This window comes from Abramis brama (assembly GCF_963993115.1).
Source record: "Abramis brama genome assembly, chromosome: 19".
Classification (NCBI taxonomy): Eukaryota; Metazoa; Chordata; class Actinopteri; order Cypriniformes; family Leuciscidae; genus Abramis; species Abramis brama.
The window spans coordinates 17,502,758-17,574,846 of NC_139981.1; the positions used below are offsets into that span (position 1 = coordinate 17,502,758).

The 72,089-nt window shown below is 37.3% G+C and overlaps 4 protein-coding genes and 1 long non-coding RNA gene across 10 annotated transcripts in view; 3 read left to right on the forward strand and 2 right to left on the reverse strand.

Moving 5' to 3' along the window:
• Positions 1-8,234, forward strand: part of slc38a6 (solute carrier family 38 member 6) — a 9,969-nt gene extending 1,735 nt beyond the window's left edge. Inside the window, exons 3-16 of one of the 3 annotated variants that reach the window (XM_084092730.1) lie at positions 144-217; positions 390-442; positions 671-710; positions 1,413-1,491; positions 3,128-3,210; positions 3,293-3,351; positions 3,421-3,480; positions 4,378-4,428; positions 4,601-4,680; positions 4,766-4,866; positions 6,203-6,327; positions 6,402-6,546; positions 6,672-6,766; positions 7,417-8,217. In XM_084092730.1, the coding sequence (XP_083948856.1) occupies positions 144-217; positions 390-442; positions 671-710; positions 1,413-1,491; positions 3,128-3,210; positions 3,293-3,351; positions 3,421-3,480; positions 4,378-4,428; positions 4,601-4,680; positions 4,766-4,866; positions 6,203-6,327; positions 6,402-6,546; positions 6,672-6,766; positions 7,417-7,500 (1,129 nt within the window). In that variant the 3' untranslated portion in view covers positions 7,501-8,217. Of the gene's footprint in view, positions 1-143; positions 218-389; positions 443-670; positions 711-1,412; positions 1,492-3,127; positions 3,211-3,292; positions 3,352-3,420; positions 3,481-4,377; positions 4,429-4,600; positions 4,681-4,765; positions 4,867-6,202; positions 6,328-6,401; positions 6,547-6,671; positions 6,767-7,416 lie in introns of all 3 variants that reach the window. The other 2 variants (XM_084092731.1, XM_084092732.1) reach the window with 2 other exon arrangements.
• Positions 8,235-13,155: 4,921 nt separating this feature from the next.
• prkcha (protein kinase C, eta, a) lies at positions 13,156-29,625 on the forward strand. Its single transcript, XM_084092719.1, has 14 exons — positions 13,156-13,655; positions 18,847-18,910; positions 19,590-19,743; positions 20,253-20,287; positions 20,382-20,464; positions 20,726-20,855; positions 20,972-21,105; positions 21,417-21,557; positions 21,964-22,137; positions 24,556-24,710; positions 25,465-25,603; positions 26,871-27,059; positions 28,607-28,753; positions 28,838-29,625. The coding sequence occupies exons 1-14, from the start codon at positions 13,305-13,307 to the stop codon at positions 29,075-29,077; spliced, it is 2,136 nt and encodes a 711-aa protein (XP_083948845.1). The 5' UTR covers positions 13,156-13,304; the 3' UTR covers positions 29,078-29,625.
• Positions 29,626-33,949: 4,324 nt separating this feature from the next.
• On the forward strand, positions 33,950-51,669 carry hif1aa (hypoxia inducible factor 1 subunit alpha a). Of its 3 annotated transcripts, none has more exons than XR_014603523.1 (15): positions 33,950-34,215; positions 43,795-43,985; positions 44,060-44,205; positions 44,890-44,974; positions 45,089-45,201; positions 45,318-45,505; positions 47,393-47,499; positions 47,582-47,729; positions 47,879-48,129; positions 48,619-48,809; positions 48,945-49,049; positions 49,416-49,648; positions 49,826-49,888; positions 50,148-50,256; positions 50,369-51,669. XR_014603523.1 is itself a non-coding variant. In XM_084092717.1 (15 exons), the coding sequence occupies exons 1-15, from the start codon at positions 34,187-34,189 to the stop codon at positions 50,530-50,532; spliced, it is 2,163 nt and encodes a 720-aa protein (XP_083948843.1). In that variant the 5' UTR covers positions 33,950-34,186; the 3' UTR covers positions 50,533-51,669. The 3 variants fall into 3 exon arrangements, 2 of the variants coding, with proteins under 2 accessions (XP_083948843.1, XP_083948844.1); XM_084092717.1 differs by having other exon boundaries at positions 49,786-49,888; XM_084092718.1 differs by having other exon boundaries at positions 33,974-34,215; positions 45,302-45,402; positions 49,786-49,888.
• Positions 51,670-54,802: 3,133 nt separating this feature from the next.
• Positions 54,803-56,785, reverse strand: LOC311069523. Its single transcript, XR_014603525.1, has 3 exons — positions 56,570-56,785; positions 56,036-56,124; positions 54,803-55,933 (listed from the first exon to the last, which is right to left on the reverse strand). It is a non-coding gene; the product is annotated as an uncharacterized lncRNA (long non-coding RNA).
• A 5,913-nt stretch (positions 56,786-62,698) lies between these two features.
• sertad4 (SERTA domain containing 4) overlaps positions 62,699-72,089 on the reverse strand; it is a 12,959-nt gene continuing 3,568 nt past the window's right edge. Inside the window, exons 2-4 of one of the 2 annotated variants that reach the window (XM_084092734.1) lie at positions 67,543-67,711; positions 67,230-67,357; positions 62,699-64,342 (exon numbers count right to left, since the gene is read on the reverse strand). In XM_084092734.1, coding sequence (XP_083948860.1) covers positions 63,614-64,342; positions 67,230-67,357; positions 67,543-67,696 — 1,011 coding nt within the window. In that variant the 5' untranslated portion in view covers positions 67,697-67,711 and the 3' untranslated portion in view covers positions 62,699-63,613. Of the gene's footprint in view, positions 64,346-67,229; positions 67,358-67,542; positions 67,712-72,089 lie in introns of both variants that reach the window. The other variant, XM_084092733.1, reaches the window with a different exon arrangement.

The window sequence follows — 72,089 nt, forward strand, 5'->3', positions numbered from 1 at the left end:
ATAATGTTGATTACTACAGAAAATGTGATGCACGCATCCCATTTTTTAAGCAAAAAGTGCATTTGCAGTAAGACAGGTACAATGAATAATCCTTTGAGCTTGAAGATCGGGTGTTTTTTCAACTCTGCATGTGTTCTTCACAGTATTCTGTTGCTCGTGGTCTCCAGTTTGGCTGTTTATTCTGTCCATCTCCTGCTGCTCCTCTGTGACAAGACCGGTAATATCAACTCTCACTTTTGACCTCTTCTTTACCCTACTCACTCCTGTTTACCTTACGTAATCTGTGACTATAACTCCTCACAAGCTGTACATCAGGTCAAAAATCTGAAATTATCTTTCACAATTGTACATTGTAACCGATCACTATTGCATATGTTTATGAATGTTAGGCATCAACTCTTATGAGGCACTTGGAGAGAAAGCCTTCAACAGACCTGGCAAGGTTGGTTAATATCACAGATCTAATACCTAGCTCTATTTATTTGATTTAGTCTTTGTCTGAAGATTGCCTGCTTTTAATTTGGAATAATGCACTGCAATGTTTCATTTTGTTATATGAATAAATAACTCATCATTCTCATTATCCAAGTACTCATCATAACTGAATTCACTATAGATGTGAAATATGCCTTGTTACTCCTGTAAAACATGTTTTACATGTTTTGTGCAGATTCTGGTGGCTTGTACTATTCTCATTCAGAACATTGGCGGTGAGCTTTTCACTTTCACTTTTTATTTAGATGGTTAAATTATATTACTTAATATTACCCCAGAGGCAGAGAGTCTCCTGTCTCTTTCTCTTTTGCTCTCTCTCTCTGTCAGTTTGAACACGTTTTATTGGGAGGATATGACTTTAATTTATGTATTGCCAAAGAAGTTAGCATAGCAGGTTAACGTCTGAACAACAGCTATACTAAATAATGGTGTAAAGTGAATATGGAAATTAAAACTCTGTTTCTTCTCTTTCTTTCTGTCTTTCACTCCACACTACTCACTGTGAACTGTAGTGAGTATTCTGTGTGTTATGTGGTGTTTAGTAGCAGTAAAACAGACTATGTCTTATTAATCTACCATAATGACTTAACAGTCATTTCATCTCACTTTTACATTGTCTTTAGAATGGCAGCAAGTGTCTGATTGTGTGAGAACAAATGTTTGGCTGCAGTCAGGTTTAATCTCTGTGTGTATATATGACCATGTGATATGAATTTGTGGCTGTTAGTGTTAGTTCAGAGTATGTTGACCTCAGCACTGTGCTGGGTTTTAAAAAGGCTGTGTCTGTCTGTGGAATGGTTTGGCTTTTCTGAGTGGATTTGTGCGCGTGCATGAGATTGCTTTATGAGCTGTTATAGTGCATGTAGGAGGAGTTGTATAACATGTATTTATAATGTGCTGTCCTTCTCTTTCTTTAGCTATGTCCAGCTACTTGTTCATCTTGAAGTCTGAAATGCCTGCAGCCATCACCGGCTTCATGAGCACAGAGAGTTCTGGGTAAATAAATATATGCTGGCCTTACCAAACCCTCACACCCCTTCTAATAATGTGCAATGCAAGTTTCCAGTGTGAATACTTTTTTTTTGTTCTCACTGAAGTTGAAATGCTTATTGAAGAAACTATATTTGCTAATCAGATCATACTAAATGTTTAAAATGAGCATAACAAAAAGTAAAAACTAAACAACCAACAAAATGTCTTATTTACAGTGTCATTTTGGAGAACATCTCAGATTAAAATGAAAGATAAAATGAAAGAAAAGTATCTAATAAAGATACTTTTATTAGGCAAAGACACAATACATTTTTATTTCACAATGCATAGATTAAAAGTGACAGTAAAAACTTTTATAATGTTACAAAATATTTCTGTTTCAAATAAATGCTGTTTTTTTAAACTTTATATGTATCACAGAATCCTAAAAAAATAAATGTATCATGGTTTCCACTAAAATATTAAGAAGCACAATCAGAACAAATATGATTTACATCCAGTGTGTTAGAATTCATACTGAAACAGAATATGGCTGAATCCACAGAAAAATCCACGGGGAGAGACAAAATACAAACCCGATTCAGGAAGAGAGATAGAAAGGGACACTTTCACACAGGATCATTCTCTCACTGGCAGATAAACACTCTTTCTCTCGATCCTCTGCCTTTAAGCGAGTTTCCAAAAGAGAAAGTATTCCAGAGTAAGAATGTAACGGTCATTATTTTATTAGCCGCTGTTGTGAGCTGTGGTTTGACTGTGTCCCGTCCCCACACAGCTGGTTTGCATTACAGGTCCGTTCACGTAAATCTCGCACATATGTTCTGCCCAATGAGAGTCGTGCCTGCCCAAGATTCCCTTCACCAGCACAATTACTGTGACCAGACCCAGACACACACAAACATTACTACTCTCTCTCTGGGAGGAGCAAAAATCACAACCCCGGCCACAGTATACACACTTGAAACTGTAGTCATTTACTGTAAAATAACATTATTCTTTCAGTGGAGTAATTTATCTTCATTTCTGCGAGCGGATCAGCTGGGCTGTCTAGTACCTCCCTGTTTTTAAGAGAGAACCACAGGAGATCTCTCATAAACACCAACCTGTTAAAGATTCAGTCTCTCAGTTCTCAATCATCATTTTTTGTTTAAAGTACTCCGTTTAATATTGGCAAAGCATCAATACACATACTTTTCCTTATTTTTTTCCATATTTCTGTGGAAACCTTGATATGTTTTTTTTTTTTTTTTTTTTTTTTTTCAGGATTATCTATCCATCTATCATCTATCGTATTTAGTAAGGATGTATTAAATTGATCAAAAGTGGCAAAATATGTTAGGAAAATTTATATTTCAGATAAATGCTGTACTATTGAACTTGTAAAAATATTAAGCAGTAAGACAATAAGAGTAGGAATGAAGATGAAATGTTTCTTGCACAGCAAATATTAGAATTATTTGTAAAGAATTATGTCATTTTCCAATATTACTGTTTTACTGTATTTTTGTTTAAATAAATGAGCATAAGAGACTTCTTAATAAAATGAGACAAATATTCCCGACCCCAAAATCTTTAAATGTGTGTGCATCATCTTCACTTTGTGTCATTTTGTCATGCATTTCTTTTCTGTCCTTCATAGAAAGTGGTTTGAGAATGGCGTTGTCCTACTGATTTTAGTCACTGTATTTGTAGTGTTGCCATTGGCTCTACTTCCAAAGATTGGTGAGTATCATCAGGGTTTGTTTTTCTCAATATTGTATGTGTGTGAGAGAATGCATATCTTTGGTTTCTGTCTTCTCCTCAGGTTTCCTGGGATACACCAGCAGTATTGCATTCATCTTCATGTTGTTCTTTACTGTAGTGGTGAGTTCAGTCTCTCTATTTATCTGTCTCTCTATCTTTCCCATGCTGATGTTTTCATCTCTCTCACAGGTGGTGGTGAAAAAATGGTCCATTCCCTGTCCGTTACCATTGAACTCCACTATGAGCCTGGTAAAGAACACACACACACACACACACACACACACACACACACACACACACACACACACACACACACACACACACACACACACACACACACACACACACACACACACACACACACACAGACACAGACACAGACACACAGACACACACACACACACGCCCAATACACCCCAAATTAATACCCAAAACACAACTTGGGCAGCTGCAGAATAACAGACTTCAGTACGACCCATCTAAAACCTTAATTTTCATTACAACAGACAGGCTAAATTATGGAAACCCACTTCTGCCACACAAAGTCGAAATTATGATATAAGTCATACTAAATATTTCTGAGATAAAAAGTATATTGACATAGAAGTTGAAATTTACATACTTGAACTTATAAAATTTTGACATAAGACATATACTAAATCATAATTATTAGATTAAAAGGTCATGACTATGAGATTAAAAAGACAAAATCTTGACTCATCATTTTGACTTTCTCATAATTTGGACTTTTTAAACTTAATTGAGATTTATCACAATTTTCATCTCATAAATATGTCTTGGTATGCCACAATTTCGAATTTTTATGTCATATAAAAATTGACCAAAGCATGCTTTTTTTCTTATGTAGCGGATACGGGCTTCCTTACTAAAGACGTTTTTTAACTCTTAGATATTTTGTGGAGTACGTTTGGATCCAACCCTTCAGAAACTGGAAGTAGCATTGTTTTAATAAGGGATGTGACCTTTGACCCTCTTGAGCCAGAGGTCAAACCTTTACTTCCTGATATTCAGCTACAGATACTGTAATCTAAATATCAGAAAGTAGTTTTTCATTCTCTTCCTATCCTGATTTCATTCTAATCTTCATATTCACATCAACTTCACATTTTGTTTTTCTATCCGCAGAGCTTAAATACCTCCGAGTGCACCCCACAACTGTTTGCGATCTCTAGTAAGGTGAGTGTGTGTGTGTGTGTGTGTGTTTTCCTGAGAAAGGAGAGCTATGTTTTGATTTAAAGACCGCCTTGCAGGACTATTAGAAACCCAAATATTAGTTGTAATATTATAGCATAACCGCACACACATCAGGAGGGTGAGAAATGACTGTGTGTGTGTGCGCGCATTGCAGAGTGCTTATGCTGTCCCAACAATGGCTTTCTCCTTCTTGTGCCATACGGCGGTTTTACCCATTTACTGCGAGTTACACAGGTCAGTTAACTCAGTTCTTTCTGTGCATCTGCCACATATATATAATCTGTTGTTGCCTTATGGTGTGAATATGTGTGTTTTTCAGACCCACAAAACGGAGAATGCAGAATGTGACAAATGTCAGCATCTCTCTTAGTTTCGTGGTCTATCTGATCTCTGCTCTTTTTGGATACCTCACCTTCTATTGTAAGAACATTACTCAAGCTGCACAACAAGATCCTCAAAGTGTTTGTTTTGTGTGTTAATCCTGCTCTTTGAGATCGACCTTCATGCAGAGTTTAGCTTCATCCCTCTACTGTACAGGCGAAACTCGAAAAATTAGAATATCGTGCAAAAGTTAGTTTATTTCAGTAATTTAACTTAAAAGGTTAGGGTTCAAATCAAGTACTGAGTACATATGTATGATTATACTTTTCAGAGGGCCGACATTTCTGTATTTAAAATCCTTTTTTTTATTTATTGATTTCATGTAATATTGTAATTTTCTGAGATTTTGAATTTGGGCTTTTCATAAGATATAAGCCATAATCATCAAAATTATAACAAATAAAGGCTTGAAATATCTCACTTTGCATGTAATGAGTTTATATAATATATTAGTTTCACCTTTTATGTTGAATTACTGAAATAAATGAACTTTTGCACGATATTCAAATTTTTCAAGTTTCACCTGTATTCCACAATGCAACGCTTGACATGACATTTTTAGTGTCACAAAAGAGCTGTAAGTAATGTCAGATCCTGACCGTTATTTTAAATCCAACCAATGTGAAATTACCATTTTTATTTTGGAGATGATAACTAGACTTACTGAATGCAGTTTCTTAAAATAAAATAAATTTTAAACAAATAAATTTTTACCAAAAATCTCAAATTCAGCTGTTGCAATATGAGCAAACCATTGGTAATTACACTTATTTAAGTTTAACAAACCTAAACTACACATCATTTTGAATCATAGTCAAGTGTCATTTGCTCATGAATCAGACTGCACTGGTTGTACTGTATGTTTTTTGATTCACTAAAAAGAACAGGTTCGTAAGAGTTATTTGTACATTGAGAGTACTTCACTGTGTGTGTTTGCTTTTGTGTGCGTACAGTTAAGACAACTCGATAGAATGATTTCCTTGCCATTATTTTGCAGTAAACCATCTTTTTATTTCACATTCAATTCAGACTGCAAATGCACATTAACAACTGGAGTAAACATGATCCCCTTTTCAGTGAGGCTGAAGATTCAGGCGCACTGCTATTGAAACACTAATATTTGAAAAGTTGTTTTACGGTTTCACAAAGTATCTTTAAAAATGTGATGAGAGCCAGTGTATACTAATTAGTATTCTAATATTCCAGTATGAATAAAGCCCATGATTAGCTGCATGAGGTGTGTTTGGTTAGTGTTTTTGTCTCTTGGTAGACCCCTGGGTTATAATCTTTACTGTTTCAGTTCAGTGCTCTTTGGATTAATCTGTTAATGACGAACATAAATTGATTGATCTGATCTAACATTCTTTATCCGCAGCACATGTGGAATCAGAGCTGTTGCTAGGATACGACACCTACCTACCACAGGATGTTTTGGTGATGTCAGTGCGTCTCGCGATTCTATTGGCCGTTCTGCTCACTGTGCCGCTCATTCACTTCCCAGTAAGTCAAACACCAGACTGTGAACTATTTAAAGAAGAAATTCAGACAACAAATCCTCCCTTTCTTTCTCTCAGGCACGTAAAGCGTTGTTGATGTTATGCAAGAGAGAGAGGGAGTTCTCCTGGCTCTCTCATTCACTTTCCTGTATTTTCATCCTCACTCTTGTGCTGCTGCTTGCTATTTTCGTCCCTGACATCAGGAATGTCTTTGGTGTGGTCGGTGAGTGTTTGTCCATACGTTTGTCCGTATGTGCTTGACTGTTAAATTCACTGCTCAACAGTTAAACAGGTATGTTTGCATTTGTGTGCGTGTGTGTCTGCATACCTTTTCATGTGTGATTCCAGGTTCTACGACCTCCACATGTTTGCTGTTTGTGTATCCGGGAATGTTTTATTTGAGAATCAGCTCTGAGCCAATCAGATCTCTCAATTCAGCAGGGGTATCTAAAGTCTTGCATACATTCAGTAATACATGCATGAGTTGCTTTGCACTAGACTGTTAGTTCTGAGGGAATTTTACCCATTTGTTATACTCTACTCTACTGTTAAAAAGTTTGGAGTAAGAAGCCTCTTATGCTTACCATGGCTGCATTTATTTGATCAAAAATATATAATATAATAATATATATAATATTACTACAATTTTAAATAACTGCTCTTTGTTTTAATATCTTTTAATATGTCTGTGCCGTTGTTTTGTCTCAAGATGCAGACCAGTAATATTATTTTCTAAGGCACGTTTATAAAAGCCACTTAAATGGCCTAAAAGTCCTAATCTTGGCTTAATCTAAATCCCTGGCTGTGAGACCAGACCTTAATTTTTTTTTGTGAAAACAATGATGCATTTTTTCAGGATTCGTTGATGAATAGGAAGTTCAAAAGAACAGCATTTATTTGAAATGGAAATCTTTTGTAACATTATAAAAAAATCCAAATGACCCCAAACTTTTGAGCGGTAATGTACATTATATCTGACTTTACATGTTTTTGTAACGTAAAGGTTGTTTTTTACACTTGATATGTTGATTATTATGTCGCTTTCTTTAGTGTTCTTTCCATAAGCATCTTTTCCACCTTTCCTCTTTTCTAGGCAGTTTTTCTGTTGGTCATTGGCCTGGTTGTGGGTGTGCTGAGCCTGTGTGTCATCATTGTCTCCTGGGTTCAAGGTCCTTGACCTTTAACTTCATCATTGTGGGACACGTTGCATTGCATGAGTCGTGAGCTCAACGCATCCTGGTTGTCTCGCCTTGAAGAAGAACCTTATTTTACAGGTTATACACTAGTCAGACTCTGTTTACTGGACTAAATGCTGCTTCAAGAAGGGAATCCTAATGAGATGAGACACTCCTAATGTTCTCATAATCCTGTAGTCACTTGAATACTGAGCAGAGGCACAATCAAATCCACAATATCCAGCAAAGCAATGAAATGCATAGTAATCTATTCTGAATGTCTGAACGACACCAGAGTTTGACAATCTTCGAATCAGACGGTTGCCGTGATCTGTGAAAAGACAGATGAAACCAATGAATGAAGCAGCTGCACATTTTTCAATAACTAAATATCTGAATAAATCTAATATCCACATTCAATGAATTGGAAAATTGTTCTGATCGTGCCTGGCTGAAAAAAAAAAAACTGATTTATTCACTGTCTTTATAAGATTTTTCAGACCTTTCAGGGTATTTCTTCACCAACACACTATCCAAAGATTTTTTGTGATGATTGAAGTTTAGAAAGTTTTTTTCTTGCCATTTTAAATACAAATAATAAATTGAAAATATATATTTTTGTTTGTTTGTTTTACCATTGAAACCCTGTTTATATGTCCAAAAGGACAATGTGTATGTATTTTTATGTGGAATTAAATAAATAAAGGGAAATATGAATTAAAACTTGTTTCTCACTGGCTTGTGTACTGTGGCATCTGGAATGGAGTCTGTGATCCATGTTTAGTCTAAGAGATCCAAGCATTACTGTGTGTTTTTGCTGGTTTGCATGTGAGAAAGATTGATAGACAGGCTGATTTTTCTTCATTGATTTGGACAGAGGGTTCTCTGTATGTCAGATAATGGAAAACAAATGCTCTATGTGTGTGTGTGTGTGTGTAGTCTGTGGCCTTTGCTCTCTCCTGCTGTTTCTAATATGCTGCATTAGCTTGAGGGACCGCCCAAAGTAAGCCTGTCTGTAACACATTCACAGACATGCAATCTCGCGTAGGCTTACATCGAGAAATGTGGTAGTTGTGTTATTCCTGAAGTGTGTGAATAATAAAGCATTGTTCAGCTCAGGATGACCGTAAGATTTCAGCTGCAGGTAAGGGATGTGGTCAGTGATAAGAGAACTGCTTTGTGTGACATGGTTACTTGAGTGACATCACCAAAAACGCATGATGAAACCATGGTGTAGTGAGATATAATGGAGATGAGGTGTTTTATGGTTTGCAGAGGACTGGTGTTCAGGTGAATCTCACAAAAAACACACTACGTTTAACAAAAGAAAAATATTTGGCAAAAAAGTATTTTCTTTTTGTTTTATTGCTATATTTTGTGTTTAAGCATTTTTTTTTTTTTAAATCCCATTAGCAATGCATATAGACAGTTTAGCTTTCTCATTGCAGTCATTTTATAGCATTACATCAAAAATATATTAAAAAAAAATAAAAATCATTAATTACATTTATATTTACTTGTATTCTTTTTTATTTTATAAATACATAATTTTTATAAGAAATGTCACAATACTTCTGTTTCTTCTGTTTTTTTGGGGGGTGAACTGTTTGAAAGGTTTTGTGATTCACCCTTTAACTTTAGATGTGAGTGTCTGAGTCAGTAAATACATGAGTAAGACATTTTAAAAATCATGTGTGGGCCTTTTGAGGAAATGTGTAAAGATGTTTAAGCATTTTTTTTTTTAAATCCCATTAGCAAAGCATATTAGACAGTTTAGCTTTCTCATTGCAGTCATTTTATAGCATTACATCAAAAATGTATTGAAAAAAATAAATCTAAATATATACAACAAACATAACCATAATGAAAGGTTTTGTGATTCACCCTTTAACTTTAGATGTGAGTGTCTGTGAGTCAGTAAATACATGAGTAAGACATTTTAAAAATCATGGGCCTTTTGAGTAAACGTGTGAAAAAAAAAAAAAAGCCTTTAAAACAGCATTTCATGCTAACTTTCAAAGAGTGGAAAATGAGATCCACGGCTCTTGGGAGTTATGTCTCTTTTCAGCCTGAATTTAGTCCTGCGGATTGCTCTACCTTCAGACCGCAATCCATATTCACACACCAGCAGAAACATCTGCTGTCTGTTAACCACTGCCTACAGAAGGTGATTTTCCTATATGACTGTCTGATTTCTTTTCATGCTGATTGGCCCTTTCATGCTGACATCTGCTTTTTCCCTGGACTTTTTCATCTCTGTTCTTCTCGTTCCTCCTGAATTGATTTTCATGCTCTATCAGTAACCATGCTCCCTGTGTCACAGGCATTCAGTAAATCATTCTGAAGACTCTGTTAGGAAGAAACAAACACCCAATCACACACTAACTTACCTCTATTGTGACTCTTATGTGTTCTCTAAGACTCTTCTCCTCTTTTTCGCTCTCTCTCTGCCTTCTAAAACCTCTAATTCTGCTTCTGACGCCTGGTCTGAGCTGAGACCATAATCACATCTGGAGTTCATTTTACCCCCCCACACACACACTGCCCTGTGTCACACACTTTCTCCTCTGCTTTAAAACACTTCGGTTCTGTCCTCTCTGCTCTCTCTCCCTGTCACTCTTTTTTAACTTGTCTCCCTGAACACTCACTCCATCATTCACTCTCTCTTTCTTTCTCTGATTTTTGTTTTTCTTCTTTTACGCCACAGCTGTTGCCATTCCCAAACACTGAGTAATAATACCAGCCAGTAAACGCACACTCACACACACTTTGGCCTTTCACCCATAAATACCTCATCCACATCTCTACGAGTCGCACGGCCTAACATGGAGTAGCAACAGTTCAATAAATGTAAGCGAAACAGTGTGTGTGTAAATGACAGATTTGGGAACTATTTCAAACTCCTGCTATGTGTGAGAATGTACTGTATGTGGGTGATGAATGGGATTTGGAGGCTTCTATGAGTGTATATGTGTTTGGTCAGGTATGGTTTATGTCTATAACAGAGCTTCAGTGAACAAGTGGGCATGCGTGAACTGGGGCTTGTTGTGGGATGCAGTCACATCTTAGTAACTAACTATCAATTGTTTTTTGTTGTCAAGTCTGTCCTCTAAACTAAAATTTCATCATGATATATTTTTGCTATAGCTCAAAACAATAAAATCACTAACATACAAGAGACTACTTGTAGGCCTACATAAATCAAGACTGTTTTTTTCCCTTCTTTTTTTCGGGGCAAGTTGTTTGTTTTACATTTATGTCTTTTAAATGTCATAATATTATGCAATTTGTACTTTTAATGTTACTGTTTCATTAATTGTTTTTTTGTTGCTATATACACTAAAAAAATATTTTCGTGATTTGTTATCACAACATTTTTTCTTTTGTCAAATCATGAAATCAACTTAGATAATTCATGTGGGTGAGATGACATAACATTTTGAGTTTCTGTTGATTAAACCAATCTCCATTGTATTAACTCAATTTTTTTTTTTTTTTCAATGAACTCAAAATTTTTAAGGCAACCAGGTTACTTACTTTTTTCAAGTTAAACCAACAGTGTATTTTCTACAGTGTATAAGCTTTTTAATAGCAAATTCAATTGTGACAATTTACCCCTGGCCTCGGACAACAGCTTGTTTTAAGACTTTAAAGGTAACTATAAGTCTTAGTAACTAAGACTTTAAGGTATGTGTGTACAATGAAATTATATATAAATAGCCTATAAAACACCAGAGGCACACATATGTCCTAAAATACACATTTACTCTGTTCTGAACACATACACAAGCTCAGGATGAACTGCCTGATTTCAGTAACATCTCTATGACCAGGGCTGCGTTTCTAAGCCTAAATTGATCGTAGAACAATTGCCATCTATATAGTCTCTATTCTCTACGATCAGTTTAGGCTTACGATGCTTTTGAGAAACACAGCCGTTCTTCACAATGGCCTGAGTTTAAACTCTCCCACACTGCGTTCTGGGTGAAAAGGGCAGTTCTTTAATGAAGACTCAGGAGGGGGCTAAACCATGAAGACCATTAAAGGTGATTTGGTGCTGAATACCTGTTTTAATACTGGTTCATTCCACACAAAACTCTAGAGAGAGAGATGCTGAGATGTAAGGGCATGACAGCTGGAACAACAAAGTCAGAGGACTTAACTTATGGGTAGCACTATATGAAGCTGTCCATAAAGAAACTGAACATGTTTTTTTGTGAAATACAGGTATGCCTGATGGTTGAATACTTGAGTATGAGTGTCTCCTGCTGGATATTTCTGGTGCTACAACAGAATCACCAGAGTGGATCCACCAGACCTCAGCTTCCCATTGACCGCTTCATCACTGAAGGTGACGGTCTGAGATGAACTCTTATTCTTCACTTCTCTGTTCTCAGACAGCGGACACTGGACAGAGCGGAGAGTGTTTGGAGTCTTCCCTTTGAACTTACCCCAGCTGGAAAAGAGATTTATACATAGTTCACCCAAAAATGAAAATTGTTGTCATCATTTAAGAATGTTGGTAACCAGACAGTAGACGGCACCCATTGACTTCCATGGTATTTTGTTTATATGGAAGTCAATGGGTGCCATCAACTGCCATGTTGATGCCATAGTGCAATTGGTCTGGTTACCAACATTCTTCAGAATATCTTCTTTTGTGTACAACAGAAGAAAGAAACTCATATGGGTTTGGAACACTTGAGGGTTAGTAAGTAATGACAACATTTTTGAAAATCAAAATCATGTATGAGAAACATTCTGTAAATGCAGTCAAGTGTATCCAGACATTTGACTTGTAAATAAAATAGAGGCCTATTGTATAACTTGTATACATTTAATACTATGGTTGCCTACATATTCTGTTTATATAGCTAGTATTAATTAATTTATTTGTTTACTGATTTAATTATTTATTAATAAAAATGGGATGATGTTCATGATGTTTCAAACTATTTTGTGAGCCTAACTCCTACAAGATACAGTATTTACTATAGCTTACCCTTGAGATCAAGTTAACCTTCCAATAAATATTTATTTATTTAATATACAATTGATTATATATTTATTCATTTGTTTATTTACAATATCTTCAAAAATGTCATTTGCAAATTATTAATGATTAATTATCCTTTTGACCGTTATTCCTTAACGGAACCACTAGGTGCGCGCGTCCGTTAATCAACTTAAATCTACATGGGAAAAACCTGCCGAAAGGTGGCGGATGTTTCCAGTTTCCACACGCTCACAATAAAAACAGGTGTGTTTTCCTTTTCAACATATTTCCACATGCAGGTACTTCAAAGATGGTGCCCCCGTGGCTTAGTTTAAAGATACATATCTGGAAAGTTTCTTTGCAACACCCTATCGCTCAGTTTGTCTGCTTAAAATAGACACAGAGAACGTTTATAAGTAAAGACCGCTCTTAAGTTCAAACTTCAGCAAATATGGACGGCTTGTGATAGTGGCGAGTAGAACTTTACAAAGCCTCGCGTAACGGATAAAACAGTTAGGTTTGAAGAGAGAGAGAGAGAGAGAGAGATAGAAAGAAACAGTTATTGTTATGATTGAATCCCCTGAGGGAGACGCGTAATCATGCGTAAACTCCTTCACTTCCCTATTCTGCCCACTCGCTTCAGTCCTTCCGCAAAGCAGGTGTTTCAAACAGCGTCTCGATTCAGATGCAGAGGCTTTTAACTGATGTGCGTTTGCGCAAATTTACACGTTCCCATTTAAGTGATACAATGTCCAACATTCACTAAGTGAGTTAGGCTTAGATTTGCTAGGCTCCAGGTCAGAGGACATCATGAAGTTTAACGGGTATCTGAAGTTGCGCATCGGCGAGGCAGTGGACCTGAAGCCCACGACCACCTCTATGCGACTCGCCGTGATGTTCAACAAGGCGAACCAGACCCTGGACCCGTACATTATCGTAAAAGTGGACGAGTATAAGATCGGACAGACACATACCAAGCAAAAAACAAACATGCCCACTTATAACGAGGAGTTTTCCGTTAACGTCAACAACGGCAAGCAATTAGAGTTGGCCGTTTTTCATGACGCACCGATCGGATACGATGACTTCGTTGCCAACTGCACCATCCAGTTTGATGATCTGATGAAGACTACGAACAAAGAGGAGACTTTTGAAGGATGGGTGAGGAATGTTTATCGTATGTCTCTCCTTCACCTGAGACATTTCTTTGCTTTAAATTTCCACGTGCATGGTGTGGACATCTGACACTTTGAATTATAATTATATAGTTAGAAATGTTCAGAACTAACAGGCTGTTTGCTCTGATGAGACAGAGTGAGCATCTATGGATCTACCTGGTGGTATTGTGTTTGTAGAAAAGGACATGTTGATAAGGCAAGAATGCAATTAATAATGCTAAAAATAAACATCTTCATATTTATTTTTTCTTTACTGATCTATACTTAGTTGCACACTTAAGACATAAGAAAATCAATAGTGTTGGATCATAAACTGTAAGCATACTAAAATACAAAATGACTTGGGAGTTTTGTATTTTATTTCAACATCTGTAACTGTTTTTATTTTTTTTTGTGCTATTTGTTTCTAATTTTGATAAAATATTCCCATATTTGCCTACTCTAAATGACAGAAGTTTATAAATATACTAATCATTTATTATCAGAATATGGGGTACAAACCAGGCCTTTTGGAACGCTATGTGAAAACATGTTCAAATGTAGGCCTATGCATTCATTTATTGTGATAATCAAATTGACTTGTTCAATGTAAATGTATGACATCCCCATCACCCTACCAATTTTCATTTAATTTTAAACATTTTGATTCAAAATGTACATATATACGTTTACACATATGACAGACCAAAGTACTTTACGTTGCATTCAAGGTATAGGTCATTGTCAGGTCATGTATTCCCTGGGAATCAAACTCATGACTTTGGCATTACTAGCACCATGCTGCACTGTTTGAGATGCAGGAATGCTATGAAATGGTAAACTAAACAATTAGGAATTTTAATTCAAAACGGCAATTGAAACACAAAACGGCAACAGAAAAAAATATAGCAATACATAAAACATAAGCAACTTATGCCCACACTGTTTTAGTTTTAAAGTAGCTTAGCTTGTTTTGGCAAAGGTAGCCTATACATTGTTATTGTGCAATCTTTGGTTGGACCACATTAGAAAGCTTTACAGTCCTCTCTATCAGTGGCTATGATCTTTCTTTTTTGAAATGTTGAGTTTATTTTATTACAAATGTTTTATGAGATGACAAGCTTGTGTTATATATTAAATGACATGAGAATCTGCTGATTTAGGTTGGTTCTGGTCATACCATAGTGATTTCACCACTGTAGCTCATTTCTATTTGGTTAAATGGATGGTGTTGTGTTGCTGCGCTTTCCGGTTTCCCCTAAACCTCACACTGTTCGTTCTCATGTATTGTGATGTGTATCTTTGTTTGGTCGTGCTCTGTTGTATTGAATGATGTTCTTTTAAGAACACCATGCAATACAACAGAGCACGACCAAACAAAGATAAACATTACAATATAATCACAAACATAATCAATCCGTTCTGTTCTGTTCTGTTGTATTCTGTTGTGTTGTTTCTTTGTTTAGTCTCTTTTGCTTTGTGCGGTTGTTTTTCCTCTGTGAACAGCAGAAGTGCAGAGGTTTTCAGAGAGTGATATCTTCCACCATCAAATGTGGCTTCACACTTACGTCCATGTCCGACAATGCATTGCAGTTCTTGACACAGATGTAGTGATGCTGATGCATGATCAGTGGTTACAGTCAGTACAATTTGGATTCTCATTCTCTCTGTGGGGTTGCAGCTAAGACCAGCAGAAACTTCTTGCTCTGCGGTTTTAGCATCTTCTTTGGTCGAAACATCACAATTTCCATGTCTACCCACCACCATCAGAGCTAGTTCATGTTAGTGAGCATGTTAACTCCACACTGCTGCAGGCCACTAGGAAAACAGTAGTTGTAAAACACTTAGTGTCAGCATTTCAGTGACCAGGCCAAACATGCACACACAACACGGCTTGCCTGCACTCAGCAGAAGTGGTGAAATTCTTCTTCTAACCTTATTAATCAACCCAAGTACTGTTAGTTCTCTTTTCCCATAATGCATGCACAGGAACATTATTTTTAGAATGACCGATCGTCTTGATTTTACGTGTCCTGACAAATTTGTTCATCTAGTGGACAATGACATGGACATACACTTTTTTATTAGCATCAGGCTTATTTTAGGTTAAACTTTGTGTACATTTTAAATGATTAATTTATTTAAAGTGCTTGTTTAGAATTTATTTTATGTAATCTCAGTTAATATGAGGTCAAAAAACCATTATGCATCAAATTGAATTGTTTGTTAAAGAAATGTTTAAAATAGTTTTTAAATGTTTTAGATATTGTCACTGCTTGAAATATCATGTAATCCAGTGGATCTCTCAACCTTTTGCCATCTCCACAATTTTTTCAATCAAATATTTTAGAGCTTGGCATAACTAGAAAAATAAATATAGCTGAATATTAAGAAATATCTTGATTTTTAGTTGTTTTAGCTTATATTTTATGTTTGGTTTGTCTTACTTTAAATAATTTGAAGTCATCTTAAAGGCCCAGATATAATCAGGTCACGGCGTTTTTCATTCTTCGTTTAGGGGTAAGACGACATTCAAAATACGTGTGCAGCGATTTACTGTTATCGAACATCTGACGGCGCCCACACTGCTGAGAGCAATGTTTAGATGAATATGTAAATATGTGCTGCGCACTTTCCTCTCTCAATAACAACATAAACACACAACAAAATTGATAAAACCGCAAGGATTTCAATAAAGCTTTTAAGAAAAGCATCTGATCATAGCATCTTGGATATGTTTGCACGAGCTCTATGGCACTCCAGTAGTCAGGTTTATTTATATCACTTTATACAATAGATAGCTTAAAATCAAGCAGCTTTACTGTATTAAACATGAAAAACATTTCATCAGAAGTAGTACAACTTCATTTTCTAAAGCAGCTCTACAATGTGTTCATGTCCGACATCTGACTTCTACCAACTGAACAGGCCAAATGAACCAGAAAAGATTTCCATGTGAAAGAAGGCAGAGTCTCTTGGTCTTTTGGCAAGCTGTTTCGAAATCCAAAAACGAACTCCAAACAAACTTTGTTTCGGCCTTCGTTCTTAGATTTCACTTGACGTATATCGGGGCCTTGAAGGCCCCCTTGGAAGTGTATTTAGGCCCCCTGGTTGAGAACCACTGATGTAATTTATGCAATATGCAACTAAAATACAAATTTCAATCAAGATTCAAAAAAGTTTTTTTTGTTTAAATGTTTCAAATAAGTTGGTGTTTACACTAATGAAAGTGTACACTACCATTCAAAAGTTTGCCATCAGTATGATTTTATTAAAATAAATTAATACTTTTATTCAGCAAGGATTCATTCAATTGATCAGAAGTGTCAGTACAGACTTTCACATTGTTAGAAAATATATTTCTATTTAAAAGAAACGCTTCTATTCATGAAAGAATCCTGAACATTTTTTGGTTTCCTGAAAAATATTAAGCTGTTTTCAACATTGATCATAATAAGAAATGTTTCTGAAGCACCAAATCAGGCTGTTTTTACAGTATATCTGATCAAATAAATGCAGCCTTAGTGAGCATAAGAGACTCTTACCGACCCCAAACTTTCGAACTTTAGTGTGTTTGAACTTCATCCTCAGATACACGGCCTCTGCAGCTGCAGATCACAAAACCACAAATTAATGATACTCCACTTTCATTATGTCTGGGCTATGTTTTTTTTTTTTTTTTTTTGCCGCCAAGGTTAAGTCTCCTATTCCTGTGTGTATTTGTGTTTGTGTAAAGCCTCAGGCTTTTGGGACAAATGGTATGTAGTGAAACCTGCAGTTCAAAACACTACACACAAGTAAGTGTATGAATGTATGTGTGTGTGTTAGCTTATATGGGAACTGCCTTTACGAATCCAGCAGTTTCTGTTATGCAATTTAATCAGTCAGTGAAACCAGCATTAAAAAAAAATTGTATAAAATGGAAGTTGTGTAGTTTAGAGAGTCTCACCTTCCACACAGTTTGTGTGAATTGGTCTGCTTTCAGTTCTGACCAACTGAAAGGAAGTATGTGTGTGGTGGGGAAAAGATTATTCAATTGAACTCAAATGAAAGTTGCTAAAGCAAAAATTGTTTTAAGGAAACACAGAGAAGAAAGTGTTTAGCAGAGCTTTTTATGGCTACTTGTATGCATCACAATATTCTTTAAAATATGTTTTTATTTCAGCTGTTTTGCTAAATAACAGCAGATTTATATTTAGACCACCATCACCCCTTCAACCACATAGTCTTCCTAAGACGTCAGCTAACAGAAACGCACAAAATGAGTGATGGGTAAAGAGCTTTTCTGATTGGCTAAAAATTACAAATGGCTCAATAGTTGGCTAAAAATTCATGTTTTCATCATTTAATCAGTTTAAATTTTCTATGAAATAAGATTGTTCTGTGAGATTTTTCAGAAACCCCCCCCAGTAAATCTGAATAAATGGAGTTTTACATAGATTAACATAGATCTTATATACATAAGTAATTTTGGCTGCAATATTTCTTTTACCGATGACTCAAAAAACACAGACAAGCACATTGGGTTTAGTTCTGTATCACACGCAGGTCTATACTTGCCCACAAAATTGGTTTTCTACAGACTAGTGTTTACCACAGGCCCATGAACGCCCCCCTTACCTCTCGCTGTCTCTTTCCATTTCTGGGGTTGTCTTTCCGTTTATCTCTTTTCTCTTTTTTGCTCTACAGTAAACTGAAGTCCAGCTCTAATATTTCACTTCTGCCTAACATTTACATTTTCGGTGGGGTAAAAAAAGTGTAACACTGTGTATCAGTGTGAGTTCTTGGGATTCCTCAATCCTGGAAAAAGTGGAAATGTCAGGGGGGGGGAAAGGCCTGGGAAAATGGTGTAAAATATTACAGTCTTAAAAGGTCAAAGTAATTGGAATTTTTATAGTCATTGAAAATAATTTTTTAATAAATAGTTCTTTGTCAAGAAATTACTCTTACAGTCACAAATAACTTTAAAACTCTAAATGTATTGGTCAGAAAGCCTTTTTAAAGAATCTAAATTATAAGTTTTACATTTTGTTTCTGCATGCCTTCTTGTTATTTCTAATTTTGATCACTTTACCATTATTCATTTTTTTAAATATATTTAATGTAAATAGTTCATGTAAGAATAACTTATTTAGTATTCAACATCTAAAGTTATATTTAATATAATTACATTAGTTTCTGTTTTTGTGTTTCAGGTTGACCTTGAACCTGAAGGCAAGGTCTACATCCTGGTTACTCTCACAGGCACATTTATAGAAGGTAAGTTTATTCTCTCTCATTTGCATAGCGCTTCCTTTGTGTCTCTGTCTCTCTTTCTTTTAAATGACTTTATACAGAAATAGAACGTTTACTGAGTGTCATTTAAAAACATTGATTCGACAGTCAGTCTGGCTTTGTTTGGACGGGAAGATAGAGGCGTACCGAGAACACACAGGGTCGGTTTCATAGCCTCTGATGGAGTAAAATTAAAATATAAAAATCTTCTTGATGAAATGCACTTTCTAGCCATGATAATGGAAGCACACGCACGTGAAGTGTTGAGGTATCGGTTCACTAACTGTTAAACTGCTACCAGACTTGTCAACACATGTTAGTGGTGCTCTAAGTCACATAAAGCCAACTTCAGTCAAAGTTTTTTTTAATCAACATCTGTCAGAGCATCTTATGCATGAAGTGTACGCTATGTGTGAATCGCACACTGTGCAGGAGGGTGTAAAGCTGGCTTCCTTTTAAAGGCCTGTGGTTAGGCCTGCAGAGAAGAGACTAGACCTAATAATACAAGCGAACTGGGGGCCCGTAATCTGTCATTCTTCCCCCTCACGTATTCAAAAGAATGTTGCATGGCATTACAGGAAATGGCTACGTGTTCTAAAAAGATCATGCATCATGATTCATGAAGTAATAAAAACATTTTTTTTTTCTGTATCTCTGTGTTTAGATGACAGCGGAAGTAATGCACGTACCTATAAGGAATTTAATCGAAAACGGCAGCAGGCAGTTCGAAGGAAAATTCACCAAGTTAACGGGCACAAGTTCATGTCGACCTTCCTAAAGCAACCAACATTCTGCTTTCACTGCAAAGAATTTATATGGTAGTGCACCTAACACTTCATGCCCATCTTTTTTTCTTTTTTTTTTACACATTCTTTTTTTTTTTTAATTAACACTTTTTGTGTGAGTTTTAAAATTGTAAAAAAAAATTAATGGCAGCATTATTTAAATGAGAAATTGTGCATTTTTGATGGAGTTTCTGCGCTGACTTTAGTGGGGAAATCTGTGGAATTCTGCAGGAGAACCCCTGAGAATGCTACACTTTTACTTTTCATAATCAAATTAGATAAAATATTTAATAAACAAACACACGGGTGACAGAGACATCCTGCAGGTGTATACTCCTACAAATGAGCTATTTGTATGGCTTTTCTATACAAACAAAGTTTATTATTATAATAAAAAAATTAGTTAATTAAAACTCAAGAATTTAAATGGGGTTTGTTATGTTAAAAAAAGTGTTTTACAGGGAAGTTTGTGTACAAATGCTTAATGTGAGTGACTGCACAAACTTTTCATAAACTTTATGTGTGTTTTCTTCGTGTTCAAGGGGTGTTTTTGGAAAACAGGGTTACCAATGTCAAGGTGAGTAGACACTCTGTTTCTATATTAATTAACATTATCTGTGTTTAAATTGATTGTAATGCATGTTATAATCAGCTGTGTGTTTGTGTGTTAGTGTGCACCTGTGTGGTACACAAGCGATGCCATCAGTTTGTGGTTACGGTTTGTCCACGCATGAAGAAACCTGCCAAGGAACAGGTAACACGCAACCCTAACCCTAAAATACTTATGTAGTCCTTTTTGTGTGTGTGTGTATTTTCTCAAGATGGCTTGATCTGGGTTTGCTTTTTATCACATTTGTTTTAAATTTTGCCTGTAGAATTACAGAGAAACACATAATGTTGAAAAAAAAAGACTACTGGCTGTGTCCTGATAAACAGATGCCATTTCTCCACTTGCTAGTCAGGAGAAGAATTGCTGAAATGTATTATGTTATGCATTTGTTCCTTTTCATTACAGCCTACAAATCAGGGTTTCAGTATAAACATTCCCCATAAGTTCAACATCCACAATTATAAGGTTCCTACCTTCTGTGACCACTGTGGCTCTTTGCTGTGGGGCCTCGTACGGCAAGGATTGCACTGCAAAAGTACTCATTTCTTTTTTTTTTTGTCACCACCCCTTGTTCCTCAGAAATCCGTCCATCAGTCTTATTCATACTGTTTTGTGATGCTCATCTAGTGTGTTGTGTTTTTACGTCTGCAGTTTGTAAAATGAACGTCCACATCCGTTGTAAGGGAAATGTTGCGCCAAATTGTGGAGTTAACAATGTAGAACTGGCCAATAAACTGGCAGAAATGGGCCTTCAGCCAGGAGGAATGACCAAACGCAACTCCATGGTACGTCAAATACACACATGCACACACAATGTTTTAGAAAGTGAAATATGTGATCTGTCTGTCTGTGTGAATCTCTCTATTTAAGTTTATTGTGCTTTATTGACATCACACATACTGTAACTGTGCATTTTACATGGCTACTTGCAGTGAAAATAGTGCTAAAACTTTAAGGAAGTAAACAAAGAAATTAAGGGAAGTAGCATAAGACCATCAACAGAATAATAGTTCAAGATAAAATGCCTAGCACTGAAGAAGTAATAATCTAATAAAGACTATAAGAAAAAAAATCAATTGTTCTCTTTTTTTCTCAGGGTCTCGCAGGTATGGACACTCAGTTCCGGACGTTGAGTGTGAGAGGAGATCGAGGGGAATCTAAAAAAGAGCAGAGTTGGAAACTGGGAATCTCGAACTTCACGCTTCTGCAGGTGTTGGGAAAAGGCAGCTTTGGCAAGGTCTGTGCTCAAGTTCATGTAGCACAACATTTGCAGACTATTTGTTACACAAAGTATTCACACGATTCCAGTGTGATTGTGTTGTGTGTTCTTGTTACAAATGATTCCAATGTGAATTTTTTTGTCCTTATCCGAAATATATTACATGCTAAAGTCACTCATCTGCTTAAAAACGATAATATAATAATATATGCCAGTATTAATCAAAAAATATTTTTTTTCCCTGAAAAAACATTAGATCATTGCAGTGCTAATTACTTCTAAACGGTGTAATATGCCTCAGTGGGCTGTGCTGTTTCATATTAAAATATTTGGTTTTTGTGCCAAATGAATATGCCCTTACAAATTAAAGGAAAGATAACCCACATGCTTTTAAGTCATGCTGTTTATGCGGTGTGTTAAATAGGTGATGCTGGTCCGGTTGAACGATTCAGATCAAGTGTTTGCTGTGAAGGTCTTGAAGAAAGACATCATACTGCAGGATGATGATGTGGAGTGCACTATGACAGAAAAACGAGTGTTATCCCTCGCTTCCACTCATCCTTACCTCACTCAGCTCTTCTGCTGCTTCCAGACACCGGTGAGAGAACACACACACACACACACGTATATGTATACATATTGTATTATCTTCTCTGAATAAGAGCATGTCGTTTTTCACATCATTGGTAGGTGGCAGTAGAGGATTAAGCTCTGGCCAATTGTCTTCAATTTGTCTTGATCTGGGTTACATTCTACATTGCATTTTCTTTGTATGTATAGTTTCCCTTTTTGAATGGTGTGAGAGGACAGATTTCCACTATAATCTGCTTGCATGTTTTGCTTGAAGCCTGTAGAATAATTCAGAGGTCACTGAATCCCCTAACACATTTTTTTTAAAGCTTTTACAATCATACAGACCCTCTTGAAATATTATACACACTGTATCATTTGGTTTCATTGTTGCATTTACTTACTCTACCCTAAGTGTACACAAGGTTTTAACAAAAAGGTTTCACACACACACACACACACACTGATTGCAAAAGGATTTAAGGACAGACTTCATGTTCATTCCAGCAGAACAGATCTGACATGATGACCTCTCAGGATTTATTACTGCAGAGTCCACTTGAACATGGATGTACAGGATCGTCCTCAAGGTCTTGCTGATGTGTGTACAGTGTAATTGTAATGAGTAAAGGAATTTATGAACCGGTTTTTCTCTGCTCCTTCACAGCCCTGACACATATAATCAATCTTATAAACCTCCACACGTGAGCGACATACAAAGCACACTCATGACCCTCTGGGGTCAGGTTAAATGAGATGGCAATGCAATGTGGCTTTAAAAATCGATGATCTCTGAGGGCCCCCTAGGACTGTTTCACAGTGTTTGTGTGCGTCAGTGTTTGTCAAGGTGTTGGTTGGGCATTAGTGGATGTGCCATGTCGTTTTGCTAGTCCAAATCTGGTCCACTTTGCATATTCACTTAGACAGGAAGTACATCTGACTGATGAAAAGCAGCCAACCACAGTCAGTTAAATGGTTAGTTCACCCAAAAATGAAAATTCTGTCATTAATTACTCACTCTCATGTCGTTCTAAACCCGTAAGACTTTTGTTCATCTTTGGAACACAAATGAAGATCTTTTTAATGAAATCTGAGAGCTTTCTGCCCCTCCATTAACAGTCTACGCAACTACCACTTTCAAGTCCCAGAAAGGTAGTAAAGACATCATTAAAGTAATCCATGTGACTCCAGTGGTTTAACCTTAATTTTATGAAGCGACGCAAGTGCTTTGTTTGCGCCATAAAACAACACAATTTACCACTTTATTTACAAGATATTAATCTCCGACGTGCATTCACACTACGTCTGCTCTCACATCAACATGACAACACGCATGCATCGTGAATGCGTGTTGGATATTAATATCTTGTGAATAAAGTGGTAAATTGTGGGGTTTTTGTGCAAACAAAGCACAACAAAAGTCTTATGGGTTTGGAACGACACAAGGGTGAGTTATTAATGACAGAATTTTCATTTTTGGGTGAATTAACCCAAGCTGAATGGATCACACAGCATTAACAGATTGGTATGGAAAAGTACTGGTCTCTGAACAATTGTACAGACACACAGAAGAAATTAGTCCAAAAGGTGTAAATACCCATCTACCTTTTAATATTGCACTTGACATAGAAACCTTAACACTTTTATTGAATAAAAAAAAATGACAAATTTAAAATTCAGCTAAATTGTCTGAATGAATCATTGTATAATATATAATTATAATATGAATTAAAAACATTTTTATTTAAAATTCCTTTTTTTAAAAAAGAGTTTAGCATGTTACATGGAATAATTAAAAATGTGAGATGTATTCTGCAAAAATTAAATAACAATCCAGAAAAATCTTTTTAAAATAAATTCATAATTTAAAATTGTCTTCTCTAACAAACAAAATGAGCATTTTCCTTAATATTTTGGATTATGTATCATCATCATCATCCTGTACATGCTAAAGTCATATCTAAATATGGTCAGTTTCGCAGTAAAACTTCTCACATCTTACCCTACTGATTATTTCACAAACTGAAAATGATTGCTTTTCGCAAGTGCTTTCCAGTTTTGTGTGCAACATGCATCATATGGTAAGTAAACTGACTGTGGGTGGTCCCTGGCTGTGCGGTCTGAGTTTGAGATATAGCTGCTGCATGCTGAACTCAAGCATGCTGTCAATTCAGACTTATGATGCTTTTCATTTTAGATCACCTTCCAAACCTCATAATCCCCAAATCCTGTGTTTCCTGCAGTCTTCTTTGCTGAACAACAGTATTTATGTTTCTGCTTCATCTTGCTCTCCCATGAATCTTCTAATGGCTCTGACATGCTGGGTTAACCGTCTGATTGCTTTAAAAACTAAACTAAGAAGCTGGATTTCCTGATGTTGTAGGTGGTAGGTGTAGGTGTTGTTTTATAGCTGAATCTTAATCTTAACTTCTTAATCCTTTCACAGGACCGTCTGTTTTTTGTAATGGAGTTTGTGAATGGAGGAGATCTGATGTTTCATATTCAGAAATCCAGAAAGTTTGAGGAGAACAGAGCCCGATTCTACACAGCGGAGATCACGTCTGCTCTCATTTTCCTTCACAGCAAGGGGATTATATACAGGTTAGACACACACAAATGCACTCAGAGCAGAAATTAAGAGGATATTTCATCCAAATTGACAATTCTGACATCATTTATTCACCGTCATGATGTTCCAAACACTTTCTTCAGTGGAACACAAAAGGTAAAGTTTAGTTGAAGGTTCAAGCAGCACTTTTCCAAACTACCTCTGTCCCTGATCACATTCATTCTTCTTTTGTGTTCTATTTGGAACTGCATGGGTAAGCAAATGATGACTGAAATGTTCTTTCTCGGTTGAACTATCCTGTTCTGTGAATTCTCTGAAATTCCACTTCCTTTTTAAATTCCACTTCTGTGTCCTCTGAGGTTCATTACCGCTATGAGACCATTTTTTACCTCATTGCTTCCACTATTACAAACCTTTATCCGCACGGACCTTTAAAGATGTAGTGCTTTACTGTTTTGACTGGGAAACGGCACCAGAACTGAAGCAGAGAGCAAAATATGAGTTGGCTTATAAAGCAAATGGCGTTTGTGCAGTTACTGTGGACTGAATATGAATTTATGATGAAGTATAAACATTATTTTGAATGTATGTGAGAGGTAAATAACTATTTTGACATGAAATGCCATTTGTAATTTATCTTTAAGAAGGAAGTGATTTACCAAGTGATTTTCATGCAGTGGTTTACCAAGTAAACAAAAATATTAACATATAGCATTTCTCTCTCTCTGCCATAATGGTCTGAATCTGCCTGGGCATATTGTTAAATGTGTTTGTGTATTATTTCAGGGATCTGAAGTTGGATAATGTTCTGCTGGATAAGGATGGTCATTGTAAGCTGGCTGATTTTGGCATGTGTAAGGAGGGAATGTTTGCGGGTGTTGTCACGGGTACCTTCTGTGGAACTCCAGATTACATTGCTCCAGAGGTGATTTAAACACTCCATGACATTTCTATCTAGCAATCCACGGCTGTCTAAAATACACAAAATTATGCATCACAGAATTCTAGCATAATCAGAAGTGTGTCGGAATGACTTTAAGATGCCAAGTCAGAGATTCTGCTCAGAGCTGTTCACATTCATTTCTATGGCAACACACAACGCAAATATGGATCCTTTTTTGGCTTTGATGTTATTAAAGGTTTAGTTTACCCAAAAATGAAAATTCTGTCAGTAATTACTCACCCGTCATGTTGTTCCAACCCCGTAAGACTTTCGTTCATCTTCGGAACACAAATTAAGATATTTTTGATGAAATCTGAGAGCTGGCTCACTCCTTCATAGGCTGCAAGGTAATTTTATCTGCCAGCCCAGAAAACTTTAAGTTTGTCAAGTGACGAGAATATTTTTTGTGGGCAAAAAAACAAAAATACGACTTTATTCAACTATTAATTTTCTTCTGTGTGGGCCTCTGAGTGAGTTCACAAGAGCGCCACGACACATGCGCGAAAAGTGACATGATGACGTTCACGATCATTTGATGGGAAAGTGGGAAAGTGCTGCATTGGTAAGGCACTTTTACATTTTCTCGTTGGTTTCTTACATTTCAGACATCCTGGAAATGCACACTTTAGAACCATTTTAAACACTTCATCTTCTCAGTTCTCGCGCATGCGTCGTGGTGCTCTCGTGAACTGCTTCAAGGTTTGACGTGCTGTACGTTCAGAGATGCTCTTCTGCAGACCTCGACTGTAACTGGTGGTTATTTGAGTTACTGTTGCCTTTCTATCAGCTCAAACCAGTCTTGCCATTCTCCTCTGACCTGTGGCATCAACAAGTATCGCCCACAGAACTGCCGCTCACTGGATATTTTCTCTTTTCAGACCATTCTCTGTAAATGTTAGAGATGGTTGTGCGTGAAAATCCCCATAGATCAGCAGTTTCTGAAATACTCAGACCAGCCCGTCTGGCACCAACAATCATGGCATGTTCAAAGTCACTTAAATCACCTTCCCTATTCTGATGTTCATTCATCTTGACCATGTCTACTTGCCTAAATGCATTGCGTTGAATAATATAATATAGTATAATATATAATTCAGAGGTATTGTAGATATAAACTGTATGCTCTAATTGGTGTCTATCTTTTTGGTGAAAAGATGTACATAAATGTGTGATCAAGGTGTGTGTCTCTGAGAAAGAGATGGTAGGATGTCGTAAATGTATTAAATGTGATTTTCATATGGTCCTATAGATCCTTCAGGAGATGCTGTACGGGCCGTCGGTTGATTGGTGGGCTCTTGGTGTACTTCTGTATGAGATGCTATCTGGCCATGCCCCCTTTGAGGCAGAGAATGAGGATGACCTTTTTGAGTCCATCCTGACCGAAGAGATCACCTACGCGTCCTGGCTCAGCACAAATGCCGTGGGCATACTGAAAGGGGTGAGCTGCTCAGTGTCCGCTTAAGAGTCCTGGAGTCATACAGACATGAATTGCCTTGAAAGGAGCAGTGTCTGCTTAAATGTCCTGATTGGTGGGAGGCATATGGTGTGAATTAAACTGTCAGTTCATGCAACAATGAACATCAGTAAACAGTAAATACCTCCAATCTGATCTCTCTCTGTTCCTCATGCTTTTTCCCTCTCTTACATAACTATATTTAGCCTCGATCCACAATCCACTGCTCTCACATGACTAGCTAAAAATAAAGACTCTTCACATCAAATATACACAGGCACACAACCCCCCTTCTCTCACTCTATAGTGTTTGCTCTCACTGTGAAGCATAGTACCGGTAGTATTGCTGGAGATGATTTTTTGAATTATTGAAGGACCAATAAATTCCCAGTTGAATCTGGAAATTCTACAGCAGAATGTCACGATATTTGACTGGAATGAACAATACTGAAAACTGAGTCATTCAACATGACATTGACTTACAAGAGTCAAAGAATAGATCAATAGAGTGGCTAAAAAGCGTTCTATTTTTGGAATGGCAGACATCAGTCCTGTTGCACTGCTGTGCTGTTATCTGATGTAGACGGCCCAGAAAAACACCAACCACTGTAAGAAACAATGACAAAATATCTTATAGGTTATATATACATTTTTATTTACATTATATATATTTTACTTTATCAGTATCAACCATGCATGCTAATTTTCCCCTATATTTTTACATTGAGATTTCCTTTGCTATCATCTAACGCTCACCAAAAGTTAATCTTAAAAACCCTAATAACTTAGTAATGCTTTTAAATGTAATCTTTAGTAAATCAAAATGAACCATTTTTTTTAATGCGCATAATGCCTAAATTCACATTTAGTATTCTATTAATTTAGACAAAATAGTATAGAAATTTTATATCGGATATATATATATATATATATATATATATATATATATATATATATAAAAATGAATGAATGAATGAATAAATATATATATAATTATTTTTTTATTTTTTTTCTATGGTGTTTTTGCTCTCTAAAACCGGATGATCCTAGGATGATCCCTCTGAACAACATTCTTTAGAGTCGATGACGTATGGTACCCAGCTGCACTTCCTAATGGGTGTCAGATTTACCTGAAGTGTGTGTGTGTGTTTTAGACGACCATAGAAGTAGGTCCGGAGTTGATTTGATATGATTTGATTTGATTTAATCTGATTTGGTTAAATTTGATAGCACACATTGATGCTCTCGACACAATCTCCCACAAGTGATTGTGTGGTGTTATATACACGTTCTCGTAGGAATTGAGTCTGATACTGTAGGTTTAATCTTACTTTGGAGATTTGATAAGATTCACAACATTCAATAGCTTTGGACACTTTCTTTTTCTTTTTTTCTTTTTACTAGTGATTTTGTTTTTTGAAACCTAAACTGAAATATACAGTATCTGGTGTGTAAATGTATTCACATTTAAAGTATATGCATGTTTTAGAGACGTATGCATGATGAAAATTTTTTGGTTTTATTTTGCTCAGTTTCTGACAAAGAATCCATCCCGCCGTCTGGGTTGTGTGGCTGCAGAGGGTGGAGAGACTGCTGTAACCAGTCACCCATTTTTTACTGGCATTGACTGGGACAAACTGAACCGGCGAGAGCTTGACCCTCCATTCAAACCCAGAATTGTGAGTGAAAAATTAATAATTATAATATACTGTAAAAGTAAATGCAGATTTATAATTTTATATTTTAAAATCTAAAATCCTTAGAAAACTGCCGAAGATGTGAATAATTTTGATCCAGACTTCACTCAAGAGGATCCTACTCTTACGCCCATTGATGATGACATCATCCCATCCATCAATCAGGATGAGTTCCGTGACTTCTCCTTTACCTCTCCTGAACTGTTGAATGTGGTTTCCAGTCAAAGCAGGGCCGAAGAAATGTGTGATGTCATAAAGAAGGAACGGAATGCAGGAGAATTCTCTGATGTGATAGAACCAAATTAATTTTGACATTGGAAACTTGCAAAAGAATTCTAAAAGAACATTTGGATTCCAGTTTTTTGAAACTTGGCCTATGCTTTAGCACAAGTTTAATTGTCTTTGTGTCAGACGCATAGTGAGTGATACGCAAAGATCTCCATGAGACGCTCTTTAACCAGAAGACACTGGTACACCAATCCGAACATGAACTGCTCCGTATCTAATAGTGCTCATATCTAAATGTTTAGGAAATTTGTTTTGACCCCCTCTGCACTTACTGTCTCTAACAGCATCTGCCATGCAGAACAGAAGCATCACTAATTCTGTCAGAATTGTTCTGTTGTCAAGAAACCAGACTCAAAATCAGACTCATGAGAATGTATTTCAAATGGAAACTCTAGTTTTGTAAAATATTTTCATACATTTCATTGTTCATCTATGCCGTTTGTTGTTTTGTCTGTTATTTTGTTTGTTTGCTATTATGTTTAAGGTCAGAATTTCACCCATGATTCACTCCAGCATCTGTAGATGTATTTTATTGTTGATAAAGGTTACAGTATTGAGTTCTCTTAGACCTTTTGTCTGTGACTCCCTCAGAAGACATCTCCTTTCTGTTGTTCTGAGGGGTTAAAGGTGAACACACTCAGGTGAAACGTTTTACCATTTTCAATTTTTTATATTGAGGCCAGTGGCACTTCCTCATCATTCTTTAATGTTGTTTATTTGGATCTTCTAAGTCCGAGCAGAGCAAAATATCTATTGGCGTTTGCTTTCATGTCTCAGCATATTTGCCACTGATTTCCCATTATTACTTTTTGTGCAGTAGTTTCAGTTGTGAAAACAATCTGTAAGAAAGCGCAAAAAACTTTGTAATCACCATCAAATACATTCAGATATAGTATTATTTCTAAAAAAAAAAAAAAAAAAAAAAAAAAAACATTTTTTTTTTTTTCAGACACACTTTCATGGCAGTTTGTAACTAATTGAATTCTACTTGCGCCCCACTGATGGTTAGATGTAGAGATGGACCTTCAAGCTTGCTTTTTTTCTTCTTTGAACGTGAATCGCATAGTATGAATTTGTACAAAATCGCCACCTCAACAGTAAAGTACCCGACAGTAAATACGATGCCTCTATTTATGACGTAATCTACACGCTTGCGCTACCTCTGACACGAAGGACAAATGGATTTTCAACGGTTGCATTGACAGCAGTCTAGGCACAATATCAGACTGGGAGACCAGCTAAGACCAAGAAACAAGCTTAGGCTGGTTTAATCAGGTTTTTTTCATGAGGGCAAGGGAGGGTGATGCCACAGCTTGCATTAAATCAAACAAGAAAGAGTATTAAGGTTGGTTGCTTTCAAGATAGTCAATCTATGAGGAAAACATTAACCTAATGAGAATAGTAATGAGTATATTGAGTATTCCCTGAACATTTTCTATTTTCCACTACCTCAGTAAAAACCACCGTGACAGTAAGACAGAACGGTTGATTTTGCCATATCATGCTTACACCGGTGGTGAATGGAGCCAAATAAAGATTAACAGCAGATCTCTGATCTTGGGTGAGAAAAACATTGGAGATGTCATGGGAGATCCCATTAAGCAACTTGCCCTTACAAGTCTGTCCCAGCCCCAATTACACTAGAGGAAGGTTTCCTGGAGAATCAACGTCAGCAGCCCACTTTCCTGTGGGAGACTACAACCCTGAAAACCAAGAAACACAGCGCTGACTTATGTGTGTAGAGTCATTTACACTCATTGGCAGTGTGGGGGTAGGCAGACACAGAAATCTTTATATGGTCAAGGACACTCTCTTGTGGTTCTTGAATGACTCCTCTTATAACGGCCTACACACAGGAGTTTCCTGATCCTTTAATGCAAGTTACCACAATTTTTCTTTGTATATTGCTTAATATCAATCTTTTATACATCTTTCATCATCTCTCCATCTTTTGCCAAATACATCTCTAGTACTGTGGCCCTTTGTGTAGACCCATTCATTGTGAATGCTGGTGATTGGTTCTCTTTCCAGTAAAGCTGCTGGTCTGTAAGATGGCTGATCTCTTCACATCAGACCATTCATGCTGTAAGATTGTTTGTTTCCTGCATGATTTGCTTTTTTCCCATCGGTGCACTATGAAATGCAATTTCTGTAATACTGTCCGGTTTTGAATGGCTCTTGCTTGACTGCCCATGCTGACAGCCTTATTTTGTCTATACATTTTTTCCCAATGACAAATATGGTACATTTTAGGGTTTCTTCTTAGGTTGTATTTCTTAATAATGCAACCAAATTTTTTATAACAATAAGAAATGTTTCTTGAGCACCAAATCAGCATATTGATTTATGAAGGATCATGTGACACTGAAGACTAGTAATGGCTGCTGAAAATTCAGCTTCTCCATCATAGGAAAAAATAAATGTCAAAATGTATATTTCAAAAAAAAAAATTGCATTAATATTTCACAATATTACTAGTTTACTCTATTGTTGATTAAAAGCAGCATAAGAGACTTTTTATACATACACACACACACACACATACACACACACACACACACATATATATATATATATAAATATAAATTCTTGGCATATAGTTAAGAAACAGGCTATAAACATGCATGCAACAACGCGTTGGTTTAGAATGCAAATCAATATAGACAAATCGATCAAGCTGATAACTATGGCCCTGATTTAATTGTCAGTTTGTGTATTGGCGACAGACTGCTGTCCTCCCCACTTGCATCTAAACTCATTCCAGCTGTTATAAAATTAGCTTTCTGTAATGCGTCTCTTAAAGGCCTTGGTGACAGATCAGTTTCCAGCCGTTCCCAGGTCCAGTGGGCCATAATTACATTTTATTGATTTTTCTTCTGCTCGTACGTATCCCTTTTATTGGATGCATAAAATCCATTTCAGTCTTAGCACCACTTCAGCTCCAAAACCTTGTCATGAACCAATTTTGTTTATTCTATTGATTTCCTTCTTGATAAATGAAGGGTGTAACGATTAGGTCAGGAGTCCCTGTGGATAAAAAAAGACATCAAGACATCTTCAGATGTGTCAAAGCTACACTCACTGTGCTTTAAGAGGCAATTGTGTGCAAACAGTAGATCAAGCTTGACAGGGCAATACTACCTGCACGTTTTTATAGCTTGATGTTCATTGTACTACATCAATGAAGTGCAACACAAAAGATCTTTGCATGTTTCTCTGATCCCTCCCTTCAAAGTCCTTTGCGTCCATTCAGCCGCTGATGAGGGATGGAGAGATCATCTCTGAAGAGGAGGATGAAGGAGATTACTGCAGATTAGAGTTGGCACGTGTCCATCTGCTTTCCTCATTCATATACACATCACAGTTCTTTACAGCAATCCAGCTGAGGCAATGCTAATAAATTCAAAATGTAATTTCGCAGAGACCCTTTCATCCAAACACAATGTATAATAGACCTGGCAGGAACAGTCCCTGGGCTGGAAACTACTGGAGAAAATGTTTCCCTCAAGGACACAGTGGAGACAGAGCATGGCCATGAACTATTTTATCCCTGTTGTTTGCTCTCGCTTCAATATCCCCTGAATTCAAATAGTAAACCTGCTCCAAACCTGAAGTTCCTTGAATTTTGTGCATGATCTGTAATTGTGATTTTCAAAACATTACAGTGAGAAAGGTCAACACACTCTCACTGGATTTTTATAACTATTTTACATTTTAGCAAATTAGTAGTTATAATTCCATATGATCTCATTTGTATACATTTTCATACAATCTTTTTATGCCCCACTGATGTTTAAGTTTAGGGGTGGACGTTTTTCCCAAAAATGGTAGGCTATGTTTCCGTACGAACCAACATACGTTTTCTCATTAGATCAGTTTGGAAAGGTATAATATATCCTTCAAATATTCTGAAGAGACGGTGTTTTAAAAAAGAACAGTGTTTTAAAAAATTGCAGATGTTTAAATAGTCACGTCTAAATGATTGCTAGAGGAAATCAGAGTCCACACAAGTGTTAAGGCCTGTTTCGGGGAAATGTTCTGAGGTTTTTTTCCAGTGGGAAAGGATGAGACACAAGGATAAATGCTGGTCTGCACGTCCCGTCGTGGTCACAGGGCTGGAATCTGGGGAAAAGAATTTTCAGGGGCTGGAAAATGTTGGTTGACATGCCTCTTTCAGTATGGGAAAAGAAAGGGACCTTTTATAGTTAATGCATGTCATTAATAAAATTATGAAAGAATAATATTGCAAACTGTGTTCCATTGCAAAAAAAGAAAAAGAAAGTGTCAACCAAAGTGCTCTAGTTACTCAAGTCATCAGTCTTTTAGATGCCACAGACCCCCAAATATGATCATCCTCAAAATTTGAAAGGCAAATAGGCCTACCCAATTTATATTGAGTATACATAGGCCTACATATATTCACAAATTGTATATAGGCCTATAGGCTATGTTTCCGTACTTTTTTATGGAACCCCTAGCATTCCCTTGCGACCCGTCGAGGTCCTTGCACCAGAGTTTGAAAACCTCTTGTTGCTGAAATGGCATCAAAAAGATTGAACAAAACGCCAAATAATGCGAAAGTGACTGAATCTGATTCGATATTAATGAAATGCAGTAGTGGTAAACTAAACTGCACAACTGATATTCTCCTATTAGTTAATGCAAAATGTTGTAAGAGTCGTTCTAGGTATAGGAACTTGATGTAGGCTACGCTATTTGGAAACTCTCACACTTGACCTCATGAAAGCTGAATATTCAATTATCTTTAATGTATTAAGCACATCCAGCAGCAGCGAGCGCGGGGCAGCTTCTACATGAGCGTATAATGGCAATTGGAGGGTTCTCGTTCGCTCCAAAAATATCCTCACTGAAGCACCACGGCGCGCTCCCGACTACTCCGAGGCATGTGACTGCGCGCCCACGCGAACCGTCAGGCAGATGCGGAGAAAGCGACAGGGGAAAAGGAAAAGCATCACTTCAACTTAATTCAACTTTATCACCCGAACACTGGAACTCCTGCAGGGTTTACTGTATAGCACACTCGGTACTGGACATAATTTGAGCGAACAAGGGATTTAGCGAAGGTTGTGTGTGTGTGTGTGTGTGTTGGAGTCCCGTCGTTTGACCATGGATTCAGTCGCACCTGGAAAAAAAAGGTAAGCAAGCACCAATTTCTGTTTAGATATGAGCTTGTTTTGGCAAAAATGTTGTTGATTTTAAATTCTGTTTTGTCCTTTGTTTGTGGTTGGTATCAGTATTCTCTTTCAGTAGGCTAATTGTCCACGGATAACCTGTTGTAACATTTATAATTCATATCCCTGCATGAATGAAACTGTGACGAGAGTATTTTTCACATATTTGCAGGATTTTCAAGATATTTGCTTTCTTACAAACTCAAACCAGTTATAGAAAAAACAGCACTGCTTTAGAAAAGTGGACTGACTCTCAATCACAACTGATTTAAGCTCTCGAGGTTCGCTTAGTGAATGAATCATTTAATTCATTTTTTTAAATGAATCGGTTGAACCGGTTCACAAAGCTGGTCCGAACGATTCGTTCATTAATCGGACTGAACAGATGTCGATTCAAGAAGCGACTTGCCCGTTTCGAGTAAGCGATGAGTGAGCTAAAAGTAACAACCGAGAATAGAACAGGGATAGGAATCGGATTATGGTCCAACAAGTAGGGTAGCCTATAGCCTACTTTAATCTTATACTTTAGTCGAATAGCTTAATGTTCAAAATAAAACGCAAAGTACTTGAATTATGAATTGACTGTATGACTCTTAAGCCCTATTCGAACTGTATCTGCGGACGTCGTGTGATTTAGAAATTACCCACCCACATCTGAATTTCGTTTGGCGCATTCGCACGGGATAAACGAAGCCTATGACTTTACTCGAAATTACTGACATATCTCCCGGATATGATGTCAATAGGCTATTGCTTGGAAATGTCTTGTCGTTATTATAGGTCTAGCTGTATGATATATTATAAACAGAAGAATGTTCCTTTGTTGCTATACATGTCATCCATCTCCATCTAATCATTATTTTTGTTCTTCTGATGGTTTTCAGCTTTCTCTTTCTGCAAATTGCATAGTTGTAGCCCTCGTATCATGGTGTAGGCCTATAGCGATATGACCCAGCACCCAAAATACTATCAAAACACTCCAGCGCAGCCTCCATTCTTCGCGAAAGATGGATAAAAAAAGCGCACAGGAAACAAAAACCTTGAAAAAATTACAAATGACCCCGCCAAATCACAGAGATGCCGATTCGCACGGGACTAATATTATCACAGGACCTCGGTGTTCGGCGAAATATGTAATTTGCGGGGGAATTTTTACTTTACAAATTACAGACATGGCCGATTCGGACGGGATTAAGATCACAGACAACCTCCTCAATTAATACAAACTACTAGAGTTCACTAGGTAATACTTATACCGTGCGAATAGGGCTTTAAACACACATACGAGTCAATAGCCCTTAGTTATTTTTAGGTTGTAAATGACTTTTTTTTTACCTAATCATTGCTTCAGCAAACTGGACTGGGAAACATAAAATAGGCCTAGCCTACAATAAAAAATGTTTTACGAGAACATTTTAGGCCATGTTTTGCGGATGTCTGAGTGCACATTCAATCCCACAATGCACCGCAATAACGAGTGCACAATCGATCTACGCTCAACCATAGATAGGCTATACATAGATACCTCATTTCAATGGGCCGCTATATGTAATATTGGAACGGTCAAAGAACATTCGAGAGCAATTTGACTGAGTGTCTGCAACCGTAGTTAGACGCGAAATAGATATATGAAATAGACTTCCGCAGATGATTTTGCTAAACTAACACAATACAACAAGACGAAGGCGTCAGCTAACACGACATTAAAAAGTTACCATTGTAAAAGTAAAAACATTAAAAATACAATAGTAAAAACATGTAATATTGAGTTAATACATATAAAAACACAAACCAACACATTCTCATCTGTGAAAGGTTATCCCATTTCTTCGGGAATTTTAATCTCGGCCGTTTCACAACCAGATCTAGGCTGCGCAATGTTGTGACATCATTGCTTCTTACTGTGAGTGATGACATGCTGACTGCTGTAAGATGGCGGTCTTGCCAACGTGTCTGGAGAGGTCAAATATGGAATCTACCTATACATATCTATGCGCTCAACGACTAGAGAATACCTATAATGTACTGTGACGGTCGCGCCAAATGGTCCAATGTGGCTATATCATACAGGTATAAATTCCTTTTTAATTGATTATTAAATTGTTTAATTAAGTTTTAAACATACTAGTTTCCATTGTAGAGTTTAATATACATTACTTCTGGAGCTGCTAGTTTGCTAAGCACAAAACTATGCAAAAGTGGGTAACTTAGCCCTTTCGGCGCACTCAGTGTCTGAAATCACTCACTCGTTTTCATTCACTCTTTCAAGTGGACTTTATTAGTGGAGTAATGTAGGGAACAGTTAATGAGGGTATAGGGGGCAATTTCAAACACTGCCCTAGACTCGCTGCCCTAGCTTTCATTGGCCAAAGACCGCCCAGATGTGTCGTGTAGGGGCGTGAAAATGTAACGTTTAGTTGATCCTGATAAGCGTTCATTGCCACAGTTGGAAACACAACTGCTTGCTTCTTCCATAAGGGGGTTTGGCTTCACGACAGCCTTGTTTCCAGGCGGACCGTTAAAGAACGTAACACATACGTCTCCTGGAAATCCTGTAGAATTCAACCAATCAGATGACAACTTAAAAAATCCTGAAGTATTTCCAATTTTGTGTGTGCGATATGTATCAGACGTTTAGCCAACGGTTCGTGGGCATGACTTCTTAGGCTGAGACTACTAGGTACCAAGCGGTGACATAATCACAGTATTATTTCTTAAAAGAATTGCTGACTGAATCCATTTTTAAAATGAACCAACTTCCCATCACTGACACTGAAAAGATATAGAATTCTACTTTCAAAACTAGAGAACTGAGATCCTTTTCACTCGATTCACATTTTGGTCCTCTCATAGAGATCTGAGTTTGGGTTTGTCTGTCATTTAGGTTTTATTGCACATGCGCAGTGCTGAAGGATATCTGAATTCTGAACACGCTGAACATAACATATAGTAGGTTTGATTGATCATCTCTTCCTTTAAAATCAGTGCTGAAAGATACGGCCTAGTGCCATTTAATTAAAGAGTGCATGGCTAAGTGCTCAAATCTATTCAAGATCCAGCATTTGAAATTAAGAACATATTTCTTAAACCCTATTTTCAATTGGGCGAGTTTTGGTTTTTATTACAATAGAATGTACATGTAATATAATTGTTTATGATACTTAAATTATATTAAACATTGAATTACAAGTGTATGTTAAGTAGCACAAGCCAGTATTTGAAATGACTGTGTACAATGAAATGCAAACACATGAAAATGAGATCTTTGGGTGTTGCTCTGCTCTCCGAAAGCCCTCTGTCGTAGCGCTTGTGTTTTGCTCTGGATCAGCTGACACCTCTCCTCTTGGCTCTATTGTAAAGGTCCCCTGTGTGCTATCAGCTTGTGGCCTGTCGGTGCTGTCATTCGCAGGGGTGTAAAATGAAGCTGAGAAAGGTTAGGCTGCTTCTGCACTTATCAAACCAGCCATTCGTCCTCTTAGAAACAGAATTCGTAAATAGAAGAGACTTCATTTATCAGATAGCTGATGAAGGATGTTGACCTTTGCTTGAATAATGTTTTGCTCGACGTCTCGTCATGGGTTCTATTATTGCCCCTTTTTTAATATGGATATGGATTTTTAATATGGATTAATATGGACATTAACAAGTCTGTGGTTAATGCAGGGTAATGTTAGTGTTTGTTCACTGGATGTGTGATAATGTCTAATAACATATCCACAGGACGCCAAGAAGCTTTATACGACTGGATAATGGCATTAACCTAGATTCAATTGAAAAGCTGACATGATCCTATATCATGTCCTGTTAAACACACCAACTTTCTCGCACGCACTGTGAGTGTTTCTGCTTATGCTGTTTTGAGCAAGGCGTAAACATTTATTCTGGTTATACCCATTAACCTTGTTTATACTAATGGTCAAGGTTGCAAATATAGTGGAGATGCATTAAGTAGAGATGTTTTCCTGTAAGAATGTGTGTGCACTGTCCTTGCTGAAATATTTAGACCATAGTAAGTGTGCCTTATGTGTGTGGGTTGTAAATAATGAATCATGTCCCCTGCAGGAAGCAGTTTGTACTGGTCAAAGGGAGGGAAAACAGAGAGCAGGTTGACTGACGGAAAGCTTATTGGATCATTATTATTAAAACATGCTGAGGGCACAGAGCGTCTCACAGAGGGGGCTGTGATCATGCTAAAGGCTCCGTCTGTCTGCTCTCCACAGTCTGGCTCAGTACATCTGAGACGACTTCTAGAATATTATATCAGCATAATTGCCTCTTTTTTTTCAGTATATTGGATACACAATTTTAGTTCAAATATTCGGTTACACTTTACAATAACCGTCAGTTTAGTAACAGTTAATGCAAGGTATCATGACCTAACAATATACTATACTTTTACAGCATTTATAATATTGGTTAATTTCTACATATACTAATATATTGTTACCATTTCAATTTCATAATGTTCAGCCATTCAATTTTAAACATTTCAGCTAATGCATTTACTATTAACTAATGTTAACTAACTGAACCTTATTATTGTATTATAACTTATAACTTTGGTTGTGTAATGGTTGTGTAAGATCCCTTGTGGACCTTTTAGTTGACTTCGATTATACTACGTGGTGCTCTTTGATGTTATTATGTTCTCTCACCAGGGGTTTGTGGTTAGCTCATTTTTCCACCGTGCTGCTGTTGGGTTGTGAGACTTTGTATTATCTCAAAACTGCATATGTGGCTTCCTACAGAACAGCTGTATTGTAACTTGTAACCTCCTACAGATCTATGAAATATATTCTACAGTAGATTGAGACAAAATGTTTTAGCTATATGCAGAAACTTTCAGGATTTAAGTATTGACAGATCACGAAAAAGGTGTCCACAGTTGCTCTTTCAATGATGAACACTGATTGCACTGATTTTAAGTATACAGTAAAGTTAAACATTTTCTGATAACGATACAAATTGTCAATATTAAAATGTCTTTATTTTGTCTGAATTAAAAATAAAACCCTAAAACTAAAATCAGCTGTTTTTAATGCATAACCACATTATAGCCTAATGTACAGTATAAAAACATGGATATTCGTTTTGAGATTTATTAAAGATTAAAGGGGACCTAATATGCAAAATTCACTTTTACGTGGTGTTTGAACATAAATGTGTCTGCTGTGTGTGTACACAACCACCCTATAACAGTAAAAATCCACCCACTCTTTTTTTAAATCCCCATAAATCATAAGCAGTGTCTCAGAATAAGCCGTTTGAAGTTTCTGTGCAATGTGACGTGACATTTCACAGGCCCCGCCCACGACTGACAGACTCCGCCCTATTAGCATAGACCCCGCCCTGAGTGAGCTGTACACAGTCCGCCATGTTTATCTCCTCGCCAGAGCTTTAACTGCAGCATTCAAGTAAGAAATGTTTTTTATTAAAGCTACTAAAGTTATTCAGTCAAGAGCAGTGAGTGATTTTCTGTTTTTCTTTTGTTGTTTGATTCATATGATTCATATGAATTCATATTCATATGATTCATAACAGCATATGGTACTGTATATTATGCTGCTTTCACTTTAATGCACAGATCTAATATACACATGCAATTTTTTACCTGCTGTTTACTTTTACAGACATAACCGACTATGTTTATGTGAACTTTGTGTGTTTTTTACATAACCTTGTGTGCATTTGACAGTTTAATAACCCGTAAAAGAGAACTTAGTTTACAGTTTTTCTCGATTGCTTAAACACATTTCTTGAAACTATGCCTCGTATTCTCAAAACAGTAAACACAAATCCATAACATCTCACCCAGTTCCCCAAACATCCTATTTTCAGGTCAGGCCTATTTTCATTCACTCTTGCTGAAAAACCAAACTTTGTCCTCAGACATCACACACAAGCCCTCACAAACAAGCACACTACAACATAGTCTTACACACTGGTGCAATAAATTCGAAACAACATTTCCAATTCCTTAACCTCTTCCTTCACTCCCATCTACTCCTCCTCCTCCTCCTCCTCCTCCTCCTCCTCCTCCTCCTCCTCCTCCTCCTCCTCCTCCTCCACTCCAGTGTCCTCATCCTCTTCCTTCATGTCTTTCTGGATCCATTGTTCCAAAACCCAATGAACTGACTCTGACTCTTTATCTATATTGAAGGTTCTGATTGGTGTGTGATCAATTTTGACTCTTAGTGTTTCCACTTGGGTAATTGTGTGCTAACTGAGCTGAAGCTGTGCTGACTTGAGTGAACAATATTGAATGCTAGTGATTTCTAAATGACAACATGGTGTAGGTAATGAGAAATTAAGGGATTTGTGTGTAGAGTTTTGCAGTGAAAGTTCAACAAATCTGACTCGTGTCAAAACAGGAGAATAGTGTTTATAGTCTAGGGAAATGGGTGTGCTTTTTGATAAATGGCGTTTTAGTTGAAATTTTAATGAAATATTTAATGTAATGAAATTTTAGTTCAAAAGCCTGGTTATAGTGTTATAATCAAGAAAAACTGTAATACTCACGGGACGTGCCGTTTGACATCCAGCTTTCTGTGCACGTGCTTCGGATGTATGTGCTCAGAAAACCATATAGCTATCAGAAGTTTAGACTGATATGGCTTTAAAACGCATGCAGATAATATGCATTTACAACATGGTATAATAAATATCTGTGGGGTATTTTGAGCTGAAACTTCACAGACACCTGAGACTTATATTACATCTTGTAAAACGGGGCATAATAGGGGCTAACCCTAACCCTAACCCTTTAGGTTTATTAAATTAGTTATTAAATTGGTGTTTTAAAGTGAGTGGTAAATAAGCATTTTTTATGAATTGCCAAAACACATTTCTCAAAACCATCACCCACTTTCTCAAAACCTTAAACGCAAAACCAAATCTTCAGACTACATTCAGAGAATCTCTGACTATTCGGGCAAAATCAAACACTTGCCTCAAATCCATTTTATTTGTGCTCAAAATCAAATAATGCTTTCAGATCATACACACAGTGAGTCAATATTATAAACGCTACAGATCATTCATTAGAGACTACATAAAAATAAAATAAAATGGAGAACACAGAATCCAAAGCATGCAGTTACAGAAAAAAAGGATATTGTAACAAAGTAAACAAATTATGCAATTACCTGAAAAAGTATAGTAATCACAACTGAATAAAGGTGAATGAATTGTATACTGTATGCACTGCAAGTATAGTCTTGTACTGAATATTGTATAGTAGGCCTATTGACTGACTGTATTCAGCACTTGCATACTGTGAAAATGACTGTCCACATCACAGACAATGCCATGTCTTGCCAGGCAAAGGTGCCAGATCCAGCCTTGACAACATTCTCCACACCTTGCTTTTTCTCGTCCTTGTCCTCTTCCTCCTTGTTCACCACCTCTTACACGTTCTTTTATATTGTTTCCATCCGTGATTGGTACATTCCGATATAATCTGATTAAAAAAAACTTTTTTACTGATGTTGAAAAGATCCCCCACACAAACCTAAACCAGGATCCTGCATAATGTTGCTGTGAGGCATGGCTACCCTGTAGTCAAGGTCATTGTGGTTTGAAGGTTACTTAGATGCTAATTATAGAAATGTAGTATTAGGCCTTCAATTTTTGGTGCTAAACATGTCCATCTCAAGTACATACACATACACATAATAAGAACTTACAAATCCCCATTTGCTTCATTTTATATTTTTAAATTACATATTGAATGGGAAATGGCCAGTGGGGCGACTGAAAGCTTGTGTGTGTGTGTTGGTACATCACTAATGTCCTTTTTCTTTCTTCACTGTTCTGTTGTGTCTGAAACAGCATGTGCAGAACAGGTGGAGTGATTCAGAGAAACAGACAGGAAGAGGGGTGAGATGACTTGGTGGTTTCTATAGCATTCGCTTTTAAGGCGATTGGCTGGCACTTAACTGCACTGTATCAGTGTAGCGTCCTCAAAGTGAGCGCAGAGTTCAAGAGTGTATGTTTGTATGTGCATGTTACATCCTTTAATGTAATAATATCTTGTCTCATGAGGGGCCCAAGAGTAAGGCAGAAAATAACACACACACACACACGCACACAGGTTTTCATTATTTATGGGGACATTCCATAGACATAATGATTTGATTATACATTATTAGACATAATGAATGATGTACTGTATAAACTGTGTATTCTTTCCTCTACATCCCCTGCATTTCTTACACTTTCAAAACACTTAGTATGATTTATAAGCTGTTTTCCTCATGGGGACCAAAACATGTCCCAACAAGGATTTCGGATATTGCCATCTTTGTTGGGAAATTTTATCTATCTTCACATTTTTGAGTTATATTGCAGAATATCTGCTACGGAAAGTGTTTTTTAAGGAAAATTTTAGTTACATAAAATGTAAAATTCTTGATTGATAAAAAAGTTTTTTTATTCCATATTTTTTATTCCATATTTACACCATTAATAGCACTTGTGTCCATTCTGAATGAATTGGTTGAAGGAATGAGTCCGTGACTCACTCATTAACATAAACTCAGTCACTTGTCGCCATCTAAATGCAGAAACCTGCAGAAAATCCCCACCACTCATTAGATCTAGATAATTGTAAACATTTTAGTGACAGACAAATATTACTTGCCATGTTTAAAAATCACAGCATAAACAGTTTTAGAACCGTTCACCTCTCAGTCACAGCCAACTGTAAATGATGTATATAAGCACAAAGCAATATATGGCAAATATATTAGCACATGGCGAAATTGAGCCCACTGACACATCTTATCCCACTCTCCCCCACAGTGTATCCTAGTTAATCCAACCCAGGACCCAGATAAAGAGATTATTATCCTACCTGCAAGCTTGTGAAGTTGGCACCCAACTGAATGTAATATTCCCTCTTGACAAATGCATCAAAATATATTAACTTTACCAACTAAACATACATAAATGTGTAATGTTGACTGCTTTGACAATTAATACTAAGGCTTCTCATGAATTAAATCTTGAGAGAGAGACAGAGCAAGAGGAAATATAAATCAATGAAAATTAATTAAACACTGTTGACATCTCTGAATAGTCTTGTCCACGGATGTTTTATGAGCTCTGGTTTTTCCATATTTGCCCCGAAGACAGCTCATGGCAAACATAATGATGTCAGTAACTGTACAGTAGGATCTTTGTGCATGTGTGTGTGTGTGTGTGTGTGTGTGTGTGAGAGAGAGTGTGAGGGAAATAGGTTTTACCTGCCATGTCTCCATCGAGCCTGTTAATAAAGCACTACACAGCTATGTATATTTATTTTTTATGACGTTTGTGACATCATATCCTGTAGTCAACATTTGTTGCAGCACTCTTAGTAATTTTGCATGCCCGAATGCACCTTTGCTTAATGTTTGCAGTTGGTGTATATGCAATGAAACCTATGCGTGTATTTTAAAGCTATATGATGTATGTTTTGACAGTTTGACAGCACACAGGGGAAGGCATTGACGGCACATGCCCCTCTGATATGATTTATACGTATGTTTGTGTTTGTGATAGGGTGAGCTCAGAGCGAAGGAAGGAGAAATCCCGAGATGCAGCACGTTGTCGGAGAGGAAAAGAATCAGAGGTGTTTTATGAACTGGCCAGAGAACTACCCTTCCCCCACAGCATCACCTCTAACCTGGATAAAGCATCAGTCATGAGACTCGCACTCAGTTACTTGCGCCTGCGTAAGCTGCTGAACACAGGTGAGAGAGGACAAATGTTCAGTGAGATCATGCAGTGAATTCGTCTGCATGCTTTCATCTCTGTCTCTCTTTAGATATATTGGATGTGGAGACTGAACTGGACTCTCAGTGGAACAGTTCATATCTGAAAGCTCTGGATGGGTTTCTCATGGTTCTTTCTGCTGATGGTGACATCGTCTACCTGTCAGAGAATGTCAGCAAGTGTCTAGGCCTACCTCAGGTGATTTTAGGGGATTTTAACATCTTGGCTTGATTACACATGCACGTGTGACTCACATTAGAAGTATTTTTTTCTAGTTTCAAAATATTAATTGACAATTAGATTTTGTTATGAATCGTTATAATCGTTAACAGTTGAGTGACATTACAAAATCTGAAATGCGGTAATAATTTGATTCAGTTTGATACTTATCAATGCTTAAAGGTGAAGTGTGTGCACTATTAGTGGCACAAAACAGAATTGCAAAATTTATATTTTTCATTTAAACAAACTAATTGCGGTTACATTTTGATGCTGATTGATTGAAAGAAGTCTCTTATGCTTACCAATGCTTCATTAATTAATAATGGATTTTTTTTTTTTTTTCAGGATTCTTTGATGAATAGAGAGTTCAAAGAAAGCCATTTAGTCTCTACTGTCACTTTTAAACAATTTAATGTGTACATGCTCAATAAAGTATTAATATTACTTTAATTACTTTTGGTGGGGAAATGAATGCATAATAGATTATTATTATTATTATAGTATTTGTTATCAACTATAAAATGGAATAATCCACCTTTCATTGTAAGATCATACTGTCTGATGTTAAACTGAATCTCTAATGGGGCTATGAATGTGTAGCCAGGCCTTAGAAACGTGAATAATGAATTGTGTGTACTAAACCATTTCTTACCCCTGTAGATTGACCTTACTGGACACACTGTGTTTGAGTTTACTCACCCATGTGATCATGAGGAGCTCAGAGAAATGCTGGCACACAGAAATGGTAATTCTCTCTCTCTCTCTCTCTCTCTCTCTCTCTCTCTCTCTCTCTCTCTCTCTCTCTCTCAATCACAATAGTGATCACTTTCACGTATCTCTTTCCCTTTCCCCCCTTCAGGTCTGTGTAAGAAAGCAAAGGAGTTTCACACAAATAGAAGTTTTCTATTGAGGATGAAATGTACACTGACCAGCAGAGGGCGTACTGTCAATGTCAAATCTGCCTCCTGGAAGGTACCACCCCCTACTTGTGCTTCACTTTTGACCCTGTGACAGCAGGGTTACTCTGAAAGCATCTATACAATGAATCTGGATACATATTTATCCCTATCAGCCTCTCTCTCTGACAGGTGCTGCGGTGTTCGGGCCATATCCACACAGCAGATGGTGTTGTGAAGGAAAAAAATGCGTGCTCAACGTACCTGGTGCTCATCTGTGAGTCTATTCCCCACCCGGCAAACATTGAGGCTCCTCTGGATTCTAGAACATTCCTCAGCCGCCACACTTTAGATATGCGCTTCACCTACTGCGATGAGAGGTAAAGTCTCAGCTCCTCTGAGTGTTATACAATAACACCTGCCCTGCTCAGCACAAAACTAAATGCTTTTGTGCTGACAGAAGCAACATCTGACTCTAACATCTGAGCATCATTTATTATAGGGTATACTTTTGGGCACTTAAGTCATACTTAAAATGACTGAAGTTCATTACATAGATTTGGGGTTTTCTAACTTTTTTTATTTCAAATAAATTCTTTTGAACTTTATTTATCAGGGAATCAGGGAAAAAATGGTTTCCACAAAATATTAAAGGGGTGGTTGATTATTATTTCACTTTTCTAACTTTAGTTAGTTAGTAATGTTGCTGTTTGAGTATAAACAACATCTGCAAAGTAATGCTCAAAGTTCAAAGCAAAGGAAGATATTTGCTTTTAAAGAAATCGTTTTTTAAGGACTGCAACAAACGGCTGGTAGGGACTACACAACATTCCTCCCGGGTTAGTGACATCACAAACCCTAAAATGTACATAATCCCCGCCCCCGGGAACACGCAGTCCATGTTGAGAAGACGAAGAGTTGTTGTAGTAGAGCACATTTGTGAGTCTGCTCAAGCTGTCGCATCGGTCTTTTCACATGCAATACAGTACGAAGCACAAATGCAATAGCATGTCACTGTAGGCATCTTACAACAGTTCCCACACGAGTGATTTTATAGATTATCATGACAGGATATGCTAATTTAAGATAGTTAACTCCACATCAGCAACAGCAAGCTGTTAAAGCTCCGCCCTCTGTGCCAAGAGCAGCAGCTCATTTGCATTTAAAGGGACACACACGAAACAACGCGTTTTTACTGACCCTCAAAAAGGGACAATTTTAACATGCTGTAAAAAATTATCTGTGGGATATTTTGAGCTAAAACTTCACATACACACTCTGGGGACAACAGAGACTTATTTTACATATTGTAAAAAGGGGCATTATACCACCCCTTTAAACAGCACAACTTTTTTTTTTAACATTGATAACAGTAAGAAATGTTTCTTGAGAACCAAATAAGCATATTAGAATGATTTCTGAAGGATCGTAATACTGAAAGAATTAGTGAGCACGAAAGACTTAAACAATTAAAAAAATTAAACAATTTTACTGACCCCGAATATCTTTTTTCTATGCATTATTATAATAATGTCAGATGTATAAACTTTTGAAAAATGTTAGGATCTGACTGTATAACATAATAATTGTAAATCATGTCATTATTTTTAACTAGAAAGAATAAAAAATATAGCTGCAAGCAGCAATGACGGGCTTAAGCCCAGCAACACCACCACCCTGGTGGCTTTAGGGCAATATACATTTAAACTGGGTATATGAAAGGACTCATAAATCCTTTAGGAGGGGGTATTAAAAAGTTTAGCGCATGCGCTTTTCACAAAACCCTGAATAGCCGACTTTTTGTTTGGTTGCTGTCAGACTGTCAGTGTGAAAGCTGTTCGGCTCAATGAGAGCTATATGTGTACTGAGTTTTGTACATATAATTGTGCAAGTATGTTCAATATATGGAGCAGGTTTTCAAAATGCATTCAAAGGCATTCAAATTACACACAAAGGCATTCAAATTACACACTAGGGCACAAGCCCCTTTGGGCCATTGCTCTAATATCAACAAAACTAAAGTTATTATCAGAATCTTGTGAAGTATGTGTCTGGGTATTTTTGCCCACGTTTTCAGGACTACTGGGTATTGAGACATACTGAGACATTAGTAGGGAAGTATGCATTTTCTGATGCAGAGAGAGTCTGTTGACTGAGGGTCCAGATTTATGGCCTGGATTTCTTTGCCATCTAGTGGTGACTTGTGAAAGCTGAAATGTCACTGAGCGGCATTCAACCTGTGTGTGTTTGTGTGTGTGTGTTTGCAGGATCACAGAGCTGTTGGGTTTTGATCCAGTGGATCTGTTGCAGCATTCTGTGTATGAATACTATCACGCTCTGGATTCTGGCCACATGACCAAAACACACCACAAGCGTATGGTCACTTAAATGCTGTTCACTTATGCAGATATAAATTAAGACATGTCATAATGCTTTATATGTCTCTCTCTCTGCAGTGTTTGTAAAGGGACAAGTGTGTACCGGACAGTACCGGCTGCTGGCTAAAGCAGGAGGATTTGTTTGGGCAGAGACTCAGGCCACTGTGATCTATAACAGTAAAAACTCCCAGCCACAGTGTGTGGTCTGCGTCAACTACATCCTCAGGTGGGACTTCACACACTAGTCTTAGTGTGCATTTAAATGTGTGTCTGTTTAAATGTGTATCTGGCTGCCTGAATACGTGCAGTTAGTACGTGCAATATGTGCTTGTGTTTGTATGAGTGACATTATTTTTATCTGTTCATCCTTTGCAGTGGCATTGAACAGCCCAAACAAATCCTGTCCCTTCAGCAAACCAACAGCACAAAAATAAAGCGAGAACAGGAAGAACACCAGGAGGAGTTCCTTGGGGCTGATGTAACCATGGCTGAGTTGAAAGAGGAGGGGAAACAGAGGGATGAAAAGGAAGAGTCGTCTGTGGAAGAGGGGTTAAATGACAGCCTGAAGGGGGAGCCAGCGGCACTGACTGTAGACCCTGTCCTCACACTGGATATCACTAGCACAGGTCTGAACTCTACATTAGCCATGTTTCCATCCAAAGCTGTAAGTTTAACTTATGTGTAACATTGGAAGCACCGTTTCCAGAGTTGTGTGAGACAGTTCTAGGAGGAAATTATACTTAATCATTTTGATGACAGACTTTGGCTTAGGCATTTAAGAATAACCAAACCAACATTTGAGATGCTGTGCAATGAAATTGGTCTTATGATTAGTCCAGTTATCCAATTACATCCTCTGTTGAGGCAAAGTCACGAGAGTTTTTTTGTTGCGTATTGAGGGATTTATTCGGTAAATGTGTTTCCATTGCAGTTTATGCGCATATCTTCTTATCTTATATAAATCGTTTGACTCTTGCCATAGAATCCTATTACTCACAGTCCATAAAAAATAACTAAACATTCATATTTATACATGAATTCTATTTATATTTTGACCATTTATTTATAGAAAGTATGTTGTTGTTTTTTAAAGTCCTTATGTTAATTTCTTGCAGACTCTGCAATCTCTGTGCTGACAGAAATTCCTCTCTACAACGATGTGATGTTGCCCTGTTCAAGTGTACTGCTACCCCTCTCACCCCTCTCTCCTCCCTGTTCCTCCCTAAATGAGGATGATGCCTCCACAGCCCATCTACAACCTGATGACTTCCCCTTCCCACAATCTTCGGCTTCTTCCAGATCCCAGGTGGAGTCTAGTCACCGTTTTACTCTCATACCTTTCACACTTTTAGTCCTTTATATGTCTTTTTTCTTGTTTACTCTTCAAGAAAAAAATATATTTGTGACATGTGACATGAATTGGTTGTTTGTTTATGTGTAGGTTGATCTCCCCGTGGATTTAGAATTAAGTGACCAGCTAAAACCAGATCACGTGGAGAAACTATTTTCCATGGATATGGAGTCCAAGACACCCTTTAATACACAGGTACAGGTACAGTAGATCTGTTGATGATGTACTGCATCCACACAGATGTCAATATAAGTCCAAGACGACAGCCATATCAAGCAACACAGCATAAAAAATGTAGTGCACCATTAGTGCAAGCCAGGATCAGGCCTTAGTTCAATTAGGGCATTTAAGTAGCTTTTATAAACGTGCCTTAGAAAACAACATTACTGGTGTACATCTTGAGACAAAACAATGGCACTGACATATTTTAATATATTCCAGTGCAAGTTGCTTTCAGTTAAAACGGCTAAAACATGCATTTTAGTCCAGGACTAGGCTTAGGCCTTGTCTGTGAAACCGGGGGTATGTGTTTTAATGTGCTGATGGTTATGATTATTATAGGGAGTTGGTTTGGATCTGGAGATGTTAGCTCCATACATTCCCATGGATGATGATTTCCAGCTGCGGACTGTTTCTCCAGCCGAGTCGATGTGTTCCAGCCCAGGTTCATCGCTTGAACTGACCCCCTCCAGCAGCACGCAAACTGCCCCTGCTCTCCCAGCAGCCCCTACAGCCTTGATGTCCTGTGACACCGTTCAGCAGAACACTAGAACCACAGAGCAGGACAACTGCAGGTGAGACCGCATCCTCAGAGAGACATGCTTTGTTGATCAGATCTGTGCTGCAAATTAACTCAATACAGTTATTCAAGAACAATCTATTTTTTGTTGCCGTTCTTTTTCTCTTCCTGTTTCCTTCTGTAACTCTCTAGAGAAATTATTCAAGACAATGATATTTCTTCTAAATGTCAGACCAACCCGAAGCTGCTCAAGAGGAAACTTGAGACCATACCTCTGTCTGAAGCAATAAGACTGGTATGTTGAGTGGTCAATCACTTCATGGAATTGTCATTATAAAAAATATTTTTTTATATTGTGCAGTCAGCTGGGGATTATTGCAAAATTATAGCAATAAACCCCTTTAGGGTGTTTACATCAGAATTTCAGACAAATAATAACAGTTATTTATAATTTATAAAAATATATATATATATAATTTATGGTAATCTTTATTCAAATAGATACATTAATAAGAAGAGTTTACGAGTGACTGTTGATGTGTGTTTTCTCCCAGGGGTCTGTGTTGCAGTTGGTGACTGATTTTCCAGAGAAAAAGGCCAGAAAATCAGATGCTTCATCATCAGAAGGGATTCGCCATGCCACGATACTGTTGCTGCCATCTGGTATGTCACCATGGAGACAGCATGTCAGTGTGTGAAATCCTTGCGAATATTGAGACCAGTTGTTTTTCATGTATTATTGCTCTTTTTCTATCTGTTTTTTTTTTTTTCTCAGATGTTGCAAGTAGATTGTTGAGCAGATCGTCAGAGGGCGGAGCCGTAACTATGCCCCTCCCCCAGCTTACCCGTTATGACTGTGAGGTAAATGTGCCTGTGAATGGACGGCAGCACCTGTTACAGGGGGAGGAGCTACTGTGTGCCTTAGACCTAGTTATTTAAAAAGCCATACTTGTGTTTTCGGATGAATAGGGAGATATCAGTGGAATTATACTTCCATTACAAAGAAACAGTGGTGAGCAATCAAAACAGATGGGATGCTTCTGCTTCTGCTTCTAATGAGTAGATGGTACATGCTGGACAACAAAAAGGGAAAGGCTAATTAATGATAATGACAAGGGAAATGTAAAACTGAATTAATAGAGCAATTATGAGTTGTGCTCTTACAGGCTAGAAATACGCACAGAGAATATATATTCTATTCTATATAAGATTGTATTGTGTTAAAATACAAAGATTTTTCTCGCACAAATGACATAAATTTACCTGTAGCTTTCAGAAAATGTTATTTTATTAGTACTGCTGTTTTTATAATTATGTCTAAGGTATGTCTAAATGTCTTCTTTGTTCAGGTCTCTACATGTCCCATATATTTGTGTGTAAATGGTATGAAATGTCTAAAGTGGCTGTTATTTTAAATTTGTGAAACATATTATACAACAATTGAGAGTAGTCAGCATATTAGTAGAGCGACCCACATTACTACCTACATTACACATTACTAACTTAATGTTGAAACTATTACTCACTATTCCTATTATTGCTAGAGATTTCTATTTAGTTTAATCTCTGGATATATCTAGGGCATTAACAAGTTAAAACGTTCTCTTGTGTTCCCTATACTATTACATTAACAGTGGCATATACTGTAGGAAGCATAAGATCTGGTACTACAACCCCTAGCGTGAGAGCTTTGCCGCTGTGCTAAGCTGTGTGTCTCGTGTTCTTTTCTGTCGTGTCACATTGTCTTGAGGAAACTGTTATGTCTGTGACAAATAAAAAAAATGTTTTTAAACAACATTTAGCCTATAGACATCAATGTGTGGTTGTAATTTAAAGATACTACTGTTCAGAGAAGAAGTTTTGAAAGAAGTCTCTTTTGATGAAAAACACTGTAAAAAAGAGTAGTATATTGAAATATATATTGTGATATATTATTACAGTTGAAACTAAATGTTTTTTTGTTTAATATCTTGTCAAATGTAATGTATTCCTGTGATGACGAAGCTGAATTTGTAGTAGTCATTCTTCAGTCTTCAGTGTCACATGATCCTTCATAAATCATTCTAATATGCTGTTTGCTGCTCAAGAACTATATCTGTTTGTAATCAACATTGAAAACGACTTTTATTTGAGGTATTTTTCCATTCTCTGCACCACTAAACCTAACCCTACTGTATATAAACAGTACATTTACAAATGAGTCAAGAGTGTGTACAAACGTATGTGTTCGTCAAACACAACACAGAACAAGAACTGTTTTCAATTACTAATGGCCTTGCCAAAGGACTTACTTCATCGCTCAGGACGCTGCATGAGCTCTTTATGTGCCGTGCGAGACACACAAAACCTCAGAAGGTCCCCTCCACATTTCTGTGGGAAAACACTTACTCATGGCGAATGCCTTTATTCTTGGTAACTTTATACACACTATTTTGTATCTGTGTGTCGTCCAGGTTGAGTGAATGGCCCCCATTGAATTAGTGGAAAAATCCCATGATTCTTGCTTTTGTTGCTATGGAGAGGGCTGTTCTCAGTCTCAATGGACTGTTGCACTTCAGTCAAACACAGACCAGTTTTATGAAGGCAAGAAAAGGACTGTTTTTCTATTTAACGTTTTGTTCTCATAAACATGTCCCATGAGGCTGATTGTTCACAATAATGACCAGCTTTACTCAGCAGGATTGTTTGTGTATGATGGGTGGATGGAATGCTGCATCTGAATTTGCCTACTTATAGTAGTATAGTAATGTGAGTTGAGTAGTATGTCAGAATTAATAGTATTCATAAAACAGTAAGTGAAAAGTACAGTACCTGATGAACGAATACTTCCGGCCAGATTCAGAAGTGTGCATTCGATGGACACTTTACTATCCCATGAGGCCACAGGAGAGGATTTGTGAATGGAAGTGAAACAGCACAACTGACGCTGTAGATTACATGCAATGAGAACGTTGATGTTTCAAAACAAATGTTGAACCACTGTCCCAGGAGTGTCCAATCCTGCTCCTGGAGGGCCACTGTCCTGCAGAGCTACTCCAATTAAACACCTGAACCAGCTCATCAAGCTCTTACTAAACATACTAGAAACTTACAGGCAGGGGTGTTAAGGCTAGTTGGAGCTAAACTCTGCAGGACAGTGGTCCTCCAGGGCTGAGTTTGGACACCCCTGGCCTGTACAGTATGCGCTTTCGGACGCAGAGGAAGTGTGGAATGTTGGACCCTTCATGTACTAAACTGACAATCAGACTCTGTTGCTGGATGATAAAATAACCTTATCAAATTCATTCACTAAACAGTTGAGTAAATAGTGCATAGTATAAGTGCATAGTGTATAGTGTGTCTTTTGTGGCGCACTTGGGCTGCGTCTGAAATCACATACTCTCTTGAGTAGGCCAGGTACTTATTTTGAACAAGTAATTACTCCACTACCGCTGAAAAATTATGTTCTATATAGTATGAATGTGTGTAGTAGTAGAATGTAATCTGGACGTACTACATTCACCATGTTGTCATTATCATGTGACCTACCCGCTTTACTAACATTCATAAATCCTCTCCAGTGGCCTTATGGGATAGTAAAGTGTTCATCATATGCACACTTCAGAATCTCGCCAGAAGAAGTAGGTCATCCAGGTTCTTTTTGTCTATTCTTTGTGTGTAGGCCTACTATAAATTCAGACATAAGGGTCAAATGTTTACCAAAGTGTATTTGGGGATTGTTTTGAAAAGATTGTCTTATTTGTCTTATTACTAAACATTACAGTTACATAGTGTTGTTTTAAATAGATTGGTGGCCCGTGGACAGTTTCAGAGTTTCAAACACTCTGATTCGGTCAGTGCTACAACACAATGTCGGTGAGAGGGGAACAAATAAAAGCAAATGCACACAATCTCACAAATGGGTTTCCTGCAGTTGATGACTGCACACACATGGTATATTGATCAAATGCTATACAAAAGCATGTGTAATTGACTGAAGATCTCTTCCACAGCTTTAACTGAGCTCCAGCGGACAGCCAGCCTGTTTTCACTTACGTCTGTTAAACACACACACACACACACACACACACACACACACACACACACACACACACACACACACACACACACAACTATTTGTCCTCAGAGGACCTGTTATAAAATCCTGACATGTGAAAGCTTTAATGATTTCTATGGACACACGCCAGCTGAAAAAAAAACATGATTTGTAATAAATCAGATCTCTCTTTCTCTATAACTAGGCTACATCATTTGTATCTAATCAATTCTTCCAACAAGGAAAATGTAATTGCTCAGAGGAAAGATAATTGAATTCGACTCAAATGTTTCTCTTATAAGAGTGAAAAATGTCACAAATGAGACAACTGCCGACATTTAAAAGTATGGGTTATGACGTAATATATTGAAATCTTTGATTGTATGGTTTGGGACATTGTTAAGATATGGAATGTATTTGGGGGATTATTGTGGTCTATTGCAGTATTCCTCCATGACAGCAGGGGGCGTCAAGTTACTATCAGAGCTACACAAAGAAAAGAAAAAGCATGTTTTAACCATAGACTGTAAAAAAGTTTTACCTAAGACATTTTAAAAGTTAGTGCAAATCACCCTTCAATACAAGGCCTCATGTACAATCTAGTGTGAGAGAGAAAAACTGGAAACAATTATATTGTATTCACAACCCTTATGAAACAGAATGATGTCATTCCTTCTGGAGCAAGTCTAAGTCTTGTGGTTAAGGAGAGGTAGTGTGTGTTTTTAGATGTTCTGAAGGGCAATCTTGTGTTCGCAGATGTGGCATTTCAATTTTCTTTTTTTTCCTGCAGACTGGTGTGGTGTGATTTATCATATGCACGTAATAGGTAACTGAATATAATGTTTTGTGTCTTACTGGATGTTTCACTCTTTCTTTTAACAGCAATACCATAGATGAAAGCAGCTGACGGAAGTCAGGTAAATAATTCAAAACTCAACTGGTATTTTTAACTGAGAATTGAGATGTGTTTTAGTGCTGAAAGATAGGGAACATTTATTCATCCACACAATTAATCATTCAAGCATACACTACTGAATTATTTCATACTGTTTTATTATGCTTTAAATTCATCGCAACTCCTAAAACGATTATTCTGTATTTTTTGTTGTACTTTGCTGTATACAGTAAATCACGTAATACAATTGAAGGCAAACTACATGCAGGATAAAGAACTTCAAAGAATCAAGCTGTTTATTTACACATTGTCTATTATTATTATTATATTAATGATTGTTAATAATGAGTACAAAATAATAGAATCTACCTCATTTTTCTGTCAATAAACACAGATGAAGTAGGAAAACATGCAAATGTAAATCTATTAAAAATTTGCTTGTCACAAGTAAAAAAAGCACAAAACAAAAGATAGGCATTGTATATACTGTACTGACTCGAAAGGTGATGGCATTGTATGATATATTACTTGAGGGCTAATATTTTCAACTAACTTACAGTTTAGTCATAAATATACAGTTTGTGATTATGTGGATATAATCAATCACTTAAATCAAGTCTTTTAAACAAAATATGTTGCAGTATTCTGGAGTTGCAGTATTCTATTGCAGTGTTGGAGGAAACATTGAGACACCCTTATCATCATGTAGCAATACATACTCTTTGGTGACATTTTCACCTGAAGTGATTTTGATAATTTCTTTGTCTGCATGTATGACAAATCTATAGCAGAACTTTAGAGCAATTTTTCTGGTAAGGTATTGCTTTATGAGATAGTCTAGACATGCTATCAAACCGTGACATGAGGGCTTCTCTTGCTGCAGCCAGACTTTTTTGTTCAGTAAACCCTCAGCAGTGAGGCTCTCAAGCTTTAAATGACAATTCGTTTCCACAGTTGTGCCTGGATCGCTAAATTCTAAGGTGTAGGTTACTGAGAACCTGTTGCATTTAATGTGTAGTCTTGACACACCCTCCTCATTAACAGCTTCTTGAGCCTGTGTAAAACAGGAGTTAAACTCATCTTGGCAAGAGTGGTTGAAAAAGTGAGAGGCGTTAATGCAATGCTTTTTGACTTTGTTGTCATATCTGTTGTGGATACAGACATTGACACAGGTTTGGTTGTTTTCTGATGTTACAGTAAAAAGCGCCTCTTTACTCTGACCAATTTGAACACAAGAGTAGTTTCCTTTAACCAACAATTTTGAGTTCTTTTTTAGAGGGTGGTCTCGAAGGAATCTCTCAGCAAAGTCCAAGTTGGAGAGAAGGGTGTTGTCAGAAAAGTTCTTTTCCTTAAGATCATGCATCACAGACATTATGTTTTCTGTGACAGGTAGAAAACTGGGGTAACATCTTGGAAAAATAAAAACATAAATAATTGTTATAAACACGTTTATATGCATTAATGTTTAACTTCCTCTTGCAGATCATCATCAATTTTCAGAGTGTACTTACAATGGAGTGTCCATTGAGAAGGTGGAGAGATTTCTCTAGCAGACCAAACAATTCACTGGGATGATCCACACTGTCATCATATCAGCAGACTGTACATGAGGAGAAATGTACAATCATTATCCCAAAATTAACAGTGATCATAAGTGGAGGGGTCTTTTAGAACTCTGGAGTGAATGTTTTACCTAAATCCCCTCCCTCTCATTTACAACCTTAGATTATGATGTAATTTAAAAAGTTTTGTTTCAGTGAGCGGTGTGCAAACAGTTTACAGAGGTCCATTTCAAAACTGCACAGGTAGGCACTTTTACACTTTAGAAAGAAGTAATCATCCTTTATAACTTTAAGTTCCTTTATAATCCAGTTGTTTTATGTGTGGTTAGAATGAGTATTTGTAGTTTGAATGAGATATCATTTTCATCAGGTAGCCAATCAAATCCTTTATAGAAAAATTACTTAAAAAATAAAATAAAAAACTTTACGAAACGTTTTGTATTTTGTCAACTTAAAACGGAAAAGACAACTGCACAGACTTACCGTCCTAGATCTTTGTCCAGTGGTCAAATGAAAGCTAGAAAAAAACAACAACTTTCTTTTAAATGTTAAAATGATTTCAGCAAATATTGTCCTCCAGCAGTTCGTTGATGTTTAGCTCTCAGGCTCTTGCAGGATCACTGAAAATTTAACGGTATAGGCTAGGTTATAAGTTATAAGTTTCGGTTTGCACTTTCTGGTTAAGTTTCGTTTTCGAGTAAAATGAGAGAGGGGAACTACGGAGTCCCTAAAGGTACATGATTGTGGAAAAAATGAGATGGGAGGAAAAATAAGTAAATACTTTGCGTTCGCTCGCAAAACCTTTGCATCCCCCCGATAAATTTGCTTTCGCTCGCAAAACCAGTTTTTTTTTTTTGGAGTAGCCTGGCAAATGAAAAGTTATCTAAAATAGGCTCAAAATATCAAACATCTTTGATACCTTTGAACTTATTATAATCCTAGTTTTGCATAAGAAAAATGCGGCTCTCGGGCTGGAGGTTGTGAGTCAAGATTCTGGATAGGTCCTTTGGAGGAGATGGACAGTTTGAGCCCAGATGTACAATGTAGGACAGGACAGGTGTCCCAGCGGTCGTATGCACCTTACAGTGTAAGAGCAACATGCCGCTTGGACACAGGAAAGGCCTCTGGATGGAGAAGTCGAGGCATGGTCTTCAGGTGTGAGTCCAGCAGTCCTTCATGATGGATTTTAGCTTTCACTGACGGGAGTCAAGATCAAGAGAACAGAGGGCACAGAGAAACATCTCCTTTTGGGAAGAAATAAACAAATGGGCATTACGTTCATATTAAGAAATTGACTGTAAAGAAGAATTATGGTAACCTTAGAAAGAATAAAAAAGTTTAGACACCCTGTTTTTGTCCTAAATTTGAATCTAATGATGATATTTTATAAGTACACAACATACAGTAAGTATTTCAAACTAGTCAAACTTACCAGTAAAAGTAAACAATGATAAGTAATAATTATAATTTTGCCTTAATTTTCACCACTTGTATCATAATTATTTTTAGTACACTGATATTTTAAATTTCATCTGTAATTTGTGACTTAATTATTTTTAAGTCACATATCCCTTTTGTCATCTTCATGGTTGAGTTTTGGATGTAACCACCTCTCAAAGCTCTTATATATGTTTAATTTTACCTTTTGATTCAAATTAGAAAGAGAAAGTCTCACCTCAAGCTGCTGCGCTCTCTTGCTGTGTCTGTGTGTTGAGGTGATGGACAGGTGTCAGGTAGGTGGATAAACACCACATTGTTGATAAATCTGTGTTTTCTGTGCACACAGATCACACTACATATAACACAAGCTTCCCATTTGCAACACACATATAGTACAATACATGAAACATGTCAGTGCAGAGGACTGTAACATTATAAAAGTCTTTTTAGATTAATTTCATGTGCTTTAATAGAACTGGTGGAATAGGACCGAAGATTCTGATGACTGTTCTGTATTACTCAGAACTGTTTTAAATGCTGGATCTATTGTGATGTTTCTGCAACTCATCTATCTGTGGCCAATGACCAAAGTTTAGTATAATATCAAACACCTCATGATGTACTGGATTATTGATTATTGTCAGTAAAACCAGTCAGCTAGAAATCAAAATATCAGTTCAACATGAGACGTGCTCTTTAAAATACTGTAACGATTTCAACTGTTTTTTAACTTCAACCACATGCCTTCTCTCTAAAACACTGCACTGGGGTCGACCAACTGAAATGATTGGTCTTGAGGCAGTAAGAGAGAAGTAAGGACAACTGATAGATGACATCTGCCTGTATAAAATCAATATTATATAGAAAAGACTAAAATAAATTGTGAATAAACATTGATCATTACAATGTTTCTATGCTTGAAGTGACTTTGTTCAGTATTTAAATGCACACATATTATCATGTGGTATATGATATTGTGTCTCGTCATGCCTTTCGATTTCAGAAATCAAATCATTTGTAACTATTCTTCATTTTGGTGAATTGGTGGCCAATTCGTATTTGTGCAACCTCATTTGTATGTTATTGTTCGACCTGCTTACGCCCCAGTGGCGGTTAGGTTTAGGGTTGGGGTTACGTTTTTTCTAAAAATCAAACATTTCTCATTTCCTTCCAATGTTATGAGATATTTTAAAGCAATAAGCAGAAGGAGCAGATAAGCGATGAAACAACTGGACAGTAGAAAAGAAAAGAAAATAGGAAGACAACCAGTGATGAGGGGAAAAGGGGCAGGATCGTGAAAGCTGCTGTTGAATGCCTTTTGATCTAAAACCTCTGCCTGACAAGGGGCAGTTGCCATGGCAACGCTGAACTGCCAAAGATATGTGTTGATGGATGACAGTTGAGCCAGTAGCATTAGACAGATTCTACGCCTGGAAGAACAGAAGGAGAGAGAGAGAGAGAGAGAGAGAGAGAGAAGAGGCATCATGCTTCTCTGCTCCTCTATTAGTGTTGACAATGACATGATGCTTGTCATACTGTGCATCACAACACACCCACACACAGCTCCTCTCTCTCAAACTGCCATGGTGCCCCAGGGAAGGTGAGGTGAATGCTGAGGCCGGCTGTCATGGTTGAAATTAGACTCATGTGACATTTGAGTGAATTCAGAAAGTGTGAACCTTTTTTTGTTTACGTCTTGTTAGTTTAACAGTGTGTAAATTCTGCAAATAACATTCTTCCGGATGAAAAATGCCTCTCCCTGTCTGATAGCACCCGAATCCTGCATCATTAGTCAGACCGGGAACACTTTCCTCAAATAAAGCAAAACCGCAGCCAGACCTGTCATTGCAGAGATATGAAAAAAGGAGATTGGTGGGGGGGAGGGGGGAAGTGAGCGAAAAAATGATTGAACTGCAACAATATGTTAGGAAGGAAGGGTTCAGGAGAGACTGAGAAAGACAAAACATTTTGTAACGAGAAAAAGAGCACGAGTGACAACAATCAACGTTGCTTCCTTAATTTTTATATTTATAAGGCTATATTACCCTTTGTTAAATTCACTTTTTATACAGGGTTTCACATTTGTAATTCTGAAAGAGAGCTAATCGGTCCCCAAAACAATCGATTCTGTTTTGCAAGGCATTGGGAATTGCGAGTCAACTTCAAAGCTTGGAGTCGATTCCATTAAGAGGATTCTTGAGATCTTCCTCCAAGTCCAGACTTTTGCTTATCGATGGCTCATAAAAGTGCACATCAAGAGCTCATATCGGCCACAAACTCGTGACTTGACTTTTTTTTGTAATTTTTACTGTCATTTCTATAATTTCACTTCCTCACATTCATAACAAAACATACTTCTACATCAATAAATGGGTCTGAAAAGATTTGATAAATCTTTGAAAGTTATTCAAAATACACTCACCTAAAGGATTATTAGGAACACCATACTAATACTGTGTTTGACCCCCTTTCGCCTTCAGAACTGCCTTAATTCTATGTGGCATTGATTCAACAAGGTGCTGAAAGCATTCTTTAGAAATGTTGGCCCATATTGATAGGATAGCATCTTGCAGTTGATGGAGATTTGTGGGATGCACATCCAGGGCACGAAGCTCCCGTTCCACCACATCCCAAAGATGCTCTATTGGGTTGAGATCTGGTGACTGTGGGGGCCATTTTAGTACAGTGAACTCATTGTCATGTTCAAGAAACCAATCTGAAATGATTCAAGCTTTGTGACATGGTGCATTATCCTGCTGGAAGTAGCCATCAGAGGATGGGTACATGGTGGTCATAAAGGGATGGACATGGTCAGAAACAATGCTCAGGTAGGCCGTGGCATTTAAACGATGCCCAATTGGCACTAAGGGGCCTAAAGTGTGCCAAGAAAACATCCCCCACACCATTACACCACCACCACCAGCCTGCACAGTGGTAACAAGGCATGATGGATCCATGTTCTCATTCTGTTTACGCCAAATTCTGACTCTACCATCTGAATGTCTCAACAGAAATCGAGACTCATCAGACCAGGCAACATTTTTCCAGTCTTCAACTGTCCAATTTTGGTGAGCTCGTGCAAATTGTAGCCTCTTTTTCCTATTTGTAGTGGAGATGAGTGGTACCCGGTGGGGTCTTCTGCTGTTGTAGCCCATCCGCCTCAAGGTTGTGCGTGTTGTGGCTTCACAAATGCTTTGCTGCATACCTCGGTTGTAACGAGTGGTTATTTCAGTCAAAGTTGCTCTTCTATCAGCTTGAATCAGTCGGCCCATTCTCCTCTGACCTCTAGCATCAACAAGGCATTTTCGCCCACAGGACTGCCGCATACTGGATGTTTTTCCCTTTTCACACCATTCTTTGTAAACCCTAGAAATGGTTGTGCGTGAAAATCCCAGTAACTGAGCAGATTGTGAAATACTCAGACCGGCCCGTCTGGCACCAACAATCATGCCACGCTCAAAATTGCTTAAATCACCTTTCTTTCCCATTCTGACATTCAGTTTGGAGTTCAGGAGATTGTCTTGACCAGGACCACACCCCTAAATGCATTGAAGCAACTGCCATGTGATTGGTTGATTAGATAATTGCATTAATGAGAAATTGAACAGGTGTTCCTAATAATCCTTTAGGTGAGTGTAAAGTGCACTGACACTAAGTGTCTCTTAAATAAAAGAATGTATATATATAAAAAATATAGCATGTAAAAATAATTATAGCAAATTGCTCTCGTTTTACACCCAAAATCCTCACGTCTCTTTCCAGGTTTTTCACACGGTTGCTTTAAAATGTTACTGTCTCCCCTTTTCACTTCTAATCCCTATAAGCAGTGTTTACTGGAATGTTTCTAAAGCAGGTAAATATAATCAGGGCTGCCAACTTTTGATTTCAGCTTGAAGGGAAAATGTTTTGCAGAGATGAAATAGGCCTATGTAATAGCCTATAGTGCATATTTAGCTAAATGCTCCTCTAGAATAAAATTTTATTCATTAATGGCTTTCCTGAGGTGAATGTAAGTAAAATATTGAAACACTTTAACACTTTTGAAACACTGATTGAGTGATTACATGAAACAAGTTGTAGGCTAGACTGTATCTTTCATCATACCTTCTCTGATGTTCATTCATGTTTATTTTGTGCTATAACTATAGTAAAAGGGAAGAGATGATCAGTTCACGTGCCAGTTGAATTGAGGCACATTAAAGAGCGCCAAAACGGTATTTAGTGTGTGAATAAAACTGACAGAAGAGAGCATAAGAACAGTGTCAATTGAGTCTCACACTGAAATGCTGCTGATATTTATTATCTGTCACAACATGTCTGCGGAAATAATTAGGGGTTATTCATGGTCTGTGGTAGTAATTGGTTAATGCTTTTACATTTTTAAATGTCCTTTTAATTTTTGATGGTTGAAAGGTGAGTAGAATCTCTAGTTTGCGTTCATAGAGCGAACCTTTCGCTGTTTAGTTTAACGGAAGTTACTCCCGTAATCCGCGCAAAGCGTCATGGGGTGTAGGAAAAATGTGGATACTCCAGAAGATTCGAGGAAAACTAAAGCGGATTTATGTAGCGACTACTACTGATTTCTACTGATAGACAAACAGATAGGCCTATTGAAACCTAAACAGTTTGCATCCTCGTCACGGCTGTACTTCTCCAAGCAATGCTACAGTAAGAACCTCATAAATATGCAAATGTTTACAATATTTACAAATGTTCAGTGTAATGTTGAAACCTGACGACTCAGGATTAAGATAACTTAAAATGACAGTTACTGTAAGTTTAGAAGCTGAAAACCCCATGACAACTACACTGAACAACAAATTCCAGAGGTGGACTCACTCAAATAAATCCAACATCCTATGTCTGCTACTTTAACAGAAGCACTGTGCTCCATCTAAAATAATCTCATCTCAGGGTGTGTTCATAATAACCACTGAGTGAATGTGTGGATGTTTGACCGTGTGTGTGTTTGCCATGAACCTTTTTTCGCCTCAGGGGATCCCAGACTGCTTTTCCAGTAAACATTGTTTCCATAGTGATAATGGAGAAGAGAGGAAGGAAGTGAAGAGGTGACAGCAAGAGTAATAAGAGAGAGAATGAGTGAGAGAGAATGTGTGTGCGTGAATCCAAAGAAATAAGCTGTGTGCCAGATATAATCACATCACAAGGAGATAAAGGGAACATTGTGGGCTCGGGATCATTCCTTTATTCTTAACACATTTCACAAAAACACACACACATACATTCAAACCCGAACAATGTTTAAGATTTCATTTCATTTCCTACCAGCATTGTTGCCAGTATAAATTCTGCTCTTGTCTGAGGGTCTCCCATTTTGTGTTTTTAGAAATAAAAAAATAAATGTAAAACGCATAAACAACCAATATAAAAAAAAGTGCATAAAAATAAAAACTTTGATAGTGAATGGAGATTCTCTCATTCGAACCAAGAATCACTGGACTCAGTGGACCTCAAGACAACAGATTAACATGGACACTGAGGTATCTGTACAGGAATCTGTCATCTGTGATAGTGTCAATTATCCTAATAGAGATACCTCTATGCGTTTTGATTCCTGAATATGTAAATGTCCGAAATGTTAAGGGCGCTAAAGGGAATATGATTGTTCTAAAAATGTTGGCCACCTTCAGGGCCTCATGCATTCTGGCTAAAATCCACTGCATGTAAATGTGATGATAATCATGGAAAGCAACCCATGTCATGCATTTCTCAAGTGCCTATGATATCAACAAAATTAAATTTAGAACATTTTATTATTATTGTCTTTTTTTCCACTTCACATGGTGCCTGTCTCTGTGGTTCAGTCACAAATATCCACAAACTCCACAAACACAGCAAACAGATTAAACAAGAGCATTTAAGGCACAGTATGGTAGTTTTCACAAGAGACAGAGCAATATGTGAATTTGCTGTCCCTTTTGATTTGTGGTGTTGTGTAATCCAGAAGTACAAAAAGCACACTAAAATTCAAAATCATTGACCATTGATATTCTGGTTTGTATAATTGATCTATGAGACTGCTGGAAACCAGTTTCTTCTTTTGTTTCCACAGCAAGTGTTCATTTGTTATTTTCCCCTGGCGTGAGCCCTAGCGAGGGCCCCATGGTGTCCAGCGCCTATAGTGTCTGAAAGCCACCGCTGTGAAACCTCCCCTCCTCTAACCCTCTCTTTCCCTTTTTCTGTCTCTTTTACCAGGCTCTTGTCATCCCTGTGGCTCTGCGGCCGGAGACCATCGCTCGTCCTGTTCTGCTCTCTGGTTTCTGCTTGACACAGAGCCACCATAGGACACACAGAGTCCTCTTCTTCATCACTGTCCTCCTCCTCCTCATCCTCCACCTCACGCAGCTGTGGAAATCTAACTGATGATGATGATGATGATGATGATGAAGAAGAAGGGCGAGAGTTGGAGTATACGTCCCGTTCGTACACAGACAGGGGGAGCTGGAGGTAACGTCCGGCTGCGTATAAACAGCAGCAGGCTGGGACGCACTCCTGTCCTTCCCTCCTCAGCAGACGCAGGCGTTTGCGATACGGCCCAGGCGGCGTCATGCAGGGCTGCAGGGCAGGAGGGGGGAGTGGTGTATTCGTGGCTGGGGTTTGGAGGGGACAAGGCATGGTTGTCTGACCTGATGGGAAACACCAGTCGCTCTGGAGGAGGATTTCGTTTCTGAGACGCCGGAGAAGGTTGTTGATGAGCACAGACCGCCGCAAGAAGGACTCAGGGTCATCCATGAAACGCAGCTTCTCCAGAGAAAGACGGAGAATGTTAGCACGCTCCTCCAGGACTGGTGACACCTGCTGGCCCAGAAGACACTATGAGCATTCATAAGTGAGGTAAGGTCAGTTATCAAGTTAACCTTTATGATTCATTACGTGTTGTGGGGATCAAATCTAAGGGTTAAATGTTTTGTTTTGTTTGCTGATTGTGCAGTGTCATAAAGTGATATACAGTAAATTAGGGAAACAAAAGCTATTATGAAACTAGCAGTGCAAAAATATGACCGTTCAATAAAATGTGACTAAAAACTAAAACTGAATTGAACAAAAAAACCTGACAATCTGAAATCTGCACTAAAAATGCACTATGAGCAGAAACTAATTTAAAATGACTGAGAAAATGTATTTAGCTTTTGTATTTTCATACAGCTTTCTAACAGCTGAAATCTGAGTTGATCCAAATAATGTCAAGGGTGTGTTTACACTTGTAGTTCAGTTCTCTTGGTTCTTTTGGTCCAGAGCAAAAAATAAAATTATACATTTAGTCCTGGTTCACTTAGTGTTCACACTGTGATTTTTAAAGGGTACCTATTATGCAAAAAATCACTTTTACATGGTGTTTGAACATAAATGTAAAAATACCCATAAATCATGAGCAGAGTCTCAGAATAAGCCGTTTGCAGTTTATGCAATGTGACGCCCATGACTAATGACGGACTCCGCGCTATTAGCATAGACCCCATTTGCACATTACCAGATTTTCAATGATTCTCAAACAACTCGTCAGATGAATCAATCTCTCTAAATCCCCTTTTTCCGCGAGCTGCTCTGCTCTGATTGGCCAGACAGCTCAGTCTGTTGTGATTGGTCTACCGTGTCGAAAACGCCCATTGCCATAACAACGTCAGCTCTGTTTGTCCTAAAGCTTCCTACACCGTAAACTAAACACAGTAGCGAATAATGACGTCGATTTTACCATATCAATCTGAGCGCGAGTGCAATGATGAAACACTGGAAGATCTAGTTATTCAACCTGAACCTCCATCGCAAGGACAACTCGAGCAGGACGTTTCTCAGTGATACACTACTCAGTTTGAGGTACATTATGAGATGTTGCAACTGTAATTCCTCACCATCAGCATTAACAAGTGCATGTCCATAAACAAACTGATTATTTTACTTGTACTTATTTATTTACCGAGTATTTTTCTAATTTATTGCGGTGAACATGTGGAAACTGTATCAATAACAGTGCATACAATAGCCGAGCTCTAGCGTGAATGACTGATGTAACATAAACGTTCGTAAAACAAATCTTGCTTCATGCTTAATCTTTCCTCAAAGTAGTGAGAATGACAGACAATCTGCATTAATAGACACAGTTTTAGGTAATAGTGGCCCACAACTGATTAGCAGAAGTATTTCAGTAAGACAGTAATAATGTGAGTTAACCAGTTAGCAGGAGAACAACACAAAATAAAACTCAAAACTAAGCCACCTTTCAAGAGCAAGCGGTTAGCGAATCCTGCATTGAATTCCGAGATTTGAGAAGCAGTCAGTAAAATAAAGAGAACACAGCAAAAGTTTAGGATTATACTGCTGTGGTATCGTGGTAAAGATTAATTAACCACTGATTCTTCACATGCACATTGTATTTGAAAGTTTAAGCACAATACGACCTGGAAGAGAACTTAGTTTAATACTCACGGGACGTGCCGTCTGACATCCAGCTTTCTGTGAGTGTGCTTCGGATGTGTGCGCTCAGAAAACCATCAGAAGTTTATACTGATATAGAAATAGAGCAAACCTATGTTTTAATTTTTGGCAGAGTATCCGAGGCACGAGCTGTAAAGGATCCACCCTCTTCTGGAAAGCGGGGTGGGGAGCAGCAGCTCATTTGCATTTAAAGATATATGCACGAAAACAGCATGTTTTTCCTTCCACTCAAAAATGACCATTTGCAACATGGTATAATAAATGATCTGTGGGGTATTTTGAGCTGAAACTTCACAGACACATTCTGGAGACACCTGAGACTTATTTTACATCTTGTAAAACGGGGCATAATAAGACAGAACCTAAAGATACAAAACAAAACAAAACAGCGTTTATGACATATATTTTGCGTACATATGATGGTATTTTTACGAGCTGAGAACTCATGAAGAGCTTATAAAATCTGTAAAGTAGTCAAAACAATGCCAGGAATTCCTCTGTTGCACACAAATGAAGATTTGCTACAAGGAGACTGAGTTTCCGATGCTTATAGTGTAATGCCTGAGCATTCTGTCTTTTTTAGGGTCGCATCTTGTGACATCAAGTCCTGTTTTTGGTTTGTTTAGATGTCTTTGGTCCGTGTTGCATTCATATTTCAGTTGACCCCAACCAAGAGTTTGTTTGGAAGCAGATCGAGACCCACCTTTTCATGAGTCTCGGTTTGCTTGTTTGGTGCGCACCAAGATTTGGACGGCAGCGTTCACATTTATTCAATTGAACCGCAATGACAGAGCAATCGCACCAGAGTTTTTAATCAAACCTAACCTGCCAAGTGTGAACACACCCTAAATGTTAAAGTAAAAATGAAAAATATATTATTTTGTTGCTCAGTGAATTTTTGCAGGCAAAATCCAGTAGGAATCCACACAAAAGGTAATTTCAAGCCAGGGTGAACGATTTCCATGTGCAGATTTTGCAGTGGGTTCAAGTATGGTCATGCAAATTCTCTGCATTAACCTAAAGAAAGCTGCTTGGTTTGAAAGTGACTTCTGTGTGAGATGTGCTTCATACATAACTACACTATTGACAACAGTCAATGGATCGCAATTTGACCACACCTTTACAATATTAAAACTTAGTCCAAGTGTCCAAACTTCATATAATTTTATGAATTACCAAAGTGAAAAACATATGATGTGTTGTGTAGAAATATGCCGAATTCTGTAGAGCTAGAATTCTGTAGACTCACAGTGTGACAGTAACGCCTGAAGCTCAATACAGGTTCTTCATCCTCCACAAACTTCCTCTTGAAATAAGAGATCCGTGACATGGCCACACGATCCATCACATGATCAGGAACTCGTCTGTAATGGGGCTCTGGAGACAAAATGGGAAGGCTCATTAATAGGCTACGTCTTCTAGATCAAAGACTGGAATGAAGAGAATTTCTGGCCTGTTTTAGTGTCAAAACTGGATTTTGAAACGTCTACTTTGGAACAGAACATCATGAGCACCATCTGATCATGGTAGTCTGATTTTCAGAAATGAGACTAGTTTCAAACCTTCTCTGAGCCCTTGGGTGTCACCCCCTGGTGGTGAGGGGGTGGAGACACAGGTTTTACTGCAGTGTTCTGATTCCCAGATCGGTTGGTAGATTGATGGCGGTGCTTCAGCCTCGGGTTCACAAAAGGGGTTCTTTGATAAGACCAAAGCCATGGTTTCACCTCAGTTCTAAACAACAAAAACACAAACATAATTCTAAAAAAAACATCATGTAATGAAATCATTATGTTAAAGGGAAAGTTCTCTCACAAATGAAAATTCTGTCATCATTTGCTCACATTCATGTCATTCCAAACTTTCTTTCTTCTATGAAACACCAAAGAAGATATAATTTTTTTTTTCTGTTCAGTGAAAGTCAGTGGAGTCCAATGTTATTTTGGACCCCTTTGACATTCATTGTATAGACAAAAACTGTTGATATATAATTATTTCTTTTTAAACCAGAGGCCCACTCCTTAGTAAAGTTTAATGCTAGTAATTATGTAATGCATGTAATTTAATGCATAATTAGTTTTTGTTAAATTTTTTAACTGTCCAATCCTTCAAAAACAGCCTCTTTGCAAAGCTTGTATTATATTTATGTCAGCTTTATAAAACAATCTGTGCTGAAATGATCATAGACTTAACAAAAACAGCCAGTAGTTTCTTACATTGTTTTCATCATACATGCATTTCTCAATGGGGAGCAGGTTTTTAGTTCTGAAATGTAGTTACAGTATGTTTTCATAGTACAATTAACTCTTTTATCTCAAAAGATCAGGAACAATTTGAATCCTCATTATAACCCCTTTAAAGAAAGCAACCTCTCAACAACACTGAGCTACTTCACATTCTTTGGTTATTTCCTGTATCTTTGAAGATTGTATTAACAAGGCATTTGAAAAACACATCGAGAACCTTTAAAACAGCTAATAGAGCAAAACCACACAAACACACTCTCCGATAACGACATGGAGAGAGAACAAGATTCAATATAAGCTGCTAAGACAGATACCTTATCTTATTGTGTGATCTCTCTTTAATCATTTTGTTCTCTGTTCAACCACACACACACAGTGACAGGAGAGAGAGAGAGGGGGAAAGTTCTGGATGACTGCCTCTACAAAGGTCATTAATCTTCACTGACAATTTCACACACACACTATTACTCTCATGTAGTGGGTTCAGTTGGCACATATTGAACTGCTATTTCGCCATGCAGGCTGTTCTGTATCACTATACACAATTCTCACATGGCAACAAACAATATTTATTTGTAACTATTAGGGCTGTCAATCGATTAAAACATTTAATGCATATGGTGTCACTTAATTATTCAAATGAATCACATATATCAGTATTTACTGAGAAAAGCCCCCAAAATAAGATAATGTATTACATTTTTGTGGCAAAAAAAGCATTGACATAAACACATTTTATTTCCATATCATTAATCATTGTTAGTCTGTCTGAGGTAGAAGAAACTTGTCTTGTATTCCATCTGTGATATTTATTTTTATTGTCTTTTTTATTTATTTTTATTGCTTTTTGTTCTTTTCGAAAAAAATTGTCTCCTTATTATGAAATGTATATAGCGTGTTAGTGGACATGATTAATTAGGTGTATTTTATTCCATTATCATTTTTTATTTTTTACTATTTATTTATAATTATACAATTTTAATAATGAATTGCACCAAATGAACAAATTAATTTGACTGCTGTATAAATAAGTAAATAAAAAGTCGGTTAAAACTGAAATGGTAAAAATCCCACAAAAAAAAAAGAAAAAAAAAAAAAGAAAAAAAAAGTGCACGCACACAGACAAAAACAATGTTCCTCTTGCAAGTAAGCTTAATTCGGCTGTAATAACCCGTCTTCTTTTTAGTCTGTGTCCGCAGGGTTTGGATCACACTGAGCTCATGTGGGAGAGACGTGTTTAATCAGAGCAGATCCTGCTCTCCTCCTCTCCCTCATACTGTCGTTACCTGTTTCTCATTCCGCCCACAACTCTGCTTTGAATTTACGCTTTAGAAGACAGAGAGCTGACACAGAAGCAGAGCTTGCTCAAACACACACACACACACGGTCTGTCTTTGTCTCTTTGCTCGTTTTGTGCTTTTATGCACTCTCTCTCTCTCTCCATCTCTTCCACTTTCCTTTTCATGTGAAGAAAACATAAAAAGGTGCTGGATCTGTTGGATTTGCACCTTATCAGTCACACACGCACACATACACAAATATCACAGGGTACAGAAGCGAGTGTGTACTAGAACTGTGAAGCTCAGTAGATGCTAAAACTACAAATTATAAAACACAGTTGATGCTAAAAACAGCAGAGAGACAAAAAAAAAAAAAGAGAGAAAGAATGAGCGATCCAAACTAAGGAATCATGTAAGGGATAAGCTTTCAGTTCTGCCGTTGTGGTTTTTCCTATGCAAGAACCACAATTGCAGGTTTCCATTGAGATAATGTAGTTTTTGGCTTTACTCACTAAAACCACAACATCCAAAGCTCATGATACTTTTTAACTCTTTACTGAGTTATAAAAAGCTGGTAAAGCTCACTCACACATTTACCTAACTGTCTCAATAGGGACATATGTGTGTGTGTGTGTGTGTGTGTGTGTGTATATACATATATACACATTTTACTGTGAATATAGTAAAATGTGATTTATTCATGTGATCAAAGGTGAATTTTCAGCATCATTACTCCAGTCTTCAGTGTCACATGATCCTTCAGAAATTATTCTAATATGCTGATTTGTTGCTCAAGAAACATTTATTATTATCAATGTTTTTGCTGCTTAACATTTTTTTGTGTAAACAATGATACAAATCAAACATTTGTGGTAAGACTAAAAAAGAGAGAAATTAATACTTTTATTCATTAAGGATGCATTAAATTCAACAGTAAAGACATTTATAATGTTACTAATGTTTTAATGCTTTAAAAAACAATTTATTAAAAAAAAGAAGAAAAAAAAGCCGTTAATTGAACCTTCTATTCATCAAATAATCTTGAAAAAAATTATGTTTCCAAAAACTTTTTATGATTTTTAATATTTAAAAAAAAGTATCTTATGATAACCAAGGCTGCATTTATTGAAATAAAAAATTGCTCAAATTTAATTTTTAAAAAGTTGCTTTTTATCAGCCATTAGTCCAGTCTTCATTGTCACATGATCCTTCAGAAAACATACAAGTTTTCTGATTTGGTGCTCAAAAAACATTTCTTATGATAAATGTAGAAAATGATTGTGCTGCTTAATGTTTTTTTAAATGATTTTACAGGATTCTTTGAATACCCAGCATAGTTGGAAAAAAAACACCCCAGCATTTATTTGAAATATAATTTTTTTGTAACATTATAAATGTGTATATGCATCCTTGCTGAATAAAAATATTATTTTTTTAATCTTACTAACCCCAAATCTTTGAGTGGTGATATATATTTAATTAGAATTAATATTTAAATAATTGCATTTATATAAATAATTACATAAAATGTTACTTAAATATATTAAATTATGTATAATCTTTTTTTTTTTCACTTGAGAACATCCTCTAATGCCCCCAAAGGTATGTTTTGTCAGATTTAGCTAACTTCTGGGGACATGCACTTCTTTTGTATAGCTTATTAAGAACCATAGTCTTACTGGGTGGTTAGTCTTCCAGAAAATGTATTCCTTTGAAATTATTTAAATTATTTCCAAATTGCCTTGTCAAATAGAAAGTAGCAAGAAAGAGAGACGGAGCAGACATAAGAAACGCTGCACAATTAATCAGGTTACGAGAACAACTTCAGGCATCAGCTCATACTCATCTCTCTGGAACACCAGGCTGACAGATCATTCTAGAACTCCAACATAAGTCGACTACAAACTTGTTCTTGGTCTGTGTAGCAGAGACACATTGGCACATGCACAGATCTAAAGAGTCATCATCAACGCCACAGTCTGCCCACACAGCCTGACCCAGAAACAGACACATGATTTATGAGAAACATGAGTAACTGATATAAACACTCAAGTTCAAAGATGTAATTTATGACAAAATATGGAGGTGAAACTGCGCACATGTTCACAGAGGCAACAATTTCTGATGTGAATTTATGACTTTCTAGTGAAAACCATATTCTGTTTGAAAAATACACACCAAGTGTATATAACATTAAAGAAATTGACTTGTTCAACCAAAAAGCTCTTTTACGACTTAGAACGCAAATCGTACGAACTAGTTTAGGATACTTTTATTGTGCAGAAAAAAAGTCATACAGGTTTAGAAGTTAGGACAACATGATTTATGATTTATGAATGACTTCTTTAGTTCGTGCACACACATGCAGAACCCAAATTGACTACAAAGAGTCACACAGTAAAGTGTGAAACACACCCTGCTGCGGTGACGCCCCAATTTACCATAAGGTGAAAAGACCGCAGCGAGACTTTGCCAACCGTAGGGCTATTACACACACACTTACACATCTCTCCAGGAACTATCATCCATCTGCTCAGAAACTGCTTTCTGTCGAGGTTGCTGGAAGCACTTAAACCATGTGTGTGC

Bases quoted from the DNA above. Each gene is read 5' to 3' on its own strand.
- hif1aa (XM_084092717.1), top strand. From the start codon at position 34,187: ATGGATTCAGTCGCACCTGGAAAAAAAAG. The intron at 49,889-50,147 runs GTATGTTGAGTG...GTTTTCTCCCAG, and splicing joins TGTCTGAAGCAATAAGACTG to GGGTCTGTGTTGCAGTTGGT. The intron at 50,257-50,368 runs GTATGTCACCAT...TTTTTTTCTCAG, and splicing joins GATACTGTTGCTGCCATCTG to ATGTTGCAAGTAGATTGTTG.
- prkcha (XM_084092719.1), top strand. From the start codon at position 13,305: ATGAAGTTTAACGGGTATCTGAAGTTGCGCATCGGCGAGGCAGTGGAC. The intron at 19,744-20,252 runs GTAGTGCACCTA...TTCGTGTTCAAG, and splicing joins CACTGCAAAGAATTTATATG to GGGTGTTTTTGGAAAACAGG. The intron at 20,288-20,381 runs GTGAGTAGACAC...TTTGTGTGTTAG, and splicing joins ACAGGGTTACCAATGTCAAG to TGTGCACCTGTGTGGTACAC.